The sequence below is a fragment of the Saccostrea echinata genome, unplaced genomic scaffold, assembly GCF_033153115.1.
Source record: "Saccostrea echinata isolate AGI-Se365-2 ecotype Australia unplaced genomic scaffold, CSIRO_AGI_Sech_v1 ptg000057l, whole genome shotgun sequence".
Classification (NCBI taxonomy): Eukaryota; Metazoa; Mollusca; class Bivalvia; order Ostreida; family Ostreidae; genus Saccostrea; species Saccostrea echinata.
The window spans coordinates 6,371,166-6,429,718 of NW_026889806.1; the positions used below are offsets into that span (position 1 = coordinate 6,371,166).

General features: G+C 32.3%; 2 protein-coding genes and 2 long non-coding RNA genes across 4 annotated transcripts; 1 reads left to right on the forward strand and 3 right to left on the reverse strand.

Annotated features, from left to right (window-relative positions):
* Positions 1–5,335: 5,335 nt before the first annotated feature.
* On the forward strand, positions 5,336–8,595 carry LOC133174317 (uncharacterized). Its single transcript, XR_009719117.1, has 3 exons — positions 5,336–5,399; positions 7,845–8,013; positions 8,291–8,595. It is a non-coding gene; the product is annotated as an uncharacterized LOC133174317 (long non-coding RNA).
* LOC133174318 (uncharacterized) lies at positions 7,852–10,708 on the reverse strand. The gene is made up of 3 exons (XR_009719118.1): positions 10,661–10,708; positions 8,401–8,556; positions 7,852–8,089 (listed from the first exon to the last, which is right to left on the reverse strand). It is a non-coding gene; the product is annotated as an uncharacterized LOC133174318 (long non-coding RNA).
* A 3,789-nt stretch (positions 10,709–14,497) lies between these two features.
* On the reverse strand, positions 14,498–17,501 carry LOC133174380 (uncharacterized). The gene is made up of 4 exons (XM_061309505.1): positions 17,393–17,501; positions 16,243–16,443; positions 15,182–15,286; positions 14,498–14,920 (listed from the first exon to the last, which is right to left on the reverse strand). Exons 1-4 carry the CDS (start codon positions 17,402–17,404, stop codon positions 14,867–14,869), a joined length of 372 nt encoding a protein of 123 aa, XP_061165489.1. The 5' UTR covers positions 17,405–17,501; the 3' UTR covers positions 14,498–14,866.
* Positions 17,502–31,602: 14,101 nt separating this feature from the next.
* Positions 31,603–41,756, reverse strand: LOC133174375 (tetraspanin-9-like). Its single transcript, XM_061309491.1, has 8 exons — positions 41,674–41,756; positions 39,856–39,943; positions 38,748–38,987; positions 38,514–38,585; positions 36,687–36,791; positions 34,058–34,258; positions 33,878–33,961; positions 31,603–32,573 (listed from the first exon to the last, which is right to left on the reverse strand). Exons 2-8 carry the CDS (start codon positions 39,928–39,930, stop codon positions 32,412–32,414), a joined length of 939 nt encoding a protein of 312 aa, XP_061165475.1. The 5' UTR covers positions 39,931–39,943; positions 41,674–41,756; the 3' UTR covers positions 31,603–32,411.
* Between the last annotated feature and the right edge of the window lie 16,797 nt (positions 41,757–58,553).

The following is a 58,553-nucleotide window of genomic DNA, read 5'->3' on the forward strand; positions in this document are numbered from 1 at the left end:
GTTATAAAACCTGTTATCGATCCGTTTACTGCAGAAATGCATTCAGGGATACAATAATCAATATCCTGTTGTGTTGAATCGGGCCAATGAGTTAACATAATTTCGTCGAAAACGAAAGTTGTTCTATGCTTTTTAAGGTTCTGTTGCGTTATTTGATATATGCATTGAATAGAATATTAGGAAAGCATTAACAAATATATTTAAATTAATTAATTTAATTTTATGCTTAAATTTATAGTAGCGCTTTTTGACGTCACTGTAAGAATGTTGATTTTGTATTTATGTGTAACTAAACAATATGTTGTCAAACTCCTGAAGATTGAAAATGAAACCGGTAGAGTTTATTTCGATGTTGTGATTTTTTTGATACACGACTACGTGTGTGGATATATATATATATATATATATATATATATATATATATATATATATATATATATATATATATATATATATATATATATATATATATATATACATTGTATACAGTACCAACCAGACCCAACCTGACACAAATCAGTCCCAGAGCAGTCCCGGGGACTGCTTTCTGGGACTCCTAAAGCAGTCCCATAGCGGTCCCAGAGCAGTCCCACAGCGGTCCCAGAGCAGTCCCACAGCAGTCCAACAGCGGTCCCAAAGCAGTCCCGGGGAGATATATATGTTATAATTGATTTTTAAATAAACTTATCCTTTTATATAAAACTTATATTTTTAAATTAGACTTTAAATCAATATCAATTAATCGCAGTATTACTCCTTTAATATCTATAAAACAAATGAGTTTTATATAGAATATGTTTTTGGGGCATTTTATTGAAGAATTCCGCTCCAAAGGAAGATGTGCCAAAGTCTTTTGGGGCTTTTTAATTAGTTTATGAGTTATTTCAGGTATTCAAATGAAAAAAAAATATTAATTTGACAGAAATCTTTGAAAGTCCGGACATATCTTAATAAGAGAGAAAATGAGAAAATGTAAATATAAGCATTGAAGTTTAATTTTTGGATGTCGTCGGTCTTATAACAGGGCCTGTCCGTGCCGACAAATTATCATACCGAGCTAACGCGCGGTATTTAATTAGTCGGCACAGCCAGCTGCTGTAATAGGACCGTTAAATGGCATTCATAATAATTCATCTTGATAAAGGAAATATTTTTTTAGAGTTTCCAGAAAATTTCTATTTTAAAACTGAGATTACATCGCTCATGAAGTTGTAAATACAAATAATTTATATTGTAACATACATTTGTTACTGTCCATGTTTTGCAAATCGCTAAGTAAATATCAATAGCAGGTAAGTGTTTTTATTTGTGCCCGGGAGTCTTTATTGCTTTTAGAAAGAGAAAAAATATTACAAAAATCAAACTTGATTTAACTCATAGTATGAAAATAACTGTGAAATATAAACCATAACTTGTCTAATTTCCGACTTACTTACCAGATTCTTGCGCTCTAGTATACCTATGTTTATTTCACCTTTTAACTTGAGTCAAAGCACAGAAGCTTTAGTCATCTTAAATTAAAGTTTCAAAAATGTTCTTATTGAATCATAATGTTTTTACTGGAAAAAATTAAATTGTTAAGTTTTAGGTAAATCTAATACTAGTAATCAATTGCAAATAAGGATTTTAAAAAGTAATATTACTTTAACTTTCGAATGAAATATATGGAGAAAACGAACAGTATTCAAGCAAAAAACGTCCATTAAACAATACAAAATAGAAGCAGAGCAAACACGAACCTCCAAAACATCAGAGGTGGGATCAGGTGCCACGGAGGAGTGAGCATCTCCTGCCGACCGGTCACACCCGCCGTGTGATCCTTGTCATGATCGGGAAATAACGGGAAAATCCGTCGACAATTCAGTGTGTAAATAATGGCCTAACAATAAGTATGAAAAACGTCAGTCAGCATTTGACTCCATGATAAATTGTATTTGCTGACAAGGTCATTGTATCGACCATAGAACTTACGAAATGATGACTTTAAACGAGACTGCTGATATTCTTGTTTCATCAACTTGTTTGTCAATAATTTACCTTGTTTTAGAAATTGTACATACGTAGAGCATGCTGTTGCGAATATTACCCTTAATACTTTCCAGTGAATAACACAGATATTTACGCTCTTATTCTCAAAAACGCATTCCAGAATGACGATTTGGTAAATTTAAGAATCATAGATGTTTGAAATTGCAATTAATAGAATCATTTCTATCTCAAAAAAAGTGATGAATATTATGTTTGAAATCGATGTTGATTCCTCAAGGACAAGATTTTCATTTATATCTTGACCTAAATGAAACTTTGTTCCTATTTATTAATTTCATTTTTCAAAACGTTTCTTCTTTAGATCTGAAGATAGCAAGGACAAAAGGGCTCAAACTAAGTTATTCATTATCAAATTGACAAGTATTTATATATTTTTTAAAGCTAAAAACTTGTTTACAGAACAGAATATGTGTTAAAACAAGAACCAGACGTTTTATCAATGCAATCTTCTGAATTTATACCATTTCATACATTTTTATCATTAAACTTACTTTTCTTAAAGTCTATGACACTACTTTTTATTTTCACAAGCCCGCAGATGTATTCTGACGTAAACTACAGATGTTTAGTTTAACATTTTACTTTAAAAAATAGAAATTATAGGCTTAAAACAATTTGAACGGGAAGAAACAATATGGATTGACTATGTTTTAAAAACTTGTTAGCGATCCATTTACTGATGCAAGGTATATAAAAATTGCATTAATCAAAATACACCCAAACACAATCACCCCTTCTAATGTGTTGGAACATTTTATTTTTCGGTGTTCTGCAAATTATAAAATCCGAGGAGTTCCCAGTAGCTCTTACAGTAGCTCTGGCGAGATCTAGCGAGACTACAACGAGATAAGGTAAATTATTCACGGAAATGTGGCTAGGAAGTGACTAGCACGTGGAGACATGGTGAACAGAAAAGTTATCTTGCGTTTCATTTTTCACCGCTAAATAATATCTGTACAAATGTACTTCAATCTCTCTTGAATTCATTCAAACGTCAATAAGTATTCCTCATGACATTATTTTCTGCACTTATGTATTGAAATTTCTTTTTGGACAAACATGCTTGCATGGGAACTGGAATTATATTTTCTGGCGTTAGATTAGCAAATGGGGTACCAATATAGCTATCTGAATGAGTTTTTTTTTTTGCATTGTGGGTTACTACGGATACTACAGGAATTTAACGCTTGAAAAAAAAACAAGGCGATCGGAAAGGCACATTGAACATTTTTTCCATGCATTTGCATGCATTTCCATGCTATCCCTTTTTTTATTCTATTATTTCCATGTTCACAATTACAAACAATTCATTTGTAACATGTTAGATAAACTTGGAATTCTAGATTTCTCAAAGTCATACTGAAAGGCTATTTTCGTCTGCATTCCTTTGTTGTACTATCGGTGAATACAATTGTCAGGTGGGTTTCCCGACCAAAAAGCACAGATGATCACGGGTATTGTAATATGAAAAAAAAAACTTTGTTGTCCTTTTAAATGTTTACATGCCTAGGGGATGCTTCTCGTTTTCCTTACCTTGAAGCCCTAGTGTTCTGAACGTGGCACAGACTACATTTTTATATTCATTTTCTAGTTAACGTAATAACAAATTACGAACGCCCGTTGCATCTTTCATAGTTTCTACTCTTTGTATTTTTTCATATAAACAGTTTTTTTTTAATTTTTATTTCTTTGGCAATCCATTTGATATCGATCTTAGATGAGTTGAACCACGTGTTCGAAGTAAAATGTAAACATATAGGTGTCAAGTTAACGTTGCTATTCATTCAATGATTGGTCAATTATTGGTGGTAAGATCCTCTGTGCGTATTAATAACAAAAACCATATAAGGTAAACAAAGGTTTGTCATATACATTTTTTCTACCAGCGTATCGAGGATTTTGGAAAAATTAACACTACTAAGCTCCAATTTTCCCCGTAAATTATTACAAAAGCGAAGATTAATTAAGTAGATTGTGATTTTTTAAATCCCACCCATTTCTGTTTAAAATCGTGAAAATCTTTCAGAAAGTTTTTAAAAGAAACAGATTATAGCAATTTCCTGATTACTGCCAATTTTATTTATAAAACCGGTTCCACCCTATAACCTTTGAATGGGTCAACCTACACCACGTGCCTTGAATTTAAATCACAATAACATTAGAAGGGGTGACAATACTTTTTAAAGTTCCATTTCGATGACTTGCATGCTCTAAATCTTCGATCTGATTGAACGTAACACAGCCACTCACAAGGACACGGATGTAATAATAATGTAAACTAAAAATTACGATTTTTGTTACAACATCAAATGTTTTTTATACAAGTTATCCTCTCTAAACGTTAAATTCAAGATTTAGAAATACATATACTTGTTCAGTTGTTGGAGTTTTGTAACTAGAATTCGTTCCTGAGTTCTGTTTAATTTTACACAAATCAGTAAGTTATCAAGCGACTAGAGTACATATAAAATCTCCGGGGGTCCGTGTTTGCGCCCTCTTCTCCGATTTGCATTGTTTAATGAATTTTTGAGATCGATCACTGTTCGTTATCTTCACCTTTTTTATTTCTCGTTCTAGAAACAGTAAAAGATGTATTATAACTATAATTGGTATTACAAGAACATGGACCATCGTTTTTAGCATTCTTTTTTGGGGAGATAATTTACTCATTTGCAAAGAACCCTTGTACCTACTACTTATTCTGAAATAAAGTCAACAAGTTGCTGCCTTTGAAAATAGTAATAAGCCATTATCACTTGCATATAGAGTTTACGTCTCCCAGCTGTTTCGATACTCACATGCGAACACTGGTTTATATATAGTATAGTCTGTCCCACGGTACCAAGGACCTCACTTTTCGCCTCATATCTCAAAATGTATAAATACCTTGGCCTTCAAACTAGGTTCGATCGATAGATCTTTTTTTTTTCCAAACTTCCTGCATTTACCCGAACCCTCGAGTTCAACCAGTGTATTGACACGGCGGCAAATTCAAAGTCTACGGGGATTTAACATGGTAAACTCGTCCATTAGCGTCAAGATCACGGGGCAGGAGACCAGCTAGCTAGTTTATCGAGGGAGTAGTCGTTCTTTCCAAATTAAAATTACAAAAAATCCTGAAAATTCAACGAAAGTAATTCAGTGTGATTTGGTGAATAACATAAGTATTGTTTTGCATTCAAATATATTTTGACTAGTTTTCTCATAAAATGAGAGAAAATGATCCGAATTCAATGCAGTACAAGTTGTGGATATTGAGGTCACGCATTTCCTCTAGAAACGGATGTTGACATGGTCTGATGCAAGAATGTGTTATTTACAGCTTCATTTGTTGAAAATGTAGTAAGATGGTAAGTTGTTGTCCTTTTCTTTATTTTATACCATACATACACCTAAGAAAGACCTGTTTCAAATGCTAAGAATAAGTCAAAATGTACGCATAAGTGCCCCATAACATGTTACATGTCCAAGAAAGAGAGAGAGAGAAAAAAACGAAAACTGACATTTTATCGACTTATTTCAAATCATAAAACTATTAGGAAAAAAAGAAAGCATACAAATACACCTTTTAATCGTTATGACAATTATTAGAAGCTGGTAGATCTTTATTTATTCATTTAAATGCATAATTATGTAGGTTAATGGTCTACTTTCACTTTGCATTTGGCAGTCACTACCTACATGATCCAAAAGCAAAGTTTACATTTATATATTTACATCCACTGAATATTATTTCCTTTATTTCTTATAAAAACCATTGCCATTAATCAGTCCATAATCAACACTAAGCAAGCCACCTGCATACATTTCTTAAGCAAGGGCTGTTCCATCAATTATGCATACAATGACATACGCATCTATAATACAATATTTAACATATTTAATTTACTTTGAATGTTTTTTTTACAGATATAAATATAAACAATAAAATGTCTTTCTTTGGTTGTTAGTACGGGAATTAACGTCGCAGCTATTGCAGAAAAAAATCACATAACCCGCTTACGCGGGTTATGTATTTTTTCTGCAACAGCTGCGACATTAATTCCCGTACTAACAACCAAAGAAAGCATTTTATTGTTTAAGTGAAGTGTCAGCACCTTGACTATATATAACAAATATTTTGGACACTCAAGATTTTTTCTGAACTTTTTAGTTCTACTAAATAATACTGTTTATTTCTGTTTGTTATCTTCATAATTCATTTTACAGGACTGAGTTCTAAGGGTCTTCTGTTTTTTAACATACTACAGAGCTATCAGATATTGCTAGGTGTATAAATATCTAAATAAATGTTACATGTTGATTGATGTAGTACAGATTTAACTATATTTAAAGGGTTACTTATCTACTGCATGCTTTGCCAAAGAAAATATGATGGAAGAAAATCCACATAATTATCCACTAAAATACTTGCATTGATAAAATTGCATGAAAATCAATAGATGTAATATTTCACCTAGGCACAAGTGCATAGGGTAAATACCAATTATTTGTATTATATTATATTTAAGACATGCTAAAAATATAATTTTGAAACATTAATTACATATATCAGAGATTCACATTATATGTTTTACACCTACTGTTCTACATTTTTTAATATTTTTTTTTTTTTTTGGGGGGGGGGGGGGTGCTTAAGGTTTTACATTAAATGAACTGAATGCAGTAGGTCCTATTTCTCATTTAAAAATGTCAAGTAAAAAATTTCCGAGCGAAATGAACAATGCATTTATTTATCTTTATTTGAGATAATCCACAGAATTTTTCCCCACTATTTGATAAACTTTGTTATTATTATTAATGTCCAATATCCTCAAAATATCCTGTATCTTTTACATAAAGGACAATCAATCCGTGAATGAATCTTTAACACAATTCATGTTTCACATTATACAAATTCTCTCATGTGTGACTTTTTTGTCTCTCTGTGTTTACAATTTTATATATAATTCACTTTCAAATCTGTGATTATATTCAATTTACTGTGTAATAATTTTTCTAGTTTTAAAACTTTTCAAAAAATGACTTTTTTATTTCAAGAATTTTTTTATTGTCGAAATATGCTGTAAGTTTACCCGACATAAAACCATTGAGATTTCTATTTAATTAAACAAGAAAAAAATCATCTTTCATAATTTCTTTTACATGTAGATGTTTCTTTAAAGTTATTAGTTTTATTATTTACATCCTCCATAGGAGACCCATTTTGTTCAAACTCCGAAATTTATGTGCAAAAAGAAAATAAAGCAAAAATTCATACAATTGCAAAATTAATACATCAAGCCATCTTTAAAAATTGTTTGGTTGCCCTCTCCCGACCGACTGGCTAAAAATGGCCCGACTCAAAACTTTTTTTAACCTCCAGGAAGCAATTATTTATATTTTTTAAGGAATTCCGAAAAATAGATTTTGAAAATTCAGCATTGATTTTGAAATTTTCTTTGAAAAAAAAAAATCTCACCTACCTACCGACTCGATTTTCTTATCCTGAGTCGGGAGGGGGCAAGCAAACATTATATTAAAGTTAATTGGCCTCATTTAAGTAACTATGAACAGTATTCTAGCACAATAAATAGAAGGTCAAGGTCAAAACACGAACATAATAAAGGTTAAAAAGCAGAGATCATTTAAATTGTAAATGGGCACATCACTGATTTGGTTAGTGTCCCTTTCTCAGTTTATTCATGTTATTCAACACCATTTGAAGGACTAATTATTGATTAAAGAATTGTAATAAAGAAGCAACATTTACCTTTTTATGTCTTTATTTATAATTACAAAAAAATATTTTGAAGGTATTAATTTATTGGAATTCATTGTTATGATGAGCAGACATCAAGAATTGAAGGCACACATGCATGTAAAGGACAATCCACTCAAATTTTCAGAATAAGGTGTTTGGAGTTCATCTAGATGAAACATACATGAACAAGTTTCAGGACATTCTTCTGGATGGTCTAGGCAGTAAGTATATACAAGTATATGAATATAAAAAAAAATGTCTTTTTTCTTTCTGAAGTGTATATACTTGGCCTGGTATCTGAAATTAAAAAAATCATCATGTATTTTTCATAAGTACAGAAAGAATTCATGTTATCATGATACATGTACAAATGAAATCCTTTGAATTTTCATTATTCCTTAATTTCACTTTACAGAGACTCAAATGTTTTGTTTTCTTTTGTTTTTGTTTTTTTTTTCATGCACCAGTTAATATGTGTATTATTGCCATCTTTTTCAGGCCCAAAGAATAGTATAAACCAAAGATTACCAGGGAGTTTGCCATTGATCACTTGATGAGCCAGACACAAATTGAAGTGTTAGTGATATAAAGGAGAGAAAAATACTCACTTTTGAATCCATTCATAGATGTTGTTTCTCTCCTTGGCTTCATGTTTATTATGTCCAATATGAGTCATGACTTTTCTTTTGTACCAATTGACATTCAAACCATGGACACCAGCAGCACTGAGCATTTTACTTTCATTTCTTCTTCAGTCTGAATATCTATAAGATAATCTGAATAAATATAGGATAGACAATTCATTTACCTCTTGGAATATTTTTCAAATTTACTTCAAATGCTGAAAAACAGTTCAAACAAAATTACAAATATAATAACATAGTAAGTTGAGTGGTTTTACCCTGTAATTTCACTAATTTAAGATTTAAGTAATTTGAAATTTGATATTTTTACAACTTGTAATTCAAGTTTTATAACAATTTTCACAGTATGAATTTAATTTGCAAAGCAGAAGTTGTAAATTTTGATATCCATTGATGTGTCAAAGTGATTTGGAAGTCCCAACCACTTTGAAGTATTTTACCCTTGATATCTTGAATACTCGGATATCTCTAAAGTTTTTATCATTCCCATTGTTGGATAACGAGGTTTGACAACAAAGTTTGACTAATTGATATGATAAATATAGACATATATAAATTTTTTTTTAAATATTTTCTTGGCTTGTCAAGCTTGAACTGAAAATGTTTGGTTTGCCCCCCCCCCCCCCCCCCCACACACACACACACACTTGAATTGCTTCCCATGGGCCTGACCTCATAATTTAAAAATGATTTCAGAGATGACTGTAGACAAATTTCAAAAAAAAGAAAAGAAAAGAAAGCTACATACACATTTCTGCACCTACTTAAGGTTGAATTAATATAATGTACATGTTTGCATGCTCTTTTCTGTCTGATATGTCTTCATGTTCTCTTTCCTAATAATTAAATTCTTGTTTTCAAAATAAAAATGCTTAATTTAGTTTTATCATTGTTATTATAATTTTAAAAAAAAATAATGAAAGGGCTTTGACTTGCATTTCTTGCAAATGTAGAATATTTTCACATTGAAATTTAAAATGCAACTCAAGTCTCAAAAGTTTTATTAATTTGTTAATAATTTAATTTTGTTTGTATTCTTGCCTCTGATTGGTTAATATCCAAAAAGGAACACAAATTATATCTGTATAACCTGGTTTGGTATGGGGACACACCCCCCTGACAACCAGCTGAATTATCTGTATCCATGCAATCCTCTCATTTCCAGTCCCCGAGATTCATGGAAAATTCCAGATTTAATAAACGTACCTTTAACTTCAAACGATAATTCGCTCTTACCACATGTAAAAAGGCTGCTAGGCCTATGTATCAGTTTTTACCTCCCCTTGCTTCCCATCACTTCCGTTACTTCCGTTACTAAGGTTGTATTATTGAGCGGCAAATTTGAACTAATAAAAAGCAACGAAATTTTACACCCATAGTTATTTCATGATTTTAAAATTAAATTATAAGGAATGACTCTAATTCTTGGCCAAATTATTCGAGTATAACCCGCTTCGCGGATTATAAAGCGTAAACTGACCCAAACCAGGTTTGGGCAAGAATTAGAGTCATTCCTAAAATCATTGAAATTTCTGCCACAAAAGTTTTTATATTAAAAGAAAAATAAAGTATACAAATAAACATAATAAATAATAATAAAAAAAAATAATGTATTCCTTTCATGTTTAGGGATTTGTGTGATTACTACATGTACCTCTGTATTTTATTTTGGGCATCAGAACTGCTAAACAATATGGTAAAACTATTAAAAATACATAATATTGTTTGAAATCCCAGGGCCTGCATTTACCTAATGCCGATACAGGAAGTTTTCAAAGGGCAAGGTCAAAATCCATTGATGACGTAGTTTGATGCAGACAACACGTATATCTTGTTTTGCACAGTGTTTCAAATGTATAAACGTGGATTTGTATGTGCTTAAGAGTATAAATGTAACAGAGCCAGGAAGCGTTGTGAATTTATGATAGAAGTGATGTTTCACAAACTGTTTAACCGTGTTTACAACAAACTATAGTATACTGCCTAGTGTGTTGGATTTATTTGCGAGGCAAAGGTAAAGTTGTAATTAATTACAAATCTAAATTATTAGAACATACCAATCATACCAATACCAATACCAATACTCGCTTACCGATAGATCTATCATGCTATGTGTTGGTAAAGCAATGATGTCACTTGGTTGAATTTTGTTGTAGCCTCGATCGGTCTTTCCATTACATTGTCAGTTATGACTTCTGAAGTAAATATGAGATATAAATCTTACCTCTTTTCTTAGTAGCGTTAAGCACTTGTTCCCGGGTACGTCGAAGACGCTGTTTTGCTATTTTTTTGCTGATAAATATGTGTGTATTGGGCACTTGGAAAGTCTCGGGTTGTATTGCGTTCTGTACATCGGTAAGCACAGAGCATTCCCGAACGTGTGTTACGTCATTACGTCACTGACGGCGATGTACGGAAAATCACGAATAATGATGGATCCCCCTCCGAAGTGGTGGCCATTTTGGCAATGTTAAATCCCCGTAGACTTTGAATTTGCCGCCGTGTCAATACACTGGTTGAACTCGAGGGTTCGGATAAATGCAGGAAGTTTGGAAAAAAAATGATCTATCGATCGAACCAAGTTTGAAGGCCAAGGTATTTATACATTTTGAGATATGAGGCGAAAAGTGAGGTCCTTGGTACCGTGGGACAGACTATAATAAGATATTAGGTTCAGAAATAGCTGGACATTTGGTATAGACCAACAAAAATAACAACAAACAGAAAAGTCTGTACGTCAAACTGGCGACCGCTATTAACTGTGCAAGCAGTGAGGTATGTGATATATGGAGATTGTCTATTAAAATAATTAATTCCTTGACCTTTTCTTAATTGTAAAAGGTGAAAATAAAGAACAGCAATTGATCTCATAAAACTACAAACAATAAATTCTGTGAGCAGGACATAAACACGGACTTCAAAAATTCAGGCGCCTGGGAAGAGTAAGCATCTCCTGTTGACAGATCATACCTGCCGTGAGCCCTGTGTATAGATCAAGAAGACGGAGCAAACTGTAGTCAAATTTAGAACAAAAAACAAAGGTTTTTAAAAAAAAAAAATACCCAGTAATAGGTTATACTTGCTAATAAGGTCATTGTAACGACCATAAGATATACGAAATGCTGACTTTAAGCGAGGTTATTGAAATCTGTGTAACATCAATTTATGTGTGAGTAGCCTGCATCGTTTTAAGATTTGATTGTACACAAAGCATGCTCTTGAGTAGCGAATAAGTTGGGAGACCTTAACAACATATGCAGCGGAATATTACTACATAAATAAGGAAAGTTGACGATGGAAAAGCTGAAGTCATCTCGAGCTCGTTTGTTATACAATTTAGTTAATAGTTGGCTTTTATCGTTTATAGTCAGTAAACATCTAAATATGAAACAGATGAAACAGACTCTGTGGTGTCTTTTATTTCAAGTTCACTGGGATATACATGTATCTGTTTAAAGACAACTCGAGATCGAAAAGAAAATTAAATGATGTATCGAATTTAATGTTTATGCTGATTTATAAAAACGCACGATTGCAGAACAAATTCCAAAACGCGAAGAGCTACTTTTTTGACGTCGTCGTTGTTGCCCTGCTAGTTTTCTAAATGATTCATTTATCAGAGAAAAAAAAAATACTTATAGAAATATTTGAAATTTTTTAACAGTTCATTATGGTGCATGCTAATTTTTAACTAATGATTTTAGTAGAACAAAAAATATTGAAAATATTCGACTTTTTTTTTTGGGGGGGGGGGGGGGGAGATGGGCAACTCTTGTACATGTAATTTTTTATATTAAAAATCTTAAGCATTCGATGATAAAATGTAATCTTTTAACGAAGTTTATATCTATAGTTTTTAAGCATATTGAGATGTTATTGAGATGTTACATGTGCATAGCTTTCAATGTACAACTGACGTTGGTTATTAAGTCTGAGTAAAGTGATCGTAAAACGATAAAGGAAGAAAATAATCTTTGTAACTTGCAGCATCTAATTTTCATTTACATGCTTATGAACGTTATCTTTTTAAGTTTTTCAAACCACATTTTTTCTATTTTGACTTCAGCGTGCGCCTTGGTTTTTGACAGAATGTAAATTAACAATTAGCTCTCATTTTGTAAATTTTGTATCTACTGCCACTGGAGGCCTGTCATGCATTAATTTTTTTTCAAGTTGGACAAGAACAAATTCCAGAGAGAGATATGCATATATCTCATTAACCAGAACTTCTTTCTTGACCTTGTCTCTGGTGATAAATAATCGGCTACCGTTGCAGTCCGCAAATTTTCAATGCACCTTGGTTGATCGTAAAAATAAAATTTACGGAATTTATCTGTAAAGCCTAAATTGCTATCAATAAAATTTATAAAAAATATTTTCAAATCCGAAAATAAGGAGGTATTATAAGCCTATTTAATCTATTGTCGCACTAACATTAAACATCAAATATGAATAAACATGGTACATTGTAGGCTAATGAAGAATTTTTGACGAAAACAGTTTAAAGCCAAACCACGGGTAAAACATTGATCGTAAATTATAATCAACATGTGAACTTAGAATGATATTGTTTCTGTGTTGCATAATCTACTATTATTCAACCCGAACACTGGTCAGTTTTGCCATTAAAATAAAAATCAAAACATGATACTTGTGGATAGATAGACGTGAAAAAAAACATTATTTCTAGTCTGTTTTTAGCAAAACATTTACCTCTAGAATAAAAACAAAACTGTGGAGACACAAAGCTGTAAACAAAAATATTCAGTTTATGATACTAAACGATTGTGAAAAAGTCGTTGTCGGCTTTTTGCTAATAAAAAGAACTCAGCTTGGTAATCGGCAACATTGATAGCGAAGAGAAATTTACCTCTTATCTCGGTTGCATCATATTTCATAATTCCACATCCTGCTATTCTACCAGAAGAGCAAATCGAGGATTTCATCGGTACAATACATAGGCGTCGGAAGCAAATTGAAAGTGGGGTGGCTAATTGAAAGTCGGAGGGGGGCTTAACCAACGAAAAAAAAGGTATGTCCAATTTTCAATGCCTATATTATGTCTATCTTTGCAAAAAAAGTGGGGGGGGGGCTAAGCCCCCCTACCCCCCCCCCCCCCGTTCCGACGCCTATACAATATTTTTGTTTTTTCAGCATGTCTTTATTGTTAAAACAAAATGTTGAAAACTTCTTTGAAGTCTAATTAACTGTATTTACAATATTTGTTGACTTAAACAAAAGTGGGTGAGTTTTTATAAGTATATTTTGTTATATTTTTCATAATTGAGATGGAATTTTATCGATGTTCTTCTGGTTTACGTTTTATGTTAACAAATGGGTGTTAAGTATTTCTACGCGGTACTGAAAAGAAACGGATTGTATGGAGGCTTCGAAAAAAATTAAACTTGGAATTAAAGAATTAACTCTTTGTGCTTTCAATCAAAACATAAATGTTTCGAACTTTTATTCAGTTTGTGATTAAAAAGGCATGGCATTTCGCCGATAAATTCTGAAAAAAAGTTTAATTCTACAATGTTCTTTTTTGTGGAATGAAATTTTGAAACTTTACATTTTCTTTTATTATTGGAAAACCAAAATTTTGCCAACCTATATAAAAGTATGTAAATTTAAAACCTAGTTATTTTAATATGTTATCTTAATGAAAATGGAATTAAGAAAAAACTCTAGATTTCTAAGATTTTGAATCATTGAGGTAAAAAGTCGTAGAAGCAAAAAATGAAATGGACTCTCAGCTCGACGTTCAAAATATGGAAGCTTAACGATTTATTCGCAATGAAATTTCTTTGTGTATCCTTCATGATAATCCTTTTTTAGATAACAAAAATACACATTGCTTTTTTTAAACAAAAAAATTTTTATTTTATGTTATGATCTTTACATTGTAATTCGAACTATTAATACTCTTACTCTGACAAAAAGTCCCAGAGTAAGGTTTTATCGTAAGTAAATGCATGTAATGTCATTAAAAATGTCAAAATAAATGAAAAATAATGTAATCAAAGTATCAAAGATTCATACATTTCAATATCAGAATGGGTGTTTTATTGCACAGTATGATAGTTAGTATACTTAACCATAGTTACCATAGTAAATTAAACTAGAGTGAACTTCAATTACCCATAAAAATTGTTTTAGTGCTGGTAATCAAATTGTGGTTTATGGTTTTTTTTTATGTATTTTCTTTCTTTAAAATTCCAAATCACAAAACATTAACTAATACTTGATAGTTGAACATTAATTTGGCCCCTGACAACCATCTATCAAGCGTAAACTTCAGATGAAAACGGTCCTAACAAAGATTTTATGATTAATGTGCTGTAGCAATTTAAGCAAAATCTATTTAAATCTCTTTCAAGCTAAGAAAAAAGAATGGATAACATATTCATGTCAATAATACCCATCACACTTCTTAGGCCTCATTGGATGATCTGCATATTGAAATTACAAGAATCACTTGTGAAACCTGAAAATACAAACTAGATATCAAGAACAGTCAAGCTGAAACCATCACATTGTGAATATATGAATTATGGACTTGGAATATATATATGCAATTACGAAATAGGCATTTTGCAAAATACTCTAACAAAAGATATTTATGATAATGATAAAAAGTAGGAAACAACATGAAGAGACCTTATTTTATCGAAATGACTTGAAATAGATAGCAATTTCGTATAGACAAGAAGTACGCAATAAGCAATTCTTTTAAATCTAATGTTACCTCCAATACAAAAAGTATAATCTCAAGTACAAGGACAGTAGTAGTATGAGCTGTATTTTTTTCCTCCAGTTCCTCCTCCAGTTCTTTCAAAGCTTGAAAACACCCCTGTGAGAAAGATTGATTGATTGATTGTTGTTTTACGTCCAGTTCGAGAATTTTTCACTAATATATAGAGACGTCATCATATACCGGTAAAGGGCTTCAAATTTAGATCTTTACTCGGCACTCAGGGCCATTGAGCAGTGAGGGATTTTTAACGCCTACCGTGACACGGGGCCTCGGTTTTTAAGGTCTCATCCGAAGTGCCGAGCGCTTGGCGAAGGAATAGCTGCTACATCTTTTTATCGACTTAGGTCATTTTCGGCCGAGGCTCGAACCCATGACCTTCCGATCACGGAGCGAGCTCTCTACCGTTTGAGCTACCGTGGCGGTCTGTGAGAAAGAAGTATAATGTCATAGGAAAATAATGGTTTGGATTTTAAACCTTATACACAATTGAAAACAAATCCATTACACATGTGATATAATAAGCTGCAATGCATATATAAACCAATATATATAAAAGGAGGTACTTTTTTCAAATTACATATTACACTTTATAGAATGTCCCTTGTCCCGTTAATAAGATCACACAGCAAATATACGCCATTGATGCATAACTTGCATAGCGTGTTTGAGCTTTTAACTCTTTTTTACGTGTAAAGAGTTTTATAATATTGTTTTCTCTTAATAGTAGTTAAAATATTTTGACTTATTAATATTTGAAAAATAATTGATACAGTAATAAAAATCTGAAGGTTCATGTAATTCTGAACATTTTTTTTAAATATCATTTTAAAAATAATAATTATACTTTGGCTGATATGACCGGTTTACAGGGGATGCTTACTCTTCTTTGACACCTGGTCTTACCTCTGATATTTTCAGGGTCCGTGTTTTTGCTCTGTCAGAAGTTGTATTATTTACAAGATTCATGCAATTAATCACTATTCGTTATCTTCGGCTTTTTTACATGTAGGTAGATATACTTATTAAAGTCAATGTTTGATTAAGTGTTATACCTTTTTGTTATACGTTCCAGATTGAACATCTGCGTAACATGAAGATGGTGCAGAAGTATAATTAGTTTCAGTGACTCCAACACAGCAAGCCTTGGGGATCTCAGCATTTGTCGACTGACATTCTCCTTTGGTAGTGCACCAAGGGGTCGTGTCAAAATCATTTGTAGTTGATTCCACGGGATTTACCGCACAGCAATCCAACTGAATGTTTTAAATAGAGTATAATAAGATTGCAATAAACCAGTAATGTATTTATTTTTAACAAGTGTGATTGTTTTTAAACGTTTACTTAGATATGAAACTGGAGACGTTTCTTCATTCTTTTATTTCAGTCTAAATTCTCTGAATTCAGTAATAAGATAACAAACAATAATCTCAAGCCCCATAGCCCTTGAAACAATATAATTTCGGCAGGTTGAACCAGGTGAATTTAAAAAATTGGCATCCCTGTCAACCAGTCACGCTTGTTGTATGTGGGTTTTTTTAAACCTCGGGCAAACGGGAAAATCTGTAGACAGTTCAGTGTGAGAAAGCCTAACAATTTGTATGAAAACTTAAGTCAACATCGATTTAATGATGCATTGTTTTTGCTAACAAGGTAACTGTATCGACCATAGAATCTCTTATATGTAACTTTTAACAAGACTGCTGATATCCTTGTTTCATCAACCTATTTGTCAAAAGCTTGCCTCGTTTGAGAAATTGTTCTTACGTAGAGCATTCCCTTGCGTAAAAAATCAACTGGGAGACATAAACATCCTATACAGATGATTATTTTATATTTTACAATATGATATATTAAATGGTTACGTTAATAATATATGGCTACGTGAATAAGAGAAGTTGACAATGAAAAAAGTTGAGGTCATCACGTTTTCACAAAGATTTGATGTAAAGTTACCATTAACGTTTTTTTAATTAAAATATTGAAAATGAAGCTATGAAGTTAAAAAGCCTGGAGATTATTAGTTCATTTTTCCCATTATTGGTATTTTATTGAATACATATCAAGATTCTTTCCTTTTTTGATTCCGAAATTGCTTACAATTTTCAGTTGATCGCAGTTTTCCTGCAGTTTTACATTGCTTTTGATTATAAACGTTGAATAGATTTGAAATAAAGCAAAATAAAAATAATAAAGCATACATACAAACATAAACATCTTATTCCATTCATTTGAGATGTCATTTCCACCGCTTATTGAATCATTCACAAAGTTTTTATGGAGAGATCCAACCAATTGAGTTTTAATTACAAGTTGTCCCCCAATCTACAAAAAAATAGTATAGTAATTCATATATATTAGAATACGTGAAATACTGGAGATTTAATATTCAGTTTACGAGTGGTATTAATTTATGTATGCAGTCACGGATTTTTCTCGGAAAGAGTTTTCAAAGCTTACTTATTTAAAGTGCATTTTAGACTTGCAGTGAAAATTGAAGAATTTTACATAACTTTTTACCTGCGGATTGGACAGAAATTGTTATTTCGCAGAATTGTAACCCAATGGAAAATTCATTTACAACACTTCTGAAATTTGTTTCCCCCTCGATACACTCATAAACATACATACACTTTAGGACAATTTAAAAGCATTCATGTTTTTAAAATTATTTCTTTTCTATTAATTTAACCAGAAATAGTGAAATTGCTGCAAGTAGATGTAATATTGTTTGGGAGAAATATTTTTGTTAATTTTAACTTGATATTTTCCATTTCATAATAGTTTGAAATTAAAACAAAAATGTTTTCAACGAATTGGTATAAAATCGGATATTTGATGCATCGCAATATGTTAATGAAAGAGAGTAATTCAATAAGGAAATTCTTCTTCTATATTTCATGGACAAACCTTTTCAACTTTTGCTTACAATTTTGAAATACCATATATATTTAATATGTCTATTGTGTTTTGTTAGGATCATGTTAAACTTTACAAAACAATTGACAAAATAACTTACTTTAGTGTTAAATTTATTCCACAGGACAAAGCCCGTTATTTTCATCACAAATGACACAAGAACTAACACTGCTAACACTGCGTACTGTAATATGAAGAAAAAAAATCGGGTGTCTTTTATCAAAGTATGTCATATTTACATTCAATTCGTATAATTTTCTTTATGAAATGCATTTGAAATCGACAACATACAATCCCTAAAACACGAACGAAACGTTGTCATGATCTTTTTATATCGGAATATTATATAGGACATACACTTACTTACACACAAAAATAAATATAGTTATATATATATATATCATTTTATTGGGGGGGGGGGGGTCTTTTTTTTCTCTCAATATATTCTTTTGCGTTATCTAATATCCCACGACATAACTGCCCTTACGTCTACTAGCCATATCAGTTCTGAAAGGCGCTAAACATATAGATAATAACAATGAATGAAAATAACATAATTAGAGAACGTAAATATATGCATTTTATCCTTATTTTTGGATGCTGTAGGTATTCAATTTGTCGATACGGCCAGGTCCTGTTATACGACATCCAAAATATGAACTCGATGCTTTAATGTCAGGGGAATTTTTAACATTTCAATATGGCATTGAGAGAAAATTGAATTCTGTTATAAAATAAAATATGCTGAAATCAAAACTTTACTAGAAAAGACCCCTGTTAAGAAATGTATGTACGAAAACTAAAAAAAACATATATCGATTACATCAACATCAAATTTGAGGTTGGAAAAACTAAAGCACTTAACACTCTTAAAAATACATTAAGATCAAAGAACATTTCTTAATTTTAATAATTAAGTTTATAAATGATTTTTATATCAATGTACTCACAAATATAGTCAAAACTTTTTCTTTATTATGAGCGCTATATAACCCAAAAGCAAAATTAAATATTCCTGCTATGAAAGAAAACACTCCAACAGCAATAAATACATTTGAAAGTACATCAGCTTGTGATTTTAAGTCAAAAAATCCATCTTTCAATATGTTCAAGACAATTTCTGTTTCCTCTGGTTTCATAAAGGTACCGATGATTAAAAGAACGATTCCAAGCACCTGAAAAAAATACATATATTAATAATCAATCCGTCAGAGTTTAAATTTGTTCTTTGTACTCTATATTCTTATGTTTATCAGAGAGGTACAAAAGTATCACAAAAACATGTACTGAACTTTCAAAAGAAATGTCGCATTAAAAATGTATATATTTATTAATCCTTTCTACATGTATATAATATCATTCAAAAAATAATAAAAATCACTACAAAATTATAATTATAGAGCAATCTCTTTTCATACTTACAAAACAAATTACAGCGATGACGCAGTTTAAGAAGACTAAGATCTTTACACGCTTGTTTAATTCACCAGGCATTTCAATCATCTGTTTACAATAATATAAATTTATAATTAAAGAAAAACATGGAATACCATCAATCAATCACTGATATCGTTATCTTCTGCTTTAATTCAACTATCAGATATATCGATGACGTTTTATCTATTAATAGTATTCATTTTTATTCTAAAATACTTTGATTAAATATATCACTTTGAACTAAAAATAAAAGACTAAAAATCACAGATTCTTACACATTTCTTTCATTTCTGGATAGTTTACTAAAAAGAGATGTAATTGGTAACTTGACAAGAAAGTTTTATGACAAACGTGATTACAAACTTTTCAATCCACAAATGTTCTTATTTATGTAGCAATCTACTATTATATTGCCTGTATATGGCATTTATGTCTCCCAGTTAATTCAAGAGCATGCTCTTCGTACGTACATTTTCCAAAAACAAAGCAAGCTATTGACGAATATGTTGATGATACAAGAATATCAACAACCTCGTGAGCTTGTCAGCAAATACAATCTATACTAAATTAAGGCACAACTGTGTACTGAACAAGATTTATATAAACGCAATACCACTGACAATCCTTATTGCTCTTGTGGTTAACAAGAAGATGCCTACCATTTTTTTTTCTTCGTTTGCAAAAATATCTTGCTCGAAATGCTCAAAATAATCTTTTTGACTATCTTTTTCGACTTGATTTAGACATCATAGATGTACACTTACTACTCTGGGGCAACGAAAACCTTTCATTAGAGTTAAACATATTGGCATTTTCTGCCGCTGTTCATATAAATGAATCGTGTTGATTTAGATAGGTATATTATTGACCGTTTTACTTTCGTGTTTGTTCTCACTTTGCATAACAATTATTATGTGTTTTGTCAAGGAGAGGAACTAGTAATTTGATAGAACTTGTTTCTGATCCTTTAGATTGTCAATTACATATGTTCAAAACAAATACAATCTATCGTTAAGTCTAATGTCGACTGAGGTTTTTCATACAACTTTTACAATATTGTAATTGGCCGTTCTTTTTACAATAAATAATTTTCCCGATCATGACAAGGAGCACATAATGGGTGTGACCAGTAGTCAGGGAATGCTTACCCCTACATAGCACCTGGTCCCACCTCTGATGTTTAAAAAGGTCCGTGTTTTCCCTGCTTCCGATTTGTATTGTTTTCAATACGTTAAGCTTGATTGATATTCGTTATTTTCATTATAATTTCTACAAACTCTTCGATCGTTTTGTGATTAAGAGATCCCGAGTTCGAGTTTCGTCCCCACAACTGCATCAAACCTAAAGAGGGATTGTTCCTTCGCAAAGCGCCGAGCTTTGAATTGAAGTCACGAATCTTTTGAATGACGCCCCATGTCAAGATATGTGCTTGCACGATAAAGGTCTCCCACATAAAAATATATCAATTTATGTAAAACTGTCATTTTCAACAGCGAAATCCTTTGTCCCATACTTTACACAGGCGGGATATATGCTACGGCTGTAAACACCATGCATTGGTCAAAATTTCACCTTAAAGCAGGTGAGGTATCTAAACTATATGAGTGATTTCTGACGTTAAACAACCTAATATCATTCTTGCATACTCTTGTACAAACCATTTATCCTCTATTGTTATTGAACCATGTGCGCATTATAATATATATATAGAGAGAGAGAGGGGAGGCATGGTTTGAATGACCCAATTTTTAAAATATTGTGATTTTTTCATTTAATCGTGACTATTTGCAGTTTGAATTTTTCTTCAAAAAATTTTAAGTCATTATTTTAATTTATGAAGCTTTTAACTTTACATGAACACAACAGAAGAAGACTTTCAAATAATGTAGCAAAGTGATAATTAGTTACTCATCAGAACACAATAACAGGTATAAGCAGAATAGTAAGTTAAGATGTAGATGTGAAACATAAGATGAAGTTAATATTTTTCACAAAGACTGCTTATCATAATAAATAATCTTCATTTTTTTTTTATTATTTGTAAGCTAAAATGCTTCATGCATGTTTAACAATGTTCAAAAGGTAAAAATACCTTTTTTAAAAGAAATTATATTTGATGACAGAAAAGAATAAATGTATTCAAATAGAGTTTGTAATCTTTGGGATTTTAGTGTTGAATTTTTAAAATATTAAAGTCAGAGTTCAAACAAAAATACTTCTTATTTTTGCCATCAGGAATACATATATCAGGATTTTATATGTAAACAATATGCAAAGAAATAAATTCGTCGGTTCAACGTTTAACTCATTATTCAGTCATATAGCGGAACTGCTCTACAACATGAAAAAAAAAATATATATTTAGTCATTGATTTAAAACGAAAAGAAAGTAACATTCAAAGTTCAAAGGCTACAATTATCACAGTTTACATATAATTATACATATCTTAAAATATGTATTAAAACTAGTCAACCGAAGATTTACCTGTAGGATTTTCTGCATTGATAGATGATAGATTGATGGAATACTCCTATTCTTACAAGGATTCGCAAATATCGAAACGGGTTTTTTAAAATTTATTTTCACAAGCTGGAACTTGTTCATTGACGTAATATCCTGGTTTTTTAACTATTAATTTCGACAATACAATTATAATGAGCTGAATTCAGTCCTAAAAATTCAAAAAATGAAAAATATCATATTGACTTAAATAAATCTGAATTTGGTTACAAACTAAAATTTGTGATAAAAATAGTTTTTGATCTTATCTGAACTCGATCAATACTTTGTTGTGTTGAGTCATTTCAGTGAGGTATTCCTATTTTGAATACCTCAAAACGAAAGCAAATCTTTTAAAAGTTCCGTGGCGTTGCGTTATTAAGATCAAGACCAGCACTGAGTCGGCATCATTATTGAACTGAATTGAATTTTGTCGCCGATAAATTGTGTTGAAGAATATTTACTAAGGAGAGAGAGAGATATTGAAACACAAAACACTCAGAGAGAGAGAGAAAGAGAGAGAGATAAACAGAGAAAAAGAAGGATAGAACAAAGCATGTCAGATAAATAAGTAAACACGTTGTATTTATTTAGCATAACTCGCAATACTGTAGGAAGAAAAGGTTTCGCTCAGACAATCCTGTCCAGGATTGGTGCATATCTCTATGAAATGTCAAGAACCGTAATTCTTGGGATATCTGATAAATCAGTCTATTCTTTTGTCTTGTTATATATATACTTGGAGATTTTTTTTTTCAGTTGTAAGGAATATCTGGATGATTTTTTTTTTTTTTTGCGTTATTCTTATACATGTGCCCATACAATTGGTGTTGGGGTTGACAATTCTAAGTTTTAGCTCACCTGAGCTGAAAGCTGAAGTGAACGTATCAGATCACATGTTGTCTGTCGTCCGTCTGTATAAACTTTTTTTTCCATTTTCAGCTACTTCTCACGAACTACGGGGCCAATATCAACCAGACTTGCCACAGAGCATCCGTGGATAAAGGGGATTTAAGTTTGTTCAAATAAAGGGTCATGCTTTCTTTCAAGAGAAGAAGTTGAAGCAATATGAGCTGCATTTTTGATATTTAATTTTGCTGTTTAAATGTGTTGTGATGATAAATTTGTATGTAATTCAAACCTTTTTTGATCAATTAGATAGAAATAAAGTATCAAATTGTTTCAGAATGAAGGATTCTATACAATCAAATATATATTATCATATAAGCAATCAATATTGTACAGGACGACAATAATGTAATTTTGCTTCAATCAAAGCTTATAAATAGTCCTTCCATCCCAAATATATATAACAGAAGTTTATAAACATTCTTTTTTCTGTCGTTGAAATAGCTAAATACAATATTTGCAACAAAAATTTCTTGCATAAAAGTTGAGCTCATATCGCTTTAATTTAGAAATACGGGTAAAAAATCAAAGGAGATAAAAACTTGCTGAAGTCAAAATACCAATTTTTCATGCTAAATTAAGTTTCAAGTAATTTTTAATTTTGAACTCATTGCATAGATTCACACAAAGCTACAAAAATGCGATGCAAATAAGAGAATATGAACCCAACAAAAGTTTAAACCACAGTGCGGGTAAATGAAATTTACTTCATGGAAGCCAGCACACAATGTGTCAAAACTGTAAAAGGTATAACAAAACATTTATTGACTGAATTCTCGGGCAAAATGTGGTTTGCCGACTCCTCGAAACAAACCGTTTGCCTTCGGCTTAACGGACTCAGGCAAACAGTTTGGCTCTTGGGTCCGATAAAACGCATGTAGCCCTTGAAAACTGTCAATAAATTTATAATGTTACCCTCAGCATTAGAAACACAATTGGCAACGGGTAACACAACGATAATATATCATGCGTGTAATCTTTACGCGTAATGTTCGTCATAGCTTTCTCAAAACGTCAGTTGTGCTTTTGAAAGAAACCGAATATTCTTGACGTCAGTCAAAGCTTGCGTCCGAGAAAACAACGAGCGACAGACGAAAAATGCTTTAATGCAGAAAAAACAAAGCTTTAGTAGAGTCACACACAAACAATTTAAGAGGTCTGTGAATCCTTTTTGAAGTTTTTCTGAGAAGAACGGAAGTAGACAGTTAGAAAGCCGTTCAAAACGTAAACTTAACGACAATATCTGAATTTTCTTCTTGGCATCATTTTTGCTTTTGAGATTTCTCACTGGACGTTTTGGAAAGCTCTTTTAAAGAAATACCAGAATTTCAAAAAAAGTGTGACTTATTGTACAAACAGCACCATAACAATGACAAGGTAGGCAGATTTATCTCGCTTGATACAGGTAATATGTTTCCAACTATTATGACCTTATTTTCATGATAACATTACTTAAAAAATATTGTGATAAAACATATTAATTCAGCTTACTTCTTAACTCAGAAACAGTGTATTAAATTAACTATATATGAACATAATTGGAAGAATACCTCAATACAAAAAATGTTAAGTAATTTTTCAATTATTTTTCAATTGAAGAAAACGAACATTTAATTCTCAAAAGTGCAAATTATCATTACAAATGAGAACAGCGGAAAACAAGTTATACCGAAGAGTAAGCATCCCCTGCCGACTGCTCACATCCGCTGAAAGCTCCTTACGGATCTTTATCGTGCGAACGCCTGCCGTGACACGGGAACTCGGTTTTTAAGGTTTCATCCGAAGGACCCGCAACTTTCACTTCAAAATGCCGAGCGCATGGCGAAGGAACAGTTGCTACCCATTTTTTATCAACTTAGGTCAGTCGTTGCCGAGATTCGAACTCACGACCTCCCGATCACGGAGCGAGCCCGACAAATTGAATATCAAGCGTCTGCGTGGTATGATAATTTGTCGGCACGGACAGGTGTGTTATAGAACCGACGACATCCAAAAATAAGAAATCAATACTTATATTTACATTCTCTAATTTTCTCTCTTCATAATTGTTAATTTCGTTAATCTTTAATATGAATATAGCGTCTTTCAAAACTGGTGTGTTTAATAGACAAAAGAGCCGATGTGACGTGGAAAGATAAATGACGCAAATGAACAGTGCGAGGGAAAAGTCACAAATTAATTTTAAACGTACAATTGTTATATTTTTCCACTTATATAATAGTGTAATTGTTTTAGTTAAATTGAGCCGAAACAATATACATTTTGGTGTTCCTAGAGTATGGAAAATGCATATAGGTCGTAATATGTATTCAAGCGCAATGACAACGTTTCGTGTATATTATAGGGTATATTGAATATTGTAGATTTCCAATGGGTTTCGTAAAGAAAATTACACTGAATGTAGATATAATAAAAAAGAAATGGCCTAAAAATTTGTTTGAAAAAAGTCATTCAACATTCGTCTTAACAACAGATTGTATCTGCAAACAAGGTCATTGTATCCACTATAGAATTTGCAAAATGTCGACTTTAAAGGAGATTGTTGATACATTGTATCATGAACTTATTTGTCAGTAACTTTCCTTAGTTTAGAAATTGATCAGACGTAGAACTCGCTCTCGTGTGTCGAATCAACAGGGAGCCATAAACACTATATGCAGGTGAAATTGGTATACGGCACATAATGGGAAGTTGACGATAAAAAAGTTGAAATCATCATGTTTGTCATAAATTTTAAAAGTTAGTTTGCCATCAATGTCTCTCTAGTAAAACATCCACCTATGATACTAGATATGAAAATATGTGGGTTCTTATTTTATTTTAAGTTTTCCATGATGTCAAAAAACCTGATGTAGGACTTTTCGTGAGAATTGTTGCATTAAGTTTTGAAAAAGTCATTCATTTTGATGTTACTGATTTAAGCGAATTATTCCTAATACTAATTTTGAATAGGAAGAGCCAGACTCTGCTTAATATCTGAGGGGTTTTTTTTTCAATTTATTTAATTAACTCACATAAAACATATTAATGGGGAAAATAGCCATTTTCATCGTATTTTTATTCAGCAGTGCCACTAAAAGATTGGGGTACAGTCCGACCCTGTTGTGACAAAATCATTTCAGACAAATTTGTATTGAGCTACATGTATGTATAAAATAAAAACAATTGAAAGACTTATATATTAGTAATTTGCCTTGAATGATACATGAATAATGGAGATAACGGACAGTATTCAAGCTCAATGGTCGGTAGAGCGCTCGTTCCGAACGTGATCGGGAGGTCGTGAATTCGAATCTCGGCCGCGACAGACCTAAGTCGATAAAAAATGGGTAGCAACTGTTCCTTCGCCATGCGCTCGGCATTTTGAAGTGAAAGTTGCGGGTCCTTTCGGATGAGACTTTAAAAACCGAGGCCCCGTGTCACGGCAGGCGTTCGCACGATAAAGATCCCTCACTGCTCAATGGCCCTGAGTGCCGAGTAAAGGTCAAAATTTGAAGCCCCTCACCGGTATATGGTGACGTCTGTATATGAGTGAAAAATTCTCGAATGGGACGTAAAACAACATACAATAAATCAAGCTCAATGTCCATTTAAACAATACAAATCGGGAGCAGAGCAAACATGGACCTCCAAAATCAGAGGTGGGATCACATTAATATTAATAAATAAAATTTTTATATAAACACTACCGGTATCAATTCGCATTAATTGTTCATGAGCTAGTTCAGTCAAGTCACACTTCATAATATGTTCATAATATGAAATTTTTTAAAGGTATTATCTGTCACTTTATTTGAATAATGTCTTTCATCCTCACTATTATCACAAGGTAATGTAAAGAGAAAATGTATTTTCATCAAACATCTAATAAAATATCGTTCTTGTCTGCGTACGCTTTTATATCGTCCTCCTCTTTCAATTTACAGTCCGTGAGTTTATATGCAAAAAGTACCTTATTTAACTTTGTTTAAACATATTTGTAAATTTAGATAATTCTTCTGATCAAAATTTCTTGCAAGAAATGTAACAACGTTTTTGTCAGAATGTGAAGAAAATTGTAAATTCAATTCCTTATTATTGTATTGAATAAATAAACTTTAAGTACATCTTAGAACTTACTTTAACTGATGTTAAATCAAGAATACTTAAATACTGGTGATAGGAGAATTGATGGAGCCATAACGGGATGAAAAATCAGGCACAGTCAGTATTTTAGATTCACCGAACACATCATATAAAAGTGGAAAAGACATATAAAGATCTTCAAGTCTATGCCAACAACATATCATTTATCTTATAATGTCAAAATATTGTATAAATCTATTTATTCAGACAGTAACGCACAAATTGTTGAACATTTATGTACATCAAGAATATGTTCAGATGAATTTTATCACAGAGCAAGAATAAACTTTGTCAGTGGTACATGTAGGGCAAGGGATGTTATTATGTTTCAAAAAAAATAATTAGAATAACCCCAAATTTCAGATGTTTACAAAAAAAGTTTTAACCATATGGTCAAAATGCGAGTAATGGTGTTAATGTCTGGACTCAATGAAATAAATTTTCATTATTTAAAAAAAAATGTTTTATTGCTTCTTCATGAAGAAATAAATTCATTTTCCTTTACTTTTAAATAAAGCAAAATGAATTCAAAAATATATCCACGTTCAACATCAAGCAAAACAGAACAATGTTTTAGAGAGCCTGCCTCCTTTGTAAAAACTAATACATGTACCTCGTTTTTAGATGCAATTATATTGAGATAACAATCATAGCAGTATTTATAGAAAAATAAAACTCTTCTTGTTGTATATCTACTAATGATGACAGTAAAAACATTGTCAGCAAACATCATTTATTGGACTTAATATCATAAAAACAGCGTCAGCAAGTGAGTTTAGACACCCCGGAATATCATTCATTCATAAAACTGGGTCTGTTCTCTTAATTTATCAGAAATATTTTTAAGACCCTTTTCACTGGAACGATAAGGTTTTGAACCCACTAAGAAATATATAGGAAAATATGCAAAATCAATTTTCAAACAATAAAACATGAAAGCCTACAAATATGTACCTTTCTCTTACTTGCTGGAGTGATAGTCTTTAGATCTTAAGACGGATGATTCATTAACATAATTCAATGCACTCAAGTTTGATCTTCAACCAACATTATTCATGTTTATGTAATGAAAAAAGTGGAGATAACGAACAGTATTCGAGCTCAGAAGTCCATTTAACATTACAAAATAGGAGTAGAGCAAACACGGACCTCCAAAACATCAGAGATGGGATCAGGTGCCATGGAGGAGTGAGCATCCCCTGCCGACCGGTCACATCCGCCATATGCTCCTTGTTATGATCAGGAAATAACGGAAAAATCCGTCGACGAATCAGTATTTAAATAATGGCCTAACAATTAGTATGATAAAAGTCAGTCAGCATTTGACTTAATGAAAGATTGTATTTGCTGACAAGGTCATTGTATCGACCATAGAATTTATGAAATGATGACTTTAAACGAGCCTGCTGATATTCTTGTTTAATCAACTTGTTTGTCAATAATTTACCTCGTTTTAGAAATTGTTCATACGTAGAGCATGCTATTGCGTATCGAATCAAATGAGACATAAAATCCCCGTATTCATGTGATAAGGATATATTGCTGCACAAGTAAAGGAAGTTGACGATTGAAAAGTTAAAGTCATCACGTTTGTCATAATGTTTTGTTGTTAAGATTACCATTAACGTCTTTTTCTAATAAAATATCCAAATATGAAACAGATGTGTCAGACTCTGTGGTATCTTTTATCTCAAGCTTACCGGGATATATCGTATCGACATATGAATGGAAATAGCCATTGTTTATTGACAATACGTCGTCGATATATTTAAATGTCGAGTTGAAGGCCACAGCAAGTGTTTTCTTCTTTTCACGTACAAGATTTTGAACAAATTCTGCTTCATATGAATACAAAAAAAGATCTGCTAATAACGGGGTGCAATTGGTACCCATGGGAATTCCAATAGTTTGTTGGAAGACCTGGTCTCCAAAAACCACATAGATATTGTCAATCAGAAACTCAAGCATCTTTTTAATGTCAACTTCAGAGTACTTGTGTGTACAATCAGATTAATTTTTAAGAAAGTAATTTTGCAAATGACCAATGACAAGGTAAGTATATCTACGAGTTCTATTTTTATTGAAAAAGCAGCTGTCAACAATGTTAGAAACTCTGGACTTTAATTTATCGTGGGGAATAGTTGTATATAAAGTTGAATAGTCGTAAGTTTTTAGGTTGCTGATTTTGGTAAAATTTTGTGATTTCAAATGTTCCAAAAATTCCTTTGAATTTTTTAGTATCCATATCTGATTTACACCACTTCTCGAATATATTCTTGCACAGTACTGTTGAAGTTTCTCCTTCACTACTGTTAATATCTAAGTGAGGAGTAAAGGAAGAGGCTTGGTAGAACATTTACTGGAACCCGCTATGTATATTTGTTTGATTTTTATGAAGTTTCGGAATCCAATATAGATATGGTAATTCAAATTCATTTGGGTTGTTGGGAATATTAAAAATATTCAAAACTGACAAATGATTTTTGAAGAATTTCCTCCTTAGAAAGGGAACTATGAGTATAAGTTGGATTACCACTTGTGGAATTAAATCCAAGTTCCTCTAAAATACATTTAATATAATGAGCCTTACAAACAAAGACAATGTTGTAAGACCGATGCCCATGACTACGTTTACGTCTCTTTGTATGGCAGAAAAGTCCCATCACATTGACATTGACACACTGTGGACTGGAAAGATTCCCAACACTATCGACATTGTCATTGCATCCATAGGGAAAGGCCGTCCTTAGTTTACTAAACCAAAATTTTTCTCGTTGTCTACGGAAAGGTGTACTCAGTGATGGACTGTTTGTATGATGGTAAATCTTTTTAGAATTCTAACTTTCATTGATAAAATTGAATGATCAGGTAAATTAAAGTGTTTGTAAAGAAGCTGCTGGCCCCCGTTGTTTATTTGAAATCTGTGACCCGATATTCTTTTATGAAGTGGACCCTTGGTTTCACCAACATAAATAAGTCCACAAAGATTACATTCTATTCCGTAGACAACATTAGAAGATCTGCAGTTCAGATTTTCCCAAGTTTTGATATAGAGGCTCTGTCCAGTAAGACTACTAGTGAAAGAAGTGTTAGTTATCAAAATGTCACAAGTTTTACAGTTTTTCGCAGAACATTTTGAAATAGAAGACACGGGGTCAGGAATGAAATCTTCATTCACTCTTACAGAAACTTTACATTCTTTCAAATTTTTGTATGAAGTATCGGTTTCATACCAGAACTGGGAATCTGAAGACTGTACATATGACATATGTTTAATATCCCTGGGGATTATCCGAGGGGCACCGAATGAACTCCTTGAGTTTGTGCCCCTTATAGAGCAACAAAAGAGTGACGCCTTTTTATACTGGGCGACGCGTCTGCCAGTATCATATAGTTATTCTGTGTACTCATAAATAAGTCTAAGCAGAAGATAAAGGATTAATTTTTTTTATTAATGTCACATAAACAAAAATAAGAAACAATACATTGTACATAATTAACAACATTTATGGTTAAAAAATAGGAATCCATCAAAATTGTAGCGTTTGTAGAATCAAAGGAAAAGGTACATCACAACACAAAATATTAATGTAAATTTGTAAAAACAGATATGTATGATAAGCCAAGCATAAATAGTATCCTAATTAGGACAAAATACTTCTAGCAAAGACAAATCAAAGCGGTATTTTTACACTACAACAGAAATAATAAAGCACTATCAAAAATGTTTTGAAAAAAAGTAATTTATATGTACACTTGAAGATAATGGACAGTGACCAAGTTCACATTCCTGTTAAACAAAACCAGACTTAGAACAGGCAAATATAAACAGCTGGAAATTTGATGGATTACACATATCGCGTATCATTAACAATAATCAGGAACAGCAAATATAGCAATTATCCCAAATCTTATTTTGGTGATTGTCAGTTTCAGGTACATGTGATTATACTATGAGTAACAATAGAATTTATACATAGTTAATGAAATAATGGAGTACAGCATTGTCTATTAAAGCATTAAACACTGAATTATCAAAACTGGGGACATGCATGAACTTACGGAGTACAGCATTGTCTCTTAAAGCATTAAACACTGAATTATCCAAATTGGGGACATGCATGAACTTACGGAGTACAGCATTGTCTATTAAAGCATTAAACACTGAATTATCAAAATTGGGGACATACATGAACTTACGGAGTAAACTTAATAAATTATTATTCATAACCTTTTCATGCCAACAATACCTTAGACTGGCGCTTATACAATATTTAAACTTATACAAACACGGTCTTACATGAACACAGATAAAGCTGCCTTAATTTGATAAATTTTAAGACATATTGGAAATGTTATACTAAAACTACTGAGCTAAAAGAAATTACTACATTTTCAACAGTGAAATACTGTAATTTATCTATGGAATAAAAGGGTATCAAAATGGTATTCTCACCGTGTGAGAATATCAGAAATGCGGCAAAACTCTCGATTTTCCTTACCTTCAGTAGAGTGGGTTTTAAAAAAAAAAAACTCCCTTGCCTGTCATAAGATAGAGAAAGTAAATGAACCATCCTGACAGATACTAAAACTACCAAAGTTTCTCCAAATACGTTGATAAAAATCAATGTTTACAAAGTTTTTCAATCTCTCATGACGTCTCAACCGCTTACCTATGACGTCACAGTATATGACACCGTTTTATAAAAGACTAAGGGAAATTCAATGAAAATGTAATAAACAGAAAATTCAATGTTTTGTTGATGAATATGGAATTTATTTCACTCTTGAGACAGGATTTTTGTGTATTTTCTCTCGTGCTTCGCACTCGTGAAAATATAAAAGAAAAAATTTGTCCCACTCGTGTGATTAATTCCATATTCATCTACAAAACATTGAATATCCTCTATTTATTTAACAACCTCTTACAAAAAAAAATAGAAAACTACGATAACAATGAGACGAACCGTTCATTTAGATCAATATTAAGTTTATTGTTACCAAATAAAGAACCTGCACATTAAGATTTATATCTTTACAAATGTTTCTTTTTTTCGAAATGTGAAAAATGTGCCCTGCTACATATTCTACATAGGATCTACTTAATTTATAATGTTCATAAATTTCAAAAATTATATCAAGTGATTCTGTATACTTCCTCTTTTTTCCCAACTTTTTTGGTTTTCCTCACCTCCAAAACACTCTATTAACTGGCAAAAACTGATAACAAATCCTTTTTGTATTCGAATAATTCTCGTCCAAACTGAAAGGAAATGCAAAAAGACACAGGTAGACTGAGTTATAATTACCCTCTCATAAATTGAATCCTTGTTTTTATTTAAGTGGTGCCATTTCTTGCAATTCTTGTTCATTTCCCTGACTAGGTTTCTGTTCAGGGTTGCAAAACGACCTGCAAATTTCTTTAAAACTGGCTCCTTCTGGATTCAGGAAATCATCTTTGAAACATAATACGACAGCAAGAATACCGCAAAGTATCTGAAAAGTTTCAATTCCATGAATTAAACATTTAATCCACTGCATATAAAAACAAAATACCGTTAACCACAGGGGTAGGGACATAAATACCTCAGCATTCAACAGTGTTCCAGATATCAACTGAGATTCAAATCTTTAAAAAAAATGTCGTTATTGGCAACTCACTTTGATGTATCCTTGCAATTTGACAAATTTATTTTCAAGAAAACAAAATACCAGCTACATGTATATATGTTTGGGCTGTGACTACTGCATGATCATCAATTTTATGTAATCAGATGAAGTATTTAGTTTCTACCAAATCACATGTAATTGCACTACTAGCAAAAAATTAATTCTGGCTTTTAATACATTATATATATATATATATATATATATATATATATATATATATATATATATATATATATATATATATATATATATATATATAGAAAGCACTACAAAAACCAACAACACTGTATATTCTAAGTGTCGGATCTACTAAATAGATACAAGGTCAAGGATGGAAATTTATAGAAAGCACTAAAAATGACCAACTGCTTTCTGGATGCACAGACTGAAGTGATTCCGCCCTAATGGTATCAACAAACTAAATGACTTCACCAGGATGAACGTAAACTAGACCCAATTCCTGATTGTAACAAACAAGTTTATTCTCTCTATATAGTGTTAACTTTACTGTTAATTCGCATAATCAATTCTGGAACAACCCACGCATAGATTTGTTGCTTACATTTTTGTTTATTTTTTCTTTTATCCGATAAACAGTCCTAAAACTTTTCCACATGACATTTATAATACATCTAAATTATCTTTCTTTAGTTTCTTTTTATCATGTAAAGTTAAGCTATTTTGAGAGAATAAGACAGTGTACGATTTACTGCTTGGCCGTTCAATTATGTAAATCGCACTTCACCAGAGTACACCCGAGAGACCGGACATATTTCATAGCGGTCCGGATTTATTTCTTTACAACTGATTATAAAATTCAACATGTAACATTGTAAATAAATAGTCTGCTGTAGTTTAGTAGTAGTGCTAGCCGTTTTTGATTTTTCTATTTCCTTTGTTTTTATGACTTCTTAACTTTTTTCTTTGTCCTGAGAAAGAGACAGGGCGTCCCGAAAATTTGACAATTTCTATTGTTCGTGTCGTTGGTCATTTTAGTGCTCTCTCTCTCTCTCTCTCTCTCTCTCTCTCTCTCTCTCTCTATATATATATATATATATATATATATATATATATATATATATATATATCCTCACCAAACCACATTAACAAATACGATAATAAAGATATACCTCTAGAAATAAAATTGGTATTCCAACGCCGAGAATAGTTGAAGAGAAGGCACTGATTTGAACTTCTATTACCTCGAAACATCCCTGATGATAAACAAGATTGTGAAATAAATAGTCTAGAATAAACTATGTGTGTTTTCTGTTTTGACTAACTCTATAGTTGATAAATGTCGATTATACCTTTGGTTTATAGGTTCTCTTGATGACTTCTGAATAACATTTGTCAGAGGCTGCAGAGTATGTGTTTTCTGTGACGTTGACACAGCAGGTCTTTGGAATTTCAGCATTTGTTTGTTGGCAGTCACCTTTAGTTGTACACCAAGGAGTTTTGTCAAAATCATTAGTGGTACCGTTTACAGCATTTACTCCACAGCAGTCCAACTGTAACCCATGAAATACATCATAACCATAAACCAACTGTAACCCATGAAATACAATTTAAACATAAACTATCTTCAGGTAAAAATATTACAAATACAAACAAATATAAAACATCAGCTATATAGAGAGCAGGATTGTACTTCAATAACCTGCATATAAACCTATCATGAGATTATCCTATATAATATAGCCTTTTATCACTAACTTTCAACGCTTACTATTTTTTTCTTCACATTCTCAAACACGAACATTAATAAAAAGAGTTTTAAAATTAGAATTTACTGGCAATGATAGCATCAATACCTTTTGAATTTTCATTCTATTCGGAAAATGCATGTGTACGTGTAGGTTTTAATTACGCACTATTTTCATGCCATAATGATCTAAAAGTCTTATATGCCAACATCCAACAAATCTTTTTTGAAGTTGGCTTATCCAACTTCAACGTCGGTAGTTCCAAATTTAAAGTTGGTAATTTCAACTTTAAAGTTGGTAGTTCTAGCTTTAAAGTTGGCCTTTCCAACTTTAAAGTTAGAAATTCCAACTTTAATCCTGTCTTTACCAGCTTGGAAGTTGGTAATTCCATCTTAAATCTTGGATTTTCCAACGTTAATCTTGGATTTTCCAACTTTTTACGGATTTATGCTTTCATGCGTATACTTTGTAGATTGATACATGTAATTATAATAAAAAGAAACGATATTATTAAGAAATTATGATGAAAGGAATAATTTCATTGTTTTCTTCATATGCAGAATTGATACATTTAGTACCGTTGTCTTTATAGAATGAAAAATAGCATAAATTCATCCTGAATATTAAACATCCAATATATACTTTTATTTATTTTATCTCATTCTTATATATATATATATATATATATATCTTATCTCTTAAATAGGTTGGTTGAATTGCTCCCATTTACGTAGTCTTCTATAAAATCAAACATAACAAGAGGCCTATGGGCCACAATGCATTTTATTCGTTTCTTTCCTATTTCTTCCCATGTAAAGCTTTGATCACCTATTGAAGCCGAATCCTTCCCCCGGGGGTCATGTTTTGAACAAACTTGAATCTACACTATCTGAGGATGCTTCCATATAAATATGACTAATCATGGCTTTGCTATTCTTGAGAAGATTTTTAAAGGCTTTTTTTTATGTATTCCTGTGAAAAACTTTTATCCTAATTGTGACCCCAACCTACCCCCGGGGGTCATGATATGGACAAACTTGAATAAACACTACCTGTTGATGAATCCATATATCCAAATATAAATGAATATGGCTTTGCTATCTTTAGAAAAAGATTTTTCCTGTTTTCCTGTGTAAAACTTTTACTGTCCATTGTAAACCACACACACACACACATAACCCAGGGGGGTCATGATTTGAACAAAATTGAATATACATATACCTGTGGCTGGATCCATATAAATATGAATCAACATGGTTGTGCCATTCTTGAAATGAAGATTTTTGAAGTGATTTTTCTATGTATTCCTAATGTAAAAAATGTAAAAATTTGATTGTCCATTTTGGCTCTCCCTACCCCTGGGGTAATAATTTGAGTGAACCTGAATCTACACTACCTGTGGATGCTTCCATGTAAAGAAAGCTGATCATGGTTTTGCTGTTCTACTATTAAATCAATTATACCAATACTTTATATGCCAACATTTATACCCATATAAATTATACATGTAAAATACCGCCGAAATATGACTGAAATACTGCCGTTCAGCATTAAACAATACATAATCCTTCAATACCAATTCAAACATACCAACATGTCAATCCTAACCATCGATTCAATTACACCAATACTTTCAACAAAATTAATTATACCAATATTTTCCATCAATAAATTATATTAATGCTTATCACCAAATCAATAATAAATATTCTAACCATCAGATCAATAATAAAAATACTTACGACCATATCAACTTATACAAATACACATTGTACTTACAACCTTACGTCGCGGGTTCTAATCCCACTGTGGGACGTGGAGACGTATTCGGATGAGACCGTATAAACCGAGGTCCCGTGTCGCAGTAGGTGCTGGCACGAAAAAGATCCCTCACTGCTCAATGGCCATAAGTGCTGAGTATAGGACAAAATTTGCAGCTCTCCACCAGCAAGTGGTGGTGTCTCAATATGAGTGTAAAATTCTCGAGAGGGACGTTAAAAACAACATACAAATACAAACAACCAGATCAATTTCACCGATATTTTCCATCAAATTTATTATACTTATACCTACAAAGAAATAAATTATGCCAATACTTACAGACAAATCAGTTATCAATTATACCAATTCTAACAATGCACCAACAATTTAATAATATCAAAACGCACACTCAAATCAATTAAACCAATACCAACACTTACAACATAATCAAGTGTACAATACATATACTTACGTCCAGAAACATTACATTCCAGGCATTAGACAGTTCATTACTGCTGTTTATTGACACATCTGTAAAGTTGTCCTGCAGTCTTTCAACCATCTGTTCTTTACTGATCTAAAATTATACATTAAAATATTTTGATGTCACGTGACAAAAATGATACAGTTTACTGCCAGAAATGTATGCGGTCAAAACAGCACAAAGTAGTCATGTAGGGTTTTATTGCAGTATGTAGTTGTAATAATATTTACAAATTAGCATAATCTGACTGGTAAATAAAGTTAAACAGGAGGAGCTTTCTCTATTTACAAATGAATTTCAAATGAATAATTACCAATATTGATTTTTATTTGAAAAATCTTAATTCATATAATTATTATATGTTGATTGTTTCCATTTTTTTTATTTTTTATTTATTTATTTTTGAATTCTTTTAACCAGTTCTGCTTGAAAAATAAATCCAAGATATTATTAACTATGCATTTCTGTTATTGCCAAACATAATCCTGCAATCAAAATTTGATGGCACGTGTATTTGTTTAAATCTGAAGAATATTTCTGAATGTTATTCCTTATATGCATCGGTCATACTTAGTTAGTTTACAACTAAATCATATTATGACAATTTTGTATCCTTTTTTGGGAGGGGTGGGGTGGAAACATGTCTATATAGATTTTCTCTTTTTATCATAGAAGTGTCTTTACAAATCAAAACTTAATATGCCTGTTGTATTCATATAACTGCATATTCTGGTTCCAAAATGGCCTGGAATAATTATTTGACAATCTTTATTTTTATGAGGGTTGCTTACATTTAAATTTGTAGCTTTGCTTTTTTTTACTTAAGAAGTTTGGGAAAAAATAATAATCCGATATAAGAATCAAATGCATGCAAATTTACAACCTAGAATTGTTATTTTTGAAAATATATTTTTAGATGTGTTCACGTATTCCTTCATATTGTTGCCCAACCTCAAGGCATGTTACCAATGAAACTTGAATAAAATGTTATGAAATTTTTATATAAGTAAATCAATTTCTGATGCAACTTTTTAGAGGGCATTTGAGTTAACTTGTTTTTAATTTTACTTATTATTTACCCCCCTGAAGTAAGGACACTTCCTGATGTTATTGGTAGTAATTAAATAGCCAAGTAAAAAGAGAAAGTAAATAAGAAAAGTTCTGTTATACTATAGGTTTGTATGACACCATGTGAACATGTAGCCTAACGTTTTTGCTATGTTTTCAAATCTAAATGAAAAAAACTGCTCTTATTGACAACCATTTAAGACACCAGACAACAAGTGCCATGGTATTGACCTTAAATATGAACTTAAGAGTTCATTAATCAAGAGTTCATTTATGAAGCAATGCTTCATTTCCAAACCATAAATGTTTGTGAAGTATCAAGATAATATTATTTGATACTGAGAAGTTCTGACAATATCCATTAAAGTATGAGAATGATACACATGACGATATCTACAACCTGTATACACTACACACACCAAAAAAATTTTAATTAAGGTTGGATTATGTACCTTCCATACATAATTAATATCCATTCTACTATATATTTTACAAACTTTCTTATTTATTATAGAAAATATTAAGTAAAACAATTGGGCTTTTCTTTCATCAGCAATACCCATCCAAAGCTATGTTATTTGAGGTACGTCAGATTTTCTTTTCGGGGGGGGGGGGGGGGTATGAATGTTAAGAAATGTGAAGTTTAATATCACAAATTATTCCATAAACATAAAGCAGTACATATCATGCTAAATGAAATAATATTATATGTTTAATCATCTTACATAAAGAAAAATAATCTTGTACCTGAGTTCCGGAGATAAACAGAGCAATAATGACTATGGTTCCCAAACATACCACGAAACTCAGAATAGAGCACTAAAAAGAAAAGGAAAATTAATTTCCATATGATATATACAGAATAAAGAATACTATTAAAATATACATGTACAAAATTAAAGCACTATCAAGGTTCTGAATTACATGAATTATTCATTGCAATGTTTCACCAGACCCCTCTAACCTTGCGAAAATACCTACTATAATTAAGAAAACCTTCCTCTGTAATAATATTGTTATGAGTAAACCCAGAACAGCTCCTAGTAATGTTATCACTCCAATAACAATCAGCAATATTGGCAGGATGCTGATTAGGACTCCAGGTTTAAGTGAACCCATTGTGATGCTGTTCAGGACTGGACTTATATCAGGGTTTCTAAGGGCTCCGCCATTCAACATTAACATTATCCCATATATCACCGAGATGATTCCAAGTAAAGCCTGAATTTGAAAAACACTACTGTTAATTACAGTCTCTGTTTTTTTTTCCAGTTGGCCAAAATTCTAACTTAATATTCAGGATAAAGTACATTTCACAATAGAATTTTCTCATGGATTTAATTTCATCAGTGATTAATATCCAGATGTAAATTTTAGTTCTCCAGTTTCTGCAGCATTCCATTTATTTAACTCAAAATGTCAAACTATTAACTAAGTTTAATTTGTAGATTTTCAATTAACAAAAAAAAATCAAAATTATCAGAATAGTCTATTTCAGAAGACTAATGTAAGGCTATCTAAGATCATGTGTGACTTAGAGGTAAAAATCTTAGTACTGGGTTGGATTGTCCCTAAATCTATATTTTCAAGGCACATTTCTATCTCAATATATGTAGTACTGAGCATTTGAATTTTGCTCTTAAGAGAAGAGTTCAAATTAGAATACTGAAAACATTTCAGGCATTCTGAAATTTTACCCATCTGTCCTTTTAAAAAAAATAAACATTTCAAACCCTTTACACTTGAAAATGAATGTATAAAAGGTCATCTTTGTCTTTCTTCTAACTTTGCATTGATCACAGAGAAAAATGCAATATCTTACAAAATATTAATTTCATAATGGTTATGAAAAAATAATTTCCTAGCTTGCAAAAAAAAATTAAAAAAAAAAAAAAAAAAAAAAAAAAAAAAAAAAAAAAAAACTGGTTATAATCACGATAATCATCTTAAAAAACTTTGTACAAAATACTTTATAAATCTTTCATCTTAATTAGCCTTAAGTGTAAATTTCATGTAGATATTTACCAAGCCTAAACATTTACAGAACAAAATGACTTTTATGATTTTATCATGAAGATTATATACATACCAAACAAGTACTGATGACAAACAAAGAAATCATCCCTAAACCCCTCCAACCACACCTTGTACATATAGCTGGCATGATCAATAGAAGTCTGCAAGAGGGAAAAAAGTATATAATCTGATTATGATTATATATATGAAATACTTTCGAAGTAAATAGAATATATATACACAATTAATCAAACTAACGTTTATTTCATATTTCACAACTTTGCATTTTATTTCTTGAATTTAATTTTAGTGCTCTGTTAATTTCCTTGCTAGAGTGAAAATAAACAATTTCATCTTATCCACATTTTCTCAAAATTGCTATATAAACTCAATAGGTGATTAAAGGGGGTGTTTGTTCATATCCCCTTCCCTCCTCTACATTAAGTGTATACAAATGTACATTCCAAATATGCTTCTTTAAAAGCACAAAAACATGGACCTTGAAGGGTTTTTTTTTTTTTTTTCAAATGCACGTTTGATTAAAAAAGGACCGTCTATAAAAGACACGAAGAACACGTTATATACGTAAGTTGAAGGTGGAACGACCCTCTGATAAGAGAAATATCTTCTCAAGACATTGATCGTCACATGTTAATGTCCGATAATTTGTCCTACCAGAATTTAGTAAAGGAGACCATTATATGGGTACATGCCTCTAATTATTTTTAGAATCGCTGGGGGAAGAAGTAGTGCAGAAAAAATTACAATTCCTTAATTTGCAGACTTGAATAAAAAATATAATGACGGGAAAAAAGATAATGTACTAAATTGAGCCTCATACTTATTGATAAAGAGCATGTTACCTTACAAAAATCTTGGCAAATGTAATTTGATCAAGACGATCAGCAGAATTATTAACAGTGAAAAGAATGGACTTTCCTACTTTCATTTTCATTTGCAGAGGTTTACGCAGACAGACGCATTTTGCGGGGTAACAAATTTGACATGCTATCTCGAGATATTTAAATAAGGAAAGACAACCTGATGTGCTTTGATTTGAAAGGTCAGTCACTGCTCATCGAAAATTAGGGACATTGCTATGTGAAGTAACGGTAACATTGTCGCCTGTGGGGAAAAAATAGTGGACCATACCCATATAGATGTAGTCAGTTTATTCAAAACCAATATGACACAGGCATTGACTTCTATTTTCTTTAGCCAATAGTTTTTACAGCTATTAATAACATTTGACCTAAAACATTTGCACTCAGTATTTTTAACGTATTTCGATCTCTGTATAAACAATATAAAAGCGACAGATATTTATCATGCACAGAATTTTCATTATTATTACATTCATATATATATATATAGAGAGAGAGAGAGAGAGAGAGATAATTTTCCTTTTATTATGGTTATACATAACATTCATTTCTGAACACGTAAGCAACGCTTCATACTTCATACTAATTGCCATTTGAATCTAATTGAAAATCAATGTTGGGAATTTTTAAAAAAAAATGGTGAAATTAAACGCAGAGGGTTGTAACACCTAAGTCAGACAAAGGAGGAAGAGGGCCCCGGAATACTTCCACATGAAGTATATCAGGCGCGAATCCAGGAATTTTTTCCGCGGGGGCGAGGGGGGTTCACACCTACTCCAAAGTATATGGTTGTTTTTATAAATGTTTTTTTTTATGCGTTCATATTTTATCATTAAACCCTATTTCAGCTTGAATCTGTTAGAGACGAACTTTGATTATTATTTTTGATCAACACAAGGACCCAAAGTATCGATCTGATTATACTCCATGTTTGTTTTATGATTGTTATTTTTTAAAGCAATCAACCACAAAGAATTCACATAATAAGCTATATGATGTATACTTACTGTGATTCCAAAAAGATAACCAAAACTTCTAGTTTTTCCTGTTTCCTTGATTATAACGAAACCGGAAAACTGCTCTTTCAGTTTCATTAATGACTCAAGGCCAACGCAATGTTCCAACGGTTTCGAGACTGCACTCAGTTAAACAAAAAAAGGAGGAGATAATTATTGGGCTGTGACGAGGGTTGGCTCTACTGTGCCGAGAGTTTTGTGGGACACATCAGAAATGTAATATGTGTCATTGTTAAATAAAAAAAATGACACGTGTGCTTTCATTATTATTTATTTAACTTTAATACTTAACGATGAATTTACCTGTGTTTTATAGAATGATAGTGTCACTGACAACTCGGGTTTTTATTTTTTATCAATCGTTCGATGTTTATATAGAGAGGGATTACATTTGATATGTATCTTTGTTGAAAACCTTAATAACAAATCAGCGTGCTTGCCAACTAAAAACCATTTTATACTCTTTGTATTAAACAAATTGAATAAAATGCTGTTCTTTTTTATGCATGCTAAATCTGCATTAAAATTATTTAGGCCTTAGAAATGAGAACTAAATATTAAATAATGCAAGTCTGTAATTGAAATTAGGAAAAAAAGATATTCCGGCAGAAGCCGGATAGGCTCAATTTTGACAGGGTAAATTAATAATTAATTCGTAATAACTAGAAAACTTACTCGTTATAAAAAGTAGTATTTCGTTTTAACGACTTCGCTTGATACCGTGTAATTTCTCTCGTTACAATGAGTGTGTCGTAAAAACAATTTAACGACTTACGGACGGCAGTACAATTGATAACGACTTCGAGCAGACAGCACACACAAAATACTAACAGCAGACACCACAAACAGTAACAACTTACAGCAGACAGCACAAACAAAAACAACTTACACCAGACAGCAAAACAATAACAATTTACAGTAGTCAGCACAAACAATAACAACTTACAGCAGACAGCACAAATAATGACAACTGACATGACAGCACAAACAATATAGACTTACAGCGCAGAGAGCACAAACAAAAGCAATTGACAGCAGATAGCACAAACGAAAATGACGTACCAGACATCACAAAAAATAACGACTTACTGTGTACATCACAAACAATAACAACTTACAGCAAACAGAACATACAATAACGACTTACTGTCCACATCACCAAAAATAACGACTTACTATGTACAGCACAAACAATAACAGCTTAGAAAAGACAGTATGGACAATGACGGCTTACAGTAGACAGCACAAATAATGACTTACATCAGACAACACAAACAACAGTGGAATAAAGCAGACAGGACAAAAGATTATGTCATAAGCTTTAAAATTGACATATCCCAACTATTCTAAATTTACTCACTAGTAGTATACAGTTGGGATAAGTCAATTTTAATACGTGAGTAATACCAATTTTTCAGTGCTAGTCTACTGTATATCAAGCAGAAAGATAAAAAAACATCGAATTGAAAAAAAAATGTTACGAATATAGTTTGAGTTTCCTCCATTATACTTTATAAAATATACACATTATCCTTGACCTAAGCGCCGATACATAATACTATTATATGATTAAATAATTCCTATCTCTCTGATTGGCTGAGATTTAACATTATAGAAAAAATACTACGTTCACCTGCACGTGACCTTCCAGGCGAACGCAAGGATTTATTTTTTACATTGATCGGGAAATTCCAAATTTGTAGTTTGGAAAGTTATTTCACTTGCACCCGATTTCAACTGAGGTGAACATAACATTCAGGCACATATAAACTGGGTTGAGGGATAGATGCCTGACCCTTCCCTATACATTTTTTTCTGACCTACTTTTGATTTAGTGTATTTTTTTTTTGGGGGGGGGGGGGAGGGCTTGTCGAAGATGTTTTCAGGTAATTTGTCTTTTTTGCCTTATAACCAACCCACGTCCCCCCTTTTTAATATCGATTCTATATAAGTGCCGTAGATTAAATGTTTACTACATCGCGACTAAAATAGGTTTTAAAATTCCAAATAAATACAACTGGTTATGTTTATTTTAACCCCGTACGTCTCATTTTGTTTGGCTAGTACTTAAGCAAATGTAAGATAGCACGGATTGCTTAATGAGTTTGTATCATTTAATCATTGAATCATATTAATACAATATTCACCTCGTCCAAATATAATACTCCTCAGGTGTCTAAATCATCGAATTTGCCACAAAACAGCAATAATTGCATGTCATTGAATTGCTATTATTCTTTAACTTTCATTTGATATCTATCATATCGTCATTTAGATGAAATATATGTAGATAACGAACAGTCTTCAAGTTAAAAAGTCCATTAAACAATACAAATCAGGTGCAGAGCAAACACGAACCTCTAAAACATCAGAGTTGGGATCAGGTGCCATGGAGGAGTGAGCACCCGCCGTGTGCTCCTTGTCATGATCGGGAAATAACGGGAAAATCCGTCGACAATTCTGTGTGTAAATCATGGCCTAACAACGAAAACCGTCAGTCAGCATTTGACAGATGATAGATTTTATTTGCTGACAAGGTCATTGTATCGTCCATAGAACTGACAAAATGATGACTTTAAACGAGACTGCTGATATTCTTTTTTTCATCAACTTTCGTTGTTTGTCAATAACCTACCTCATTTTAGAAATTGTTCATACGTAGAGCATGCTCTTGCGTACCGAATCAACTGAGAGATATAAACCCCGTATGCAGGTGACAAGGGCATATTGCTGCATAAGTAAGGGAAGTTGAAGTCATCACGTTTATCATAAAGCTATGTTGTTAGATTACTATTAACGTCTTTTTCTAGTAAAATATCCAAATATGAAACAGATGCGTCAGACTCTGTGGTATCTTTCATTTCACGCTCACTGGGATATATCATTTCGACAAATGGAAATATCCATTGTTAATTGACAATACGTCATCGATATATCTAAATGTCGAGGTGAGGGCCACAGGAAGTGTTTTTTTTCTTTTCACATACACGAATTTGAATAAATTCTGCTTCATATGAATACAAAAATAGGTCTGCTGATAACGGCGCGCAATTGATACCAAAATGTATTTCCAAATCTTGCCCATCTTATTTATGTCTATCTAACTTCAACTATATCTATCTATTAATATTTATCATAATTCCGTTTTTATATTTTGATTAAATAAAGAGTGTTCCAAGGCATGTGTCGCCTGCATTATAACATCATTAAAGATGTGTATAATTCCAAGAGTAGTCAGTTATTTTTCTGCTACAAGTATTATAGCTCATGTTTAAACATGCAAAGAAAATCGACAGATAGAAAGACTTCGGTAGAATATAAAATGTGACATTTAAATAAAGTATGATTCAAAATACTCAAGGATAAAATGAATAATGAAATTGAAAGCCTATTAGAAATTAAAATTTATTTGTCACTGTTTATTCCACAATACTTAGAGTCAGTCATTCTTTACCGAAATTTTCAGTCTACAACTTAATTTGTAGTGCGACTCATTTGGGGATACCGATCCCGATATATTTTAATAGTATTTTAAAATTTTCATTTTGTGTGGAAACTGTATATAATACAGTTTCAAAATACAGTGTCATGCAGTCAATATCGTGTGATATATATGCTAATTATCGAAACTCTGCCTCTCAAAATTCAGAGGACAGTCTTTTAAATAAACTGTTCGAAGTATTTTGCAAAGAAGGTCAAAGATCAAGGTCAGATGGACTGTCATGCTGGTATTTTTTAATAATATCTTATGAAAAACATTGCACATGCTACAAAAACACAGACTTACCTCTTTAATGTCAAAAATAAGCTGTATATCGGCTCTATATATCATTTTGAAAAGTAGCTCAAAGGTCAAGTTCAAAGGTAAAGAGTCAGTTACCATGGTGTTTTACAAAAGCAATAGGGCGAAGTTATATATGTGCAAAATATCAAATCCATACGCCTTATAGTTCTCGAGACATAAGGTGTGACAGACGGAGAGACAGCTAGACTGACAGACAGGCAGACGCCGGGTAAATTTGATCACTATGTGTCGCTCTGCTCTGCAGGCGACACAAAAATGAAACATAGATACATTGTAACAATTTTGCTATTTATGTTTTATTTTTCTTCTTACTTAAAAAATTGATCATATGAATAAAACGTGAAGATAATGAACAGTAATCAAGCTCAAAAATCCCAATAAAAAATTCAAATTGAGAGCAGAGCAAGTATGGATCACTCAAAAAACATAATTCAATATGAGAATAATGACCTAAAATTGTCTTAAAAACCGCCAGTCAACAAACGACCTCAAGAAAATTTGTACTGGCAAACAAATTCATTTTATGGACTATAGAGATTTCGCAAAATATTGACTTTAAAGATTACTTTCGATTTGCCTAATGAGAAGCCTAACGAAAAGGTCATGGTCATGTTATTGTGAACAAAATCGAAAGAGGATTCGGAAAAATACCACTATTTCCCTATTCCAACCTTAGCAAGGCCTGTGAATTGAACAACAACAACAAAAATCAACCGCCTAATCATTTTTCTGGTCTTAAATATAGACCTTAACAGTAAGGTGTCATGTCTTCAGGTCTCTAAGCGACCTCTAAAATTTATATATGCGTCAGCTGGCTCCTAATAAAAAAAAATAGTTGCCAATGCAAAGCTTTAGTCGCCGGGCAAATTTTCCTTAGGCGCCAACTTGAAAAGCTGATATTAGTAAATATAGGAACCCTTGAGGGGTAGTCATGGGAGGGGGTGTCCAGTGGACCTTCCATTTTTCAAAGTGGAGGGACAAGAGTATTTTTGTGCTCCCACCGCCTTGTCGGAATAATAATGTAGAAGATACAGTAACTAGAAAATGATTTTCTCCACTTTAAAATTTCTTTTCGCCTCTTCAGAAAAAGAAGGGGAAAAATTTGAAAATGTCTATTGTTCCGGAATTCCACGATCGCCAAGTCAATTTAAAATGGTCGCCAATTTGGCCACTAATAGAGATATTTTAGGCTCAAATCAAAAATTTTAGGCGCCATGCCGACGCAATTAGAGCCCTGGTGTTGGAGTAGACGAAAATGTTCCTTGGTATTTGTATGGCACAAAACGGTTTCGCCAAGATTCAATTTCGAAATTTTACATAAGAGTTATATTTTATATGGAAATAATAAGGAATTGATTATAATATAATGAATGAAATATAACCAAAGCATTGAAATGTGTGTACAACTGTTCATGTATCAGTGTAATGTTATTTTTATCCACAAAATTTTTGTGAAATGGGAGAAAAAATTCAGGCCAATTGCAGCTTGTTTTTTGCTAAATCCTCATACAAATGAAGGACAATTCCTATTAAGTAAAAATGTCATTTTATTAAAACTAACAAATGACTAAAAAAAACTGGGCTTTTTACGTATTTAAAATAAAATGTACATCACAATAAATTGCTGGTCTTAAACAAAAGCATAGTTATGTGACAAATGGTCTAGTTAAAGTGTAGTTAAAGTGCGCAAGAATATCGGTATTCCGGTATATTGCGATTCGTAAACAAAAATATCGTATTGCGATACGTTTTTCCAGTACCGATATACCGGCAAACTGCCTGGGCTTTAGATTTCTTAATTAAAATATGAAATTTAATAGGTTAGAAACATTTTCAGTCATGCCAAAGAGTTCCAAACGGTAATGTTGCTGTTGTTTGGTTGCATTTCGTTCCAAAACTGTAGTGAAATCAACAAGAACTTTTTGGTCACAATGTTTTTATAATAGTTTTAGACACTCTTCTTATAGATGAAGGTTAATAAATAAGAAAAAAGAGCATTTTAACTGTCATTGAAAATATTGCAATACATATTGCATTACACTACAGTTAAAAATATAGCAATATATCGCATTACAAAATTCCAAGCCGATACCCAGCCCTATTAAAGTGTAAAACATACAACAATGTTGACTAGTCACACGACACAAGTATGACTAATCACATGACAAACGTAGCCCAGCCAATAGACATAAATGTTAAAAACACTATTTAAAGCAAAAAGGTGGTGCAAAAAAAAGGCCAACATTAATAAGAGCAAAAAGATGACTAAAAAAGAGACTACAAATTAAATGAGTTAACGTTGTTGGTAACGCAAAGGAGGGTGGTGGAGGGGAATAGGTGGTTCTTGGAAAATTCCGTGGCTTCTTCACACAGAAAAATGGCTAGAGTGCATTAACCACGTGATATGCAAGCATTCATTTGATTGGTCAATATAACAAAGCCCAGTAGTAAGTTTTTGGGGCACCCGAAGGGATAAACAATTACAATCTTTTTACTTTTATTTTATTATTTAAATGAATATTTTAGTTAATATTGCACATAAAAGCCATATTTTACGCAGCTCTGTTAAGGCTGCATAAAGGAGGCGGAGCCTAATTTACACGCGAAATGTCTACTGTGACATCACACAAATTTAGCAATTTCCTCACAACAACAGAAAATGAAAGAATTTGCGGTTTTAAACTGCATAATAGTGATAAACTACCTACATCAAAACTTACTACTACTTTCATTTTTTGTCGTTTGTTAAATCCCACACAGCAAGATATAAACAAGTCACTGACAGCAATGCACTTGTCGACATGACGTCATCATGGTAAAATTTGACGCATATTATGTGCAGTGAGAGGCGGATCAAGTAATTTTTTTCACAGTGAAAACACATTTTATTATTAAACAGAATATTATTTGCAAGTCTGAGGTAGACCATAAATACAAATCTGAAACCTTTGTTTAGTGCCATTATTTAAAAACTATCGAGAGAATGCATTGAATTAATTCAACCGTTTTTTTTTTTTTTTTTTTTTTTTTTTTTTTTGTTTTTTGGTTTTGTTTTGTTTTGTTTTGTTTTGGGGGGGGGGGGGGGTGGGGGGGGGGGGGGGGGGTTGTGTGTGTGTGTGTCTGTTTGTGTGTACAGGGTGTGCATGTTTCACGCCGATGTGCCTCATCAAATTACCTTTTCGCAAGGGCATACACTTAATAGATCTTGATCATTTTTTTAATATGCATAAAGAAAACATGTCTTAACTTGAAAAGTGCTGCTGCTTTCCTAAAATTGAGAGCATGACTTTATAAATAAATCAAGTACAAGGTAAAGGTCACAAATAATTCGACTAGAGCCAAATAACTTGAAATTTAAACTAATAAAATGCGAATTCTATTTGAAGCAGCATCACTTTTCATAAACTACAAGATATAAAGATACAATTTATTACTGAAATTTTTAATTCTAACTAAGTTATACCCTTGCGATATTAACATTTGTTTATGACATACATACAGTACACATTACGTGCATTTATCACGTGACTGACAAATAACGTGACCAAACCAAATTCCGTACAGAGCGGGGTATACAATGTTATTTCAATTAAAATTAAAGTCATGTGATAATATAGAAGCTTTACAAAAATAAATTATGTATTAATGCACGTTTATATTTCGTTGATATCTTCGTAGAACGCCTTAACAGTCCTGCGTACCTGAGCAGCTAGGCATTGAAGTCTCAATGCCGCCTTCAAAACCATGGAAGGAACTGGCATTTTGGTACATGTTTACGATTTCCTGCATTGTCTGTGATAGAGGGGTGGGTGGAGGTCCTCCTCCTGTTTTCATCTTCTGTCTTCTGTCCACTGTAAATTTCATTTTCGCCGTGCAACACTTATTGCGCCATTTGTCTTTGACTTCTTTCCATATTTTTGCCACCACCACAGCATTGACACGTTTTTTACCATTTCAGGTCAAATGGCTCTTAGCATTAGTAACAGTATTACTACGTTTTGACTCAAGAATAGGATAAAGTTTCACCTGATTTTTAATAATTTTTATCTCTTTTACAAAGAAATTGGTGCTTCTTTCTTTCCTGTTCTTTTCTAAGCAGACGGTGTCAATCATGATTGCTTACAAAGGAAGAGAAGTGCATTCTGGGTAATCAAGTGGTAGGTGGGTGATTGAACAGTGAACACAATGTTAACACAGTATTAGCTAACCATTGCGTTAGATTGCTTTTGGACAACAGAATTGAAGCACTGCGTTAGCTCGACATATGATTAAGGTTTAACACAGTTATCCTTAATCACTGTGTTGAATTAACCATCTTTTGAACAATTGGGCCCTGGAAGGTTTCTACAGTGTTGTACCTTAGCTAATCAGAGAGAGATTGGAATTAATCAATTATATAATAATAATTTTTTTCATACATTGGACTAAAATTAGATCCAGAACTTCCTTACTTTATCAATTAGTTATAAAAAGTTAGTTCACCTGCGCCTGAATATATCATTTTTTCTACATAAGAACAAACTTCTTAATTGAAACATTTGGATATTAAAAGATATTTCACCTAATTCGATCTCCAGGCGAACATATCATATTTTTTTCTTTATCAGATGAAAAATAAATCAAGAAATTCCATATAAAATTAATTGGATGGCATAGGACTTCAACAAATGTAAAGAATAGAAAAAAATGAAAAGGTTTCCTTAACGAGTTTCTATCATTTAATGATGATTTAAGCATACAATAAAACAATAATTGATTGGTTTTTTCATTCAATGCTATGACTTACCAACCCTCGAAGTACAATTTTCAATATTCAAAATAATTATGCTTTTTGCTCGGTGAACATTGTACTCCTCGGGTAGCTAAATCATCATATTGACGTCAAAAACAACAATAGTTGTATAATTTATTTTCTATGAAAAATAAGCTAGTACCTGAATTTCAGGGACTCCCCAATATTAGCACACCTATATTTGTATTAATATGAAGCAGAATTTATTCAAAACTTCTACATGAAAAGAAGAAGTCCCTTGCTATGACCTTCAATTCAACATTTAGACATATCAATAATGTTTTATCAATTAACAATATTCATTATCATTCCTACGTTGATTCGATATATCCCTTTGAACTCGAATGAAATTTGAAAAGAAAAAGAGTTCAATCTCGAAAGTCCAATAAAACGATACAAATTTTAGAGCAGAGCAAACACGGGCCTCAAAGTTTAGAGGTGGATCAGGTGCCACGGAGGAGTGAGCATCCCCTGCCGACCGGTCACACCCGCCATGTACTCCTTGTCATAAGCGGATAAAAAAAAAATGGAAAAATCCGTAGACAGTTCAGTGTATAAATAATGGCCTAACAATTAGTGTGAAAAACATCAGTCAGCATTTGACTCAATGATAGGTTGTATGTGCTGACAAGGTCATTGTATCGACCGTAAAACTTGCGAAATGAGTTTCATCAATTTGTTTTTCAATAGCTCGCCTCGTTTTATAAATTGTCCATACGTAAAGCATGCTCTTGCGTATCGAATCAATTGAGAGACATAAACCCCATATGTAGGTGATAAGTGTATATTGCTACATAAGTAAGGGAAGTTGACGATTGAAAAGTTTAAGTCATCACGTTTATTCCGAAGCTTTGTTGTTAGATTACCATTAACGTCTTTTTCTAGTAAAATATCTAAATATGAGACAGATGTGTCAGACTCTGTGGTATCTTTTATTTCAAGCTCACTGGGATGTAACGAGTCAACATAGGAATGAGAGTAACTATTGTTAATTGATAATACGTTACGTCGTCGATATATCGAAATGTCGAGTTGAAGGCCATAGCAAGTGTTTTCTCCTTCTCATGTAGAAGTTTTTGAACAAATTCTGCTTCATATGAATACAAAAATAGGTCTGCTAATAAGGGGGCGCAATTGGTACCAGTGGGAAGACCTGATCTTTAAAAACTACATAGATATTGTCAATCAGAAACTCAAGCATCTTTTTAATATCGATTTCAGAGTACTTGTGTGTACAATCAGAATGCTCTTTAACAAAATAACTTTGCAAATGACCAGTGATAAGGTAAGTATATTTACGAGTTCCATTTGTATTTACAAAGCAGCTCTCTATGATGCAAAAAAAGCCTGGGCTTCAATTTATCGTGGGGAATGGTTGCATAAAGTGTTGAAAAGTTTGATGTTATAGATTTTAGTAAAATTTTGTAATTTCAAATTTAAATTTAAATTTTCTAAAACTTCTTTGGAGTCTGTAAGTATCCACATAAAAGATACCACAGAGTTTGAGACATCTATTTCATATTTGGATATTTTACTAGAAAAAGACATTAATGGTAACCAAAAAATATTTATGATAAACATGATCCCTCCATCTTTTCTATACTTACCTATTGTTAACTTTCCTTATTTATGTAGTTATATACCTTTATCACCTGCACATGAAGTTTATAGAGTTTATGTCTTCCAGTTGATTCGATACATACGAACAATATTTAAAAACAAGGCAAAATATCAAAAGTCTCGTCCTAAGTCAACATTTCGCAATAAATTTCTATGGTCGATACAAAAACTCTGTCAGCAAATACAACCTATCATTACATCGTATGCTTACTGAAGTTTTTCATAAAAATTGTAGGTCATTATTTACACACTGAATCGTCTACGGATTTTTCCATTTGCCCGATCGTGACAAAGAACACACGACAGGTGTGACCTGTTGACATGGGATGCTTACTCCTCCATGGCACCTGATCCCACCTCTGATGTTTTTAGGGGTCTATGTTTGCTCTGCTCCGTATTTGTACTGTTTCAGTGGACTTTTAAGTTTAATTAATGATTGCTATCTTCATATTTCACGGTATCAAAATCTTATTCTTTTATTAAGTGAACCCTTGGTTTCACCTACATAAATAAGCCCATAAAGAGTACTTTCTATTCCGTAGACAACATTAGAAGATTTGCAGTTCAGATTCTCCCAAGTTTTGGTATTAAACTTCTGTCCAGTAAGATTACTAGTAAACGATCAATATATCAAAATAATCAAAATATCACAGGTGTTACAGTTTTGACAGAACATTTTGAAATAAAACACATGGGATCGGAAAAGGAATCTTCAAATATATCTCAAATAGAAACTTTACATTCCTTCAATTTTTTGTATGAACTATTGGTTTAATACCAAAACTGGGAATCTAAAGACTGTGCATATGACTTTCGAGAAGTGGTGTAAATCAGATATGGATACTAAAAAATTCAAATGAACTTTTGGAACATATGAAATCACAAAATTTTACCAAAATCAACAACATAAAAACTTACGACTTTTCAACTTTATATACAACTATTCCCCATGATAATTTAAAATCCAAACTTTCTGACATCGTTGACAGCTATTTTTCAATGAAAATGGAACTCGTAAATTTACTTACCTTGTCATTGGTCATTTGGAAAATTACTTTATTAAAAACAATCTGATTGTACACACAAGAACTCTGAAATTGACATTAAAAAGATGCTCGAGTTTCTGATTGATTGATCTATGTGGGTTTTGGAGACCAGGTCTTCCAACAATCTGTTGGAATTCCCATGGGTACCAGTTGCACCCCGTTATTAGCAGACCTATTTTTGTATTCATATAAAGCAGAATTTGTGCAAATTTTTTTACATGAAAAGAAGAAAACATTTCCTGTGGCCTTCAACTCGACATTTAGATATATCGACGACGTATTGCCAATTAACATTGGTTATTTTAATTCTTATGTCGACACGATATATCCTGGTGAGTTTGAGATAAAAGATACCACAGAGTCTGACACATCTGTTTCATATTTGAATATTTTACTAGAAAAAGACGTTAATGGTAATCTAACAACAAAGCTTTATGATAAACATGATGACTTAAACTTTTCAATCGTCAACTTCCCTTACTTATGCAGCAATATACCCTTATTACTACATACGGGGTTTATGTCTCTCAGTTGATTCGATGCGCAAGAGCATGCTCTACGTATGGACAAATTATAAAACGAGGTAATTTATTGACAAACAAGTTGATGAAACAGGAATATCAGCTGTCTCGTTTAAAGTCATCATTTCGTAAGTTCTATGGTCGATACAATGACCTTGTCAGCAAATACAATCTATCATTAAATCAAATGCTGACTGACTTTTTTCATACTAATTGTTAGGCCATTATCTACTCACTGTATTGTCGAAGATTTTTTCGTTATTTCTCGATCATGACAAGGATCACACGGCGGGTGTGACCGGTCGGCAAGGGATGCTCACTCCTCCATGCACCTGATCCCCCCTCTGATGTCTAAGAGGTCTGTGTTTGCTCTTCTCCTATTTTGTAATGTTTAATGGACTTTTGAGCTCGAATACTTTTCGTTATCTCCACATATTTCATACCTGAGGATTTTCCGAGTGACACCGATCATTAAGTCTAGGTGGAGACAATATATAGCGTGTAATAGATCATTTACTCTAGGTGGAGACAATATATAGCGTATAGTAGATCATTTAGTCTAGGTGGAGACGATATATAGCGTGTAATAGATCATTTAGTCTAGGTGGAGACAATATAGAGCGTATAATAGATCATTTAGTCTAGGTGGAGACAATATATAGCGTATAGTAGATCATTTAGTCTAGGTGGAGACAATATATAGCGTGTAATAGATCATTTAGTCTAGGTGGAGACAATATATAGCGTGTAATAGATCATTTAGTCTAGGTGGAGACAATATTTAGCGTATAGTAGATCATTTAGTCCAGGTGGAGACAATATATAGCGTGTAATAGATCATTTAGTCTAGGTGGAGACAATATAGAGCGTGTAATAGATCATTTAGTCTAGATGGAGACAATATATAGCGTGTAATAGATCATTTAGTCTAGGCGGAGACAATATATAGCGTGCAATAGATCATTTAGTCTAGGTAGTGACAATATATAGCGTGTAGTAGATCATTTAGTCTAGGGGGAGATAATATATAGCGAGAAGTTGATCATTTAGTCCATGTGGAGACTATATATAGCGTGTAGTAGATCATTTAGTCTAGGTGGAGACAATATATAGCGTTTAGTAGGAAATATATGGAGATAACGAACAGTAACGAACAGTAGATCATTTAGTCTCGGAAGAGACAATATAGCATATTATGGATAATTTTAGTCCCGTTAGAGACAATACACTGTACATAGCATATAAGTTATCATTTATGTCTCGGTAGAGAAATATATAGCGTATTCAAGATCCTTAAGTCTCATTTGAGGCAATATATTGCGTATTACAAATCATTAAGTCTAGATAGAGACATTATATAGCGTATTCTAGAGCCTTTCGTCTCTATAGTGACAAAACATAACTTTCAAAAAGGTCTTTTAGTCTCGGTAGGGACAATATAGAGAGTATCATAGTTAATTTAATCTAGACTAAATGATCTATTATACGCTATCTCTACCCAGACAAAATGAGCAATAATACGCTATATACTGTCTTTACCAAGAATTAATGATCTATAATAATCTACATATATACTGTCTCTATCTGGGTAGAAACAATAAGCGTATTTGTCACAAATGACATTGTATCAGTATTTTATTATTAGTCTATTGGTTGTATATTTACGCTTCGTCTTCATTTTGATATTTATTGTTTATTTCATATACATTGATCATTGAATTGTACGCTAGTCTATGAAACTATGTTTAGTTACAGGTAATCGTCCAACTTATTTGATTACATGTAGTTCGGCCATTTATTTATTCTGAGTGTTGGCTGGTGTTTAGTCAGATGTCCAGACTCTGTGATGTATATTTAACTCATGCTTAGTGAACTTGGGGGGGGGGGGGGGTATGTTGTTGAGAGGGCTTATATAGGCTATTCCTGCTGCCCACTCTGTTTATGTTTCAGTACATAATAAAATATGTTCAAATTAAATCACTGTTAAGGCTGCAGAAAGGGGGCGGGGTATAATTTACACCGGAAATGTTTACTGTGACATCACACAAAACAGCAGTTACTAACAATACCAGACAATGAAATAATTTGCGATTTTAAACTGTATAAGAGTAATAAACTACATCAAAACTTACCACTGCATTCATTTTTGTCGCTAGTTAAATCCCACATAGCAAGGTAGAAACAAGTCATTGATCGCAATGCACTTGTCCACTTGACGTCATCATAGTAAAATTTGACGCATTTTAAATGCAGTGATAGTCGGAAAAAGTAATTTTTTACAACGAAAAATGCATTTTATTATTAAATAGAATATTATTTACAGATGTTTAATAAACCATTAATACCAATTTGAAACTTTTGTTTAGTCTATTATTCAATCATTATCGAGAGAATATGTTGGATTAATTTCACCGTGTTTTGTGTACAGGATTGGCTTGTTAAACATCCCGGTGCCTGATTAAATCGCCTTTCTGCAAGTTCATACACTATATCGATCTTGACCAATTTTTGAATATACATAAAGGACATATTTCTTGTGTTGCTGCTTACCTGAAATCGAGAGTATTGCTTGATAAATACAAAATATACTTGGTTAAGGTGACAAGAAGAAAACACTTGCTGTGGCCTTCAACTCGATTTAATATTACACACACGTGTATCACATATGGAGAAATTGTGTGCAATTTATTTATGAGATTGTTTCCACGTGATCTACATGTATTTCTCATTAATATTCATAAGATACTGAATAAACTCGAAATTCCATTTCTTTAAATTTTTATGTTAAAACCTACAAGCCTGTTTCGTTTTGTTTTTTCTTCAAGGCTCTGTCATAGTTATATGGGTAGAAATTTGTGTGAATAATAGCTGACGACTCGGGACATCGTTTTCCCGATGTAACGTAGGTCACACTGATGCAAAAAATTGCCGTTTTCAAATTAAAAAGGCGGTCGTAACTCCTCATGGAATGGTAAAACATACTATTTTATAAAAATAGGCTCTCTCCTGCACCTCTTAATCGGCGGAAGAACTCTGTTAACTTGTAATAAACACTTACATTTCCTCATGAAAATTGATTTAAAAAAACACCAATTCTGTGCTCTTTTCTTCATTAAAACAATATATTCTGGCTTCGAATTGGTATCAACAATATTGCCATTTCCGGTAGAAGATATTAAGAAGAATCAAACCATCGGCGGAAGAACTTTATCCGAAATAGTTAGGATATAAAAATTCGCGATTTTTTGTATTTTCTATATATAAACCTTTATAAATTATGCCGCCATTATAGTTCCAAAATGGTCGATATGCAAATCAGCAGAATGAACACCATTTCTCCCTATGAAATTTACATACACGTATATCGACGACGTAATATAAATTAACAATATAGCTACTTCCATACATATGTTGACTAGATATAACCAAGTGAACTTGAACTAAAAGACACCACAGAGTCTGCAATATATGTTTTATATTTGGATGATTTACTGACTATGGACGATAAGGCCAACTAACAACTAGATTGTATGACAAACGAGATGACTTAAGCATTTCCATCGTCAACTTTCCTTATCTATGTAGTAATATCCCGCCATCACCCGTATATATGACGTTTACATCCCCCAACTTAGATACTCAAGAGCATCATCGAGCTCTGAGTACGATCAATTTTTAAACCAAGGAAGGCTACTGACAAATAAGTTGATGTTACAGGGATTTCACAACCTCGTTTAAAGTCAGCATTTTGTAAATTCTATGGTCGATATAATGGCCTTGTTAGAAAATACAACCTATCATTGTGTCTTATTCTGGCTGACATGTTCCATACCAATTGTTAGGCCATTGTTTTTATACTGAATTCGACTGTCTCTCTACCTGATCAATACATAGGGCTAACGGCGGGTGTGACCGGTCAACAGGGGATGCTTACTCCTCCTAGGCACCTGATCCCACCTCTGGAATTTCCAGGGGTCCATATTTTATGTTCTGTTCACAGATTTGTATTGGTTATAGATTTTTGAGATCGATCGCTGTTCGTTATCTTCACTTTTTTCATTTGATCGAGATATCAAAGAAAACTTGGATGGAAAACTTTTCATCGATGCGCAAGTTTTCTTTGATACCTCGATCAAAGAAAAAATTATGATTTCATTTTTAATTCATGAAATGTCCCTGGAACTTTTCATTGATAATTTAGAGTAGTCGAATGAATTGCTAAAGGTAATAAAGTTCTCTTCTTTGTTTGGATTTTCGTCCAGCTTTTGGTCAATATCATTTATGAATTGCAGACACAGAGGAGTTTTATTTGTGATAAAGACTCAATATTCTAGTCAACCCATGAAGATATTTGCATTCTACATTTGGACGCCCATGGCTGTGCCTTTGATTTGCAAGAAGTTTGAGTGTTTGTACGGATTCAACAGCAGGTCGTTTACAAAAGCTAGAGTGTTCCATGGAACATATGTGTCGACTGCTATACACAAAAATTAAAACTAAAGGGTGGTTGTCTATTCTTTTAATATTATATGAACAATATAATTTAAGCGAAATAAAATAAAATCCACAGATTAGTGAGACAGCGATAAATAATATTTATCATAAAAGTAACAGTCGATGTAAATTCAATTTAAAATACATGATCTACTGAATTTCTTTTTAAAAATCCATTCATGGGTATTTATGCACGAGCCCAAGTTGATATACCATACTGAACAATCGGAACATACAGTCTTTTTTGTCAAGTCGAGAACAACGTTGGCCTTTTGTGTCAAGTCGAGAAAATTTTATCAGAAAAAAGTGTATTAATACAAGTTTAATTCAACGCTTATCTTAGTTGACGGAAGAGGCTGGTTGATTTCTAGTTGTTAACAGAATGCATTTAATTTAAGTTTGTGTGGTTAATGTCATTAATACATTTAAAAGAAACTGTCAGTATTTTTTAAAAAATATTTATAAATGCTAATTAATAAAGTTCTTCTTCTCAAAATCCATGTCTTAACTTAAAGGTTCGGAGTATTCTTGAAAATAGGTCAATGGTCAAGGTCAGTTTGACTGTAACGCTGATATTTTTCAACATATTTTAT

Bases quoted from the DNA above. Each gene is read 5' to 3' on its own strand.
- LOC133174375 (XM_061309491.1), bottom strand. From the start codon at position 39,930: ATGCCAGCTATATGTACAAGGTGTGGTTGGAGGGGTTTAGGGATGATT. The intron at 34,259-36,686 runs GTAAGTATATGT...CATGGGTTACAG, and splicing joins GGAATGTAATGTTTCTGGAC to TTGGACTGCTGTGGAGTAAA. The intron at 32,574-33,877 runs GTATATCTTTAT...GAAACTTTTCAG, and splicing joins TACCAATTTTATTTCTAGAG to ATACTTTGCGGTATTCTTGC.
- LOC133174380 (XM_061309505.1), bottom strand. The intron at 15,287-16,242 runs GTATAACACTTA...TCTTTCTCACAG, and splicing joins CTGGAACGTATAACAAAAAG to GGGTGTTTTCAAGCTTTGAA. The intron at 14,921-15,181 runs GTAACATTAGAT...TTGTATTTTCAG, and splicing joins TTATACTTTTTGTATTGGAG to GTTTCACAAGTGATTCTTGT.